This window comes from Nicotiana sylvestris, chromosome 9, assembly GCF_000393655.2.
Source record: "Nicotiana sylvestris chromosome 9, ASM39365v2, whole genome shotgun sequence".
Taxonomy (NCBI): domain Eukaryota; kingdom Viridiplantae; phylum Streptophyta; class Magnoliopsida; order Solanales; family Solanaceae; genus Nicotiana; species Nicotiana sylvestris.
Window position 1 is genome coordinate 35,781,054 of NC_091065.1, and position 72,089 is coordinate 35,853,142.

General features: G+C 40.3%; 4 protein-coding genes across 4 annotated transcripts; 3 read left to right on the forward strand and 1 right to left on the reverse strand.

Annotated features, from left to right (window-relative positions):
• The first annotated feature begins 26,383 nt into the window (after positions 1 to 26,383).
• LOC138877429 (uncharacterized) lies at positions 26,384 to 26,800 on the forward strand. The gene has a single exon (XM_070157038.1). It carries the CDS (start codon positions 26,384 to 26,386, stop codon positions 26,798 to 26,800), a length of 417 nt encoding a protein of 138 aa, XP_070013139.1.
• Positions 26,801 to 30,492: 3,692 nt separating this feature from the next.
• On the forward strand, positions 30,493 to 31,122 carry LOC138877430 (secreted RxLR effector protein 161-like). The gene has a single exon (XM_070157039.1). It carries the CDS (start codon positions 30,493 to 30,495, stop codon positions 31,120 to 31,122), a length of 630 nt encoding a protein of 209 aa, XP_070013140.1.
• A 733-nt stretch (positions 31,123 to 31,855) lies between these two features.
• On the forward strand, positions 31,856 to 32,749 carry LOC138877431 (uncharacterized). Its single transcript, XM_070157040.1, has one exon. It carries the CDS (start codon positions 31,856 to 31,858, stop codon positions 32,747 to 32,749), a length of 894 nt encoding a protein of 297 aa, XP_070013141.1.
• A 31,518-nt stretch (positions 32,750 to 64,267) lies between these two features.
• On the reverse strand, positions 64,268 to 66,327 carry LOC138877432 (uncharacterized). Its single transcript, XM_070157041.1, has 6 exons — positions 65,993 to 66,327; positions 65,515 to 65,668; positions 65,250 to 65,385; positions 65,118 to 65,122; positions 64,750 to 64,998; positions 64,268 to 64,630 (listed from the first exon to the last, which is right to left on the reverse strand). Exons 1-6 carry the CDS (start codon positions 66,325 to 66,327, stop codon positions 64,268 to 64,270), a joined length of 1,242 nt encoding a protein of 413 aa, XP_070013142.1.
• Positions 66,328 to 72,089: the final 5,762 nt, after the last annotated feature.

Consider the following 72,089-nt stretch of genomic DNA (forward strand, 5'->3'; position numbering starts at 1 on the left):
GGATTTGCATGTGCATCCCTTTGTCTCTTCCTTTAGGTGTAGAGATACTCCATAGGCTTTTGTAATTGTATATAAAGACCCCTAAAGGGCCGCTTGTACACAAATTTTTATGAATAAGAATACACTTTACTGATTTCTGCTTTCCTTATTTCTGTATGCTCTCATGCCCTTCAAGGCCATTTGAATGCCTTCTTTTATTTGTTGACTGCTGATATCTAACTTGGGTGCGAGCATTCTTTCCGATCATCTACTGATCGACATGGATTTCTTTCGAATCCACCGCCATACCTCGGGCCAATCCTGGATTGATCTGATAGGCCTGGGCTATCTAGGCCCTCCGAGTTGTATAGGGATAATGCATCGAATTCCGGGGCCTTCGGGAATGTTATCCTGAATGGAGGTCAGCCTCGGGTACCCCGGGGTCCCTTTTGATCTTGATGTAGATAGCCCTTAATTAAATGTATAGGATAGACTTCTGCTGAGGAGTTGCTTGTACTCAGGCGCTGCCTCGAACCTTCGTGAAGTTTTCATGATCAGAGCTTCTTGTGTTTATTCCTCTTTTCTAGAAAAGGAATCGTGAGACTAGGTACTGCCTCGCGTCGAGTGATGGCATTGAAAGCTTTCCGAAGTCTTTCTTCTCTTTGGCGGGGATCCTCAGGGTAGAGCACTGCCTCAAGATTTAAGATAATATGGACAATTCCTCGAGTCTTGGCCTCTCGTCGAAGGATGCTTTTGGGATCGGGTATCACCCCGTTGATTTGCATTGAGGTTGTAGGTTTCTCGGGACTTACTCCGGGTAGACGAGTTGTTGTTGCTTCTCGCATATATGTGGGGCGACTTCGGCATCTTCGCCAGACCTCACTATTTTTAGATAGTTGCTCTTTCGCTTTGGCATAGGGTACTTCATATCTTCAGGCATAAAAAGTGTTGGTTCACGCCCTTACCTTGACTTGTTAGTTTTACCATAGTCATGAAAACCACTTCAGGGCCGGTCCAACGGGGAATGAGGAGTGTTGCTCCTGGCGCTCAGGAACCGAGGGAGTTTGCTCTGAAGACGACATCTTTGATAAGAGAGGAACATCTGGTGATGGTGAGGAAATGCTGTGGATGGAGCGAGGGGGTAGTGCTGCAGGTGCTTCTCCCGAATGAGAGTATCACCGACTCTGCTGATGGATTCTTGAGCATGCATCTATATCCTTTCGCGTTTGGTTCCCTTGACAGGGTTGTGCTTGATTTTTTCTCGGAGTATCAGGTTACTTTGGCGCATATACATCCGTCGTTTTGGTGGGTGGTGCTGATGATGAGGTTCTTTGCGGAGAAAGCTAGGCTTGAATTTATGCTTAACTATCTCCAAGGCCTGCTAACTTTGAGGTGCCCTTCGTCCATGCCCTTTGTAGTTGATAACAAAGAGGACAGGGGTCAAGAGTGGGCCGGTTGGTCTATCCGGGTTCGGACGGCCGACATTATCCCCATGGAGCTTTTGCCATTTCCCGAAAGGTGGAATTATGCACGTGAGTGGAGTGTCTGGTGCTTTTTTAGATTTTGCCTATAGCAAAAATCGGTTGCCTAATAACATTGTTTCCCTTGTTGCAGCAACTTCATGGACGCCGGGTGAAGTCCTTGACCTGCCCAGCTGGGTCCAGAGGCTGGTGACCCATTCGCCCAGCGATGAGCGTCGGTGGCAAGTTATATTCCGGGCCAGACGGGGAGCGAAATACCAAGGTATGTGTGCACATTAACTTTGCCTTGGCCTTCGTATATTTGAAGTAACGTTTTCCCTTTTCATTTGTACCAGATTCGCCTATTGCAGATATCGGGCAGTTCCTTGGGATAAGGCAATGCTCTTTCGAAGAGGGGAAAGAGCCATCGGCCTCCGAGCCGAGGGATGATGGAACTAAGGGGGATCGGCATCCACGGTGTGATGGAGATTTTAGTGGTGCTGATCGGGCCTATGTTTCCGAGGAGAGGGCATCATCCGAGTTTGCTACTCCTGGAGTACCTGATTTCCGGTCGGCGATTCCTTTAAGTGAACATATTGTGCCCGAGGTCATTTCTCCCAGGGCCGAAGAGGAAGGATCAACAGGAGTGTGTTTCGACTTCAAAGAAGTTCGTCGACTTCACTTTGTGGTGAGTTTGGGCGCAGTTCCCATGTATTCCGCGTCCTCCTCCCTTTATTGAACTTTCCTTGTGCATGCCTGTGATGGGCTTATGTCCGAGTTGCTCGGTCAAGGGGCCAAGCTTCAGAAAATTCTGGGCGAGGGAGAATCCCTTAGGCTCCTTAGCGAGGGGAAGGAAGTTGAGTTGCAGCATTAGCGATATGAGGCGTACCGGAGCACGAATTACAAGAACTATTTGACGGAGTAGGTAACTTCCTGCAGCTCGTGCTTTATTTCTCTTGGACCTCAAGGTTAACCCCCTTTTTGTTATATTAGCTGCAAAAAAGGACGGAGGCCCTGGAGTACCTCAAGGGCGACATCGACCGCATCAGAATTGCCTGTGGCGAGCTAAGGGCTCGGGTGCAAGCTCAAGCTTTAGAGAAGGCAGGAGCCTCGGCCAAGGTCCCTGCCTTCAAAGCCCAACTCCGCTTGACTTGTAATAATGCCAAAGTTTAAGTGGATATGATTGGTAAACTTGAATCCGATCTCTCGAAGATCAGGGCTGAAATAATTGATGCCCGGGCTGAAGCGGTGCTAGGCCAAACCAAGGCTGATCAGGAGATTGCAATTCGTATGAAACACGCTGCAGACGCTCAAGACGAGTTGAAGCGAGCCCTCAACTGGAGAAGAGGATCGAGGAATATGTTCGTTGCTGATCCCGAAGAGAAGTACTTGAGGAGATTAGTGCGAGGGGCTTCCTTCTATCAGAGGAATTGGCTCGAGCAAAGGCGGACGAGCACGACACGCGGTCTTTTCTTGATGATGAGGCGAAGAGCGAACCCGGCAAGCTGTAACCCTTTAGAGCGGAGCGTAGACTTTGCTGTTTTGTCGCTTTGTTTTTGATATATGTAGAGCATGTCCGTAGATGGAGAATGTGCCCCCCTTTTTTTCTTTGCGTATGTAATATAAGAAGAAACTTGAAGCTTTATTTTTTCTATACCTCTTTTCTGTTATTGCTTTCGACCAGGCAGGCTGGTTTAGGTGTTTGGCAGGATCCTCGTAGGTCTGGAACTGATCGGACATGCCCGAGGGCTCTTAAGTGTGATCTTTGACGTGAGTAGGTGCTGGGGCCTCCGTGCTTTGCCCAAAAGTTTAGCCTTAGTCTCCGAGTCGTGCTTCGACTTGAGCCTTCTTGCCCTTAAATCATTTATGCCTATGCGAGCAGGTAGTAATTGCTCCCATTTCTTGCCCTTGGGCATTTGCTGTTAAGACTAATTTGGGTCAAGTCTCCGAGTCGCGTTGTGATTCGAGCTTCAATTGACCTTCAAGTTCTTTCCTACCTGCATGGGCAGATGGCGATGGCCTTTTGTGCTTTGGGTTGGAGTGACCTTACAGGTGGGTGGCCCGGAGGCTCACTCGGCTGGAGATAGTGGCATTTATGTCGTGCCCTTAGGCATACTATAGTTTAGCCATTTCGGGTCCAGTCTCCGATTCGCATTGTGGTTCGAGCTTCAATTGACCCTCAAGTTCTTTTCTGCCTGCATGGGCAGATGGCGATGGACTTTAGCGCTTCGGGTCGAAGCGACCTTACAGGTAGGTGGCCCGGAGGCTCACTCGACTGGCGATGATGGCATTTATGCCATGCCCTTACGCATATTGTGGTTTAGTTATTTCGGTTATAGTCTCCGAGTCGCGTTGCGATTCAAGCTTTAATTGACCCTTTAGTTCTTTCCCGCCTGCATGGGCGGATGGCGATGGCCCTTTGTGCTTCGGGTCAAAGCGACCTTACAGGTGGGTGGCTTGGAGGCTCACTCGGCTGGCAATGGCGGCATTTATTCCGTACCCTTAGGCATATTTGTAATTTAGCCATTTCGGGTCCAATCTCTGAGTCGCATTGTGATTCGAGCTTTAATTGACCCTTAAGTTCTCTTCCACCTACATGGGCGGATGGCGATGGCCTTTTGTGCTATTTTTGGTCGTCGAGACCTTTCCATATGTGTGGCCCGGAGGCTTGCATAGTTAACTATTTTGGATCCGATCTCCGAATCGGGTTACGATTCGAGCTCACTTTAATCCTCAAGTTGTCAATTTTTTAGCGGCGACGATGGTTCTTAGGCAGTTTGGTCGTAGAGACCTTTTAATATGTGACCCGGAGGCTTGCTTAGCTGGCGATAATGGCTCTTTCGCTGTTTTTGCTCGTGGGCATTTTTAGGCTTTGTTTTCCGCTTGTTAAGGTCTTTTAAAAGATTTTTGCCTGACCCGTTGTCAGTTCCAGAGAACCTCGATTTCAAGTTTTTATCGGCGATGTTTCGAGCACCTCAGAAGGTTCATAGCTCAGAGGCTGAGTAGGTCGAAGCCTTGTGATTTGGAGCTGACATGGTCGAAGCTCGTTTTTGCCTGTTGAGGGTAACCTGTTTCAACCGGTTCTTTTCGAAGTATATTCAAAGTAGTGGCCTGCGATATTTGTGTATATTCGAAGTATATTTGCATTAGTTTGTCTGTATAAGCCGTTTTGACCGTAGTCATATGCGTTTGGCCGTAGCCATTTTTGATTTCGAGTGACAGTTTAGGCATCTACACCGAGGGTATGCCTTTTCTGGATTCTTACAAATGTGACGTATAACCTGAACTTCGGAATTTTCATGCCTGTTGAGGTCTTACAGTTTGTCATGCCTGTTGAGGTCTTACAATGTTTGTAGAATAGATCTGGTTACGCCGAGTCTGCCCGCTAGGGGTCTTATAGTTTCGGGTTTTCTAGCGTATGGCGATTGGCAATGATTGACAGTCTCTGAGTCATCGAATTTGTTTAAGCGTGAAGACCGCTTTTCGTGAGATCGGAGTTGCCTCGTAGCGGCTTTCTGAGCCCGGAGTTCTGACGCTGGGGTCATGCGGGTGCAGAATTGCTGACAGTAAGTCTCCGAGCATCTCGGGACGCATTTGGTGGAGAGGCCCCTGTCGGGGGTATATTTGAGATATCCTTGCTTGGAGAATAAGAAGTCGAAAAGATATCCTTGTATTGCTTGGTGTAGACATATATTGTTTCATTCTCGTGAGCTCGGCCCGAGCGGGCGCGACTTCTCGGATCATTTGATTCGGTACATAATTCTCGATGGGGGTTTAGCCTGCCATTTACCGGTCCTCCCGAGGGGATGGTGCCCTTAGAAGCAGATCATCGCTTCATCATTGGACTGTAGAAGAAGTCCTGCAACCTTATTGGATCCTCTTATGGCGGTATGTTGCTCCGCTAATAATCTTGCTGACAAGGTTCTCTTTGGGGCGGAAGCCCGACTGAGGAGAAAGAGTGCGACTCCCCCCCTTTTAAGGCCTAGGGATCTCCGGGTAGAGTTAGAACCTCCGATTCTCCTGGCCTGTTGTCTGCATACAGGTTAGCGAATAAATAACAAGGGAGTAAAGCAGTTCTTCCTTACTGCGAGATATTTAGACGACGTTTTGAGATTAGGTATGTTTCTATTCCTTTGGGGCGTGAGCTCGGTCAGCCCTCCGCCGTGTTTTATCAGGCTTCGCTGAAGATGTGGTTTGCTTACCCTTTAATCCCCCCGAGGGTGGGGGCATTGATACCGGCAATGCGTTATATGATGAAGGACTTCCTCTTGTTGTGTATCGCTTTCTGTCGACTTAATTTGGTTCTGTCCTTTGCGAGGGGTTCCACGATTTTGGTGAAATGGGCCCGACGTTGTATTCAGATGGTATGCCGGCAGTCGTCTTAATAATACGTTCGTGCTTTGCGCCTCCTCCAATGGTACAGAGCTCAATCTCATGGCCCGAGCTCATACATGCCGTATTAAGAGGATGGTCTTTGTGGCGATTCATCATTAGGAATTCGCCAGGGATTTGGGATGTGGGAGTGATTTGGTCCGTTAGCCCGGACCGCCCTATTGACTTTGGTTCGACATCATTGTTGTACGTGATTGAACCACCTAAATTCATGAACACATGTTTTATCTAAAAATAGATCAAATGAGGGACGGGGTTACCAATGCGGCAGTGTGATACTGAGGAGAAGTATCGATGTCCTTTTCCTGGATGTAAGGGTGTCTTCTGGAATACTTCCCTGGACCCATTTTTCCCTAACGTCGAACATTCTAACTTTCCATTTTATGAGTCCTCGGAGGGTGTCGCCGCTCCTTCACTGTCATGGTAATACGCCGTGGCTTGTGCACTTCATCCTTCCCGGTTGCCTTTCTTCCTTGGGGATGGACTCGAACCTGGCCGCTCGATGGTACTCGGCTGCGTCTTTTATTGAGAAACACAGTTGCCGACTTTTCGAGATGGAGGTCATTTTTGACCCCGTGGCCGCGCGCGCCCTACGGTTCCTGTGTCGGGTTGTGGTTCTTTTGAAAGGGTCTTGGTCGAATAGGCCTGAGTCGCTCAGCGCCCCTATTTTCGCTTATGGTGATCATGATATTTGGTATAGCGATGTTTAAACCGTGCTCTGCTGGTTACGTCTCGTCAGATCTAGTTCTACTGAAAGTTCCTCGAGGACGTTGCCCTCGAAATATTTCCGACCGTTGTGAGGTAGGTTGCATCTTTTGGAATTCCTCCCATTCGCGGTGCATGGATGGTATCTCCACCTGTTCGACATTAGTTTCTTCGCTGGGGGCTTGCTTGGGTATACCGAGCCTGTAGAGGCTCCCGGACGGTTGTCCATGGCCCTGATTTGTCACCAATGTCAGGTATGGGCATACGGCTAGATCTCGGTTGGGTATCTGACTAAGCATCGTTTGAAAAGACCTGGGGTCATCAGGCACGCCTCGTTTAAACTTCGGGTGAAGACCTGTGTTGATCAGTCATCCGAAACCGGGGATGATCTCACTCGTACTTTTAGGGAATGAGGCATGACTTCCTAAGGTGTTTCATTCTCTCTTTGTTCGGCCTCCGATGCATCAGACTCTTCCGTTACTGCTTTGATGGCATTGGCATATGCTTCTACGGAGGAATATGTTGGTACGATAAGCGAGTATGTGAGACCGATTGCTAGGCTGTGGCGACATATCGTGGTTTCTTTCGAGAGTGTTTCTCCGAACTTCTTCAACGAGATGGGCTCGAAGTTATCATCTTGAAGGTCACTGCCTTTCTCCGTGCAAGTGTAAGCAGTGGGACGCTCGTTGGGATCCAAGTTCCTGTCGCGCTTGGGGTGTTCCGGCGTTCCGAATTTTCGTGAAGCGGGTTCCGGAACCGCTGCCGCTGGGGGGAGCTATTGCATGAACTTCCATGAACTTTACTCGATCCTTTTGGAGAGATCCCCGAGCATCTTCGTTATGGCGGGGTTTGTTATCGATCCGTTGTTGCTTGGTCTTTCGGGTACTCGTTCGGCGTAGGGAGCTATTTTTGGCGCTGCCGTGCTGGGAGTCATCGGATGGCTCTGTAGCTGAGCGATATCCAACTGCTGTGCCTGCAACATTTGAAAAATATCGTGAAGGCTAACTTCCTGTATTTCCTGAGCCAGGATTTGTTGGGCTTCCTATTGGTTGATATGCTGAATGCTCCTGTTTGTGTGAGAAGTTTCGTCTACTTTCTATGCGTCCTATGAATCTGTGTCCGCTAGAATTGTCCCAGATGCATTATCGGGGTTCCACGGCGTCGTGCCAGCCATTGGAGCAACCTCGCCGTTTCCGCCATGATTTTCGTGGTGGTCGTTCTCGACTTTGCTTATCGAGCCGGACATTTTGACCCGAAATCAAGAGATCTTGGACAAGAAAAGGTGTGAAAGATAATATGCGTTTGTGTAATGAAACTAGCAAGAAAATAATCACTATTATTTTTAGCCCCACGGTGGGCGCCAAACTATTTACCATGAAAATGGTAACAATAATTAAATTTGTAAATGAGATTCTAAAAATACGTGATCTATTCCCGAGTTAGTTGTTAGAGCAGTTGATGCTAATAATATAGAGTGTAAAGATTAAATACAAGCTAAAACGGGATGATAATCGAACTGCAGGGCATGCTGCCCGGACTTGTATCTGGTCGGTGAGGAACCTCGGGGTCGACGTCGGGGTCGAGCTCGAGCTATCGGGGACGGTCGGGGATGGGATAACAGTTGAAGATATAATTAAACAAGGCTCTTTATGGCCAATACTAAGACATACGATGAAGAGAGAGTAAGAACGCGATGAATATCGAGGTGATCTCAGGGCAGTGAGAACGAACAAGTTAGAAAGAAAAGAGAGAGAGAGAGAGAGAGAGAGAGAGAGAGAGAGAGAGAGAGAGAGAGATATTATTGCACTTGTGGAGAAATGGAGCAACATAAGTCCCTTACAAGGTAGGGACATCAACTTCAAAGCATGAAGAAGGAGAGCTTGGCCTGAGCTAAGAAAATTGAGAACATCAACTTCAAAGCATGGTAACAACAATTAAATTTGTAAATGGGATTCTAAAAATACGTGATCTATTACCGAGCTAGTTATTAAAGCAGTTGATGCTAATAATATGGACTATAAAGATTAAATACAAGCTAAAACGAGATGATAATCGAACCGTAGGGCCTGCTGCCCGAACGTGTGTCTAGTCGGTGAGGAACCTCGAGGTCGATGTCGGGGTCGAGCTTGAGCTATCGGGGACGGCGGGGATGGGATAACAGTTGAAGATATAATTAAACAAGGATCTTTATGGCTAATACTAAGGCATATGATGAAGAACGAGTAAGAACGCGATAAATATCGAGGTGATCTTGGGGTTGTGAGAACGAACAAGTAAGAAAGAAAAGAGAGAGAGAGATATTATTGCACTTGTGGAGAAATGGAGCAACATCAGTCCCTTACAAGGTAGTGTAAGTCCCCTTTATATAGGAGGGGAGCTCGGCTACCAGTACGTGGAGATTAATTACAAAGTATGGAGATGAGATGGTTTGACGCGACGCCTTAACATAGGCTCTATATAGGCCGGCCCCGTCAAGCCTAGCTGTGTGCCTTGGGAGCTTCCCCCTTCGTCCTGGCTTCGATCTTCATTTTTTATGAGTTGGGCCTCGATGAGGCTCAAGGTTGGGAACTCGGTCGTGGCCTCCCGTCCTCGGGGTCTCAAGGCGTTCTCCCGAAATGACTTGACAATAAGAAATCAAGTCCTCTGATTTTGCCGCGTACACTTTCTTTCTTCATAGGCCTTGACGCTTCATCGAGAAGTATTTTCTAAATCCCAAGGAGAGCTGAACTAGTGTGAGGCTGACCTTATAAAGCTTATGGAGGAGATGGATGCCCTAAAACTTCTTATTGGGCAAAAAGAAGAGGAGATCAAGGACCTCTGAGCTGAATTGGCAACAATTCATAAAGGGCAAACCAACCTGATTGAGCCTGCAATGTAATTTTTTTGAAGCTCATTTTATTAATCCGAAGATAATGACTAACACTTATATCTTGCAGGTTCAACAGAAGGCCGAAAATATTGAGCAACTTCGCGAGGAGTCCAAGATGAAGGAGGCAGAGATTTTGGGGTGGAAGCAGAACATGGACCGCCTTGCCTCGGAGAAAGACACTGCTCGGGCCTAGATATGATCGGCCGAACATCAACTTTAAAGCATGAAGAAGGAGAGCTTGTCCCGAGCTAAGAAAATTGAGGAGCTCGAGGTTCGGTTGGCCGGTGAGCTTGCAAAGGCCAAATCTGAGGTAGAAAGAGTAAAGGCCGATGCAGAGGCGGTCGTGGCTGTTTACCGAGCTGATGCTGAAGACGGTCACGCTCGAGCAAAGGAAATTTCTGATGCCACTTAGGTTCTATCATTCCGCATTGCCGAGCATGCCAAATGCAGTCTCGGAAAGAGACTCTCGAGGAGACTCATGCTCGTGGCTTTGACCTTAGTGTCAATATCAAGAACGCAAAAGTGCTAGAGGCCAAAGCCAATTCTTTGCTCTCTGATGATGATGGTTCCGGGAGCTTGAGTGGATCCAAGAGAAGAGGGGATGAAGATGAGGCTCCCGGGGAAGATTAGGCACTTAGAATTTTTTCTTTTTTGGATTTTTTGTGTAAGAACCAAAGTGGTCTTTGTAAATAATTTTGCATATATAAAAGATCCCTTTTCTTTCCGACTCGTCTCCAATTTCTGTTTTGTGAAAACTCTGTTTTTCTTTTCGCCTTATATACTTTATATCTTGTGAGTATTTTGACTCACTTCGTTGTCTTGCGAAAATTTTATTTGTGAATCCAAAACTTAAGCGATTTGATCAAAGTCGGACTAGTATAGTCTCTATAACCGAGTGAGTACTTGCTTGAACTTGGAGTAAAAAAAACCCTTAGGTTTCGGTTGAGCGAGGGTGGATCCTCGAACCCAAAAGTATAGTGGCCCTTAGGCTCTTTGAATTGGGCCGATATGGCCTCAAAAATTGGCTTCTTCCCTTTTCGGCTTACAAAGTTTAATTATATAAGAATTTATTATTCCTTAGCACGAGGTAACTCTATACCCATCAGGATTCTCGAGGGTTAGAGTTATCAAAAAACTTAGTTATGCCTTAGCATAATTTTGTTCAAGAGTTCGAACAATTTGGCACCCCTTAAGGTTTTTGAGGGTTTATGTTATCGAAACCCTTCGTAATTTTGCCGAGGGTAGCCTTTTTTAACCAGTTTTTATGAAAATTTTTGAAGGTCTATTTTATTATGGAATTCGAAGGTCTCCGAACCGTGTTAGTTTGGCCGTAACCTTTAACTTGAGATTTGCACTTTGGGCTTGTTTCTCAATAATACTTCGAACTTGTTCGAAGTACCAGTCCCCGAGTGGGATGGCCGTGGACTTGGCCTATAAAATCGAGGATTGGCTTTTCAAGGTCTTATGATCTCGAAGTTTAATAATTCAAACATGTCAATTTTTGAACGGCAATCCCCGAGTACGTGGTTGATAGCTCGAGCTTTATTTGCGATCGGCGCTTGAGCTAATTTCCGCAATAGTTCGTAAGTAGAGTAGAAATTTCACTAAGGCATGGAACATCTGGTAAGAAAAAAAATACTTCTTTCCATAAATCATTCATGCGTACATGGTTTGTCATCGGGACTTGAGTAATCTACATGGGCACAGTTTATTTGACTGTTTGGCCCTTTACAAAATTTGCCTAACATCCGAGGGTCATGCCCCCCCAGTATTCGAGGTTGATTGTAAAGAATCCTTGGATACTATTGAATTGTCCCCATGTAGCACAAATAATTATTGCCTCGTTAAAAACATTGCCAGAAAAATCCATTTGAGATAAAAACCGATCTAAGGGAAAAAGAGTGCAACGCGTACTTTATAATCTAAGGTCTTCGTATTGAAGAATTTCTCGACGTCTTTGAACGAACCTCTGTAGTAAGTTAGTATCCAATACAAATGAAAATGGTATCATTTGAGGAGTGATACGTTCCAATTATTTGGCAATTGTTCACCGTCCATTGTGACGAGTTTGTAAGATCCTTTTCCGAGGACACCGAGGACCTAATATGGCCCTTTCCAATTTGGGCCGAGTTTTCCTTCATTTGGGGCTCGAGTATTCAGGGTGATTTTTCTTAGAACTAAGTGCCTAATTCGTAAGTGGCAAAGATTGGCTCTTCGGTTGTAGTATCTTTCGATGAGCTGCTTTTGTGCTGCCATTCTAACGAGGGCGGCTTCCTGTTTTTCATCTAGCAATTCGAGGCTTGTGTTCATAGCCACATGATTCAACTCTTCCATTGTGTATCGAAACCTGACGCTAGGTTTCCCAACCTCGACCGGGATTAGAGCTTCAACACCGTACACTAAGGAAAATGGTGTTGCCCATGTTCTAGATTTTGACATTGTTCGATATGCCCAAAGAACTTCGGGTAAAATTTCTCTCCATTTTCCCTTAAAGTCGTTCAATCCTTTCTTTAGATTCTAAATGATGGTCTTATTTATTGATTCGGCCTATCCGTTCCCACTAAGATGATACAGAGTCGACAATATCCTTTTTATTTTATGATCCTTGAGGAACTTTGTTACTTTGGTGCTGATAAACAGTTTTCCATTATCGCATACTATCTCGGTAGGTATCCCGAATCGGTATATGATGTGATCCCAGATGAAGTTTATAACTTGTTTTTCTCTGACTTTCTCAAAAGCCTATGCTTCAACCCATTTAGAGAAGTAGTCAGTCATAAATAAAATGAATTTAGATTTACATGGGGCTGATAGCAGAGGACAGACGATGTCCATCCCCCATTTCATGAATGGCCACAGGGATAAGACTAAATGAAGTTGCTCTCCTGGTTCGTGGATCATTGGCGCATGTCATTGGCACTTGTCTTATTTTCGAACGAATTCCTTAGTGTCTTTTTCCATATCGACCCAATAGTATTGTATGAGGCGAAATCAGAGGGTCCAATTTCTTGCTATTAAGTCATTTCAGAGGAACACCTCGAGGCCTCGAGGACATGAAGCTGTGATCGAGTTACCTCCCTTGAAGCTCGTAGAGGCCCAGCCTAAAGAGAATATTGATCGAGGTTAGAGTAAAATAGGGGATTCCCAAGGCACACGGCTAAGTCTGACAAAGTCGACCTACCTGGAGCCTGTATCAAGGTATCACGTCTAGCCATCCCATCTCCATGCCTTTACAATTAATGTATTTTGTACTATAATGAGATCCCCCTCCTATATAAAGGGGATCCTTACCACTTTGTAAGGGGCTGTTGTTGCTCCAACTATTCTACACAAGATCAATAACAACTCTCTCTCTCTCTCTCTCTCTCTCTCTCTCTCTCTCTCTTTTCTCTCTAACTTACTCGCTTGAGACTACCACTTTCATTTATTGCTTTCGCACTTGTTCTTAATTTATTGCTTGATATTGACCATAAAGAGCCTCCTTTAATTATATTCTAGCTATTAGTCCCTTCCCGGTTACCCCCGACAGCTCGAGCCCAAGCCTAGGCATCGACCTCGAGGCCCTTCATCGATTAGCCCGAGGCTCGGATAGCTAACTCGTCGGTTTGATTGTAACGCTATTTTAGCTTGCATTTCACCTTTATCTTCACATATCTAGCTTCAACTGCTCTAACAAATAGCATAAAAATATATCACGTATTTTTAGAGTCCCATCAACAAATTTAATTGTTATTACCATTTTCACGGTAAACAAGTATCCCGCTCTGATGACTTTGTGAACCAGTGATTTGGTGCCGGAATGGTTTCTGCAGGTACCTTCGTAAACTTCTCGTATAACTTAATCAATGTCTCATGGACCTAAACATACTGCCAACGGTCCATCAAACATCCTTTTGTATAATGTTCCATCTTCGGCCAATGTGAATCATGCAGCCTTTCTTCGAAGAGTCCTTGATTCCTTAGGGTCCGATGGAAGCTTCCCGCTTTTTAGATACTCGATATATTTATTCCTCCAATCCCAAGTTAGGCTTGTGGAGTTTATTTCGACATGTCCTTCTTTGATCACTAACCATGAAAGTTGTATGGTAGTCCCTGAGCTAAGTTCATTATCTTCAATCGACAATCCCAAATTTACGAGGGCATCGGCCTCGCCATTTTGTTCCCGAGGTACTTGTTGTAGCGTTCATTGTTTAAATTGATGTAGAGACACTTGTAATTTATCTAGGTACCTCTACATCCGATCTTCTTGAAATCTCGAAAGTTCTGTTGACATGATTTACCTCAAGTTGGGAGTCGCACTTGGCCTTGATGACCTCTGCTCCCAAGCTCTTAGCTATCTCGAGACCTGCAATCATAGCTTCATATTCGGCCTTATTATTAATCAATTTCGAAGTTTTGATAGACTGTCTAATTGTACTGCCTGTGGGTGGCTTCAAAATGATGTCTAGCCAGACCCCTTCACATTTGAAGCACCATCTGTGAGAAGGGTCCACACCCCCAAGGATGTACCCGACTTTAGCAATAGTTCCTTTTCGACCTCAGGTACGACAACTAGCGTGAAGTCGGCCACAAAGTCTGCCAAGATTTGAGACTTGATGGCTGTTCAGGGTTGATACTCAATATCCTACCCGCTAATCTCAATGGCCCATTTGGCCAGTCTGCCCGAGAGTTCGGGCTTGTGCAAAATGTTGAGAAGGGGGTAGGCGGTTATAACACAAATACAGTGACATTGAAAATAAGGTTTTAATTTACTAAAGGAACTTATTACAGCAAGAACTAATTTTTCTAAGTATGGGTACCGGGTTTCAATGTCACCTAAAGTCCTGCTAACATAGTAGATAGGAAATTGCGTACCTTGCTCTTCTCGAACAAGGACACCACTTACCGCAACTTCCGAGATTGCCAAATATAAGTAGAGTTGCTTGTCTTCTTTTAGAGTATGAAGCAATGGGGGGCTCGAAAGATATCATTTTAACTCTTCCAAAGCCTGTTGGCATTCCAGGGTCAAAGTGAAATTGTTCTTCTTTTTGCGTAGTGAGAAGAACCTGTGACTTCTATCCAAAGACCTTGAGATGAACCAGCCTTAGGCGGCTATCCACCCTGTTAACCTTTGTACAACCTTAATGCTGTCCACGACCGTGATGTGTTCGATTGCCTTAATTTTATCGGGGTTAATCTCGGCTCCCTGATTCGACTCTGTTGGCCCAAGTTCAGGTGAAGTCTTGAAGAATGACAAATGAACGTAGTCATGAACCAGGTTCATCATGTGAGGCATAATATTTATCAACCTAGACATGTGAGATACACGTGAAGGAGATAAGTCTCAGTAATCAAGCAGCAATATCTCCTGAACTAATCGAAAAGGTTGCATATTGGATGAGGAAAGAAAGTGTTACAACCTATATCCACATGTGTTAGTTCATGCCATATATTAGTTAACATAAATCCAAGAATGAATTATCTTTGAGATGATAAGAAGTCAATACTATTGGTCTTAAGTGATACAAGAGTGTATAAGGGTGATTAACCAATATTAGAAGTTAAACGAATCAAGGATGTTGTAACTCATATTTTCAGGTAATCTAGCGGTGCTTAATACACTCAAGAGGTCATTTATTAAGTTATTTTAATCATATAATATCCGTATCATAAGTCTTGAAGTCAAACGAGTTATGAAACAAAAGTCGACAAAAGTTGTCGCAACTTAGGTTCATAATTTTACTTAAACATTAGGTCAAATGTTTCTAATCTTTTCTCCTAATTTTCAAGGAATTACGGGGTGATATACCAACCAAATTACAGATCTATGAGTCTAGTTTCCAACACATTAAACCGTTCATCGATACGAACTAGGAGTAGAGAAATATTAGTGCTTTCGCGAGACTGCGCCAAACACCTCTCTATGGGGCCCACTAAGGCGGTTTAAGATATTTGGACCTATATAGGATGCCTCCAACCCGTTTTAAGTCATTTCTTCTCACTATTTTCAGACCTTAGAACCCTAGGAACATCCTCTCAAGGTTCTCTCAAGATTCAAGACCCAAAAAAGGGGCAAACAACACAAATCAAGTGTCGGGAATTCCGTGGCGCTAGTAAGTCTCTTGTTCTTCTTGTTGTTGCTCATTTTTGTGTCGTTCCAGCTCATGTGGGAGGTTGTTTTAAAGGGTTTATGTTCTGTAAATACTCCCTCATGTTCTTAATATCAATCCTAGGTGATTTCAAGCCTTCTAAAGTGATTCTAGTGCCGAAAAACACTAATTGATCGCTAGTTTCGCTTTTTTGTTGTTGTGGCAGCATTGGAGGGATATTTCATGGAAATTTAAGGTCAAATTGGAGTTTTTATTTCTGTATAAAGGTAAGGAACCTCTTACTCTATATGTATTTAAGATTATCCAAGTTGCGGCTAAGCCATTGAAGCTAGAACTTGTGAAATATATATCGAAAGGCTTGGAAGTAATGTTATTGTTTTGTGGACTGTTTTGCGTTGTTGTTGGGCTGCGTATTTTACTACTATCTTGTGGAGTTTTGGAGGAGGAAGGGTGTGGAGAAACACCATATATATGTAGGGTTATGGGCTGATAGTTATTCGTAACATTTCCAGGTTGTTTGACACGACTACGGTGGTCGTCGTATGTATGGAGTGATTAGGCTGTGTGTGGACTATTTTGGGAGGCTCAATATGTTTATTATTGATGTTGTTTGGGCTGTTTGGTGACTGTTTTGAATGGTGTGAGGTCATATATATAGGGGAGGTGCTGTCCGTTTCATCGTAAAATAGGTTGTGGTCGATACATAATAGTTATGACGCTTAAATGATAACGATAGTATCGTTTCTCTTATTGTAGACTAAGGAGTTTTGACAATTGCATAGCTTGAGATTGGGGCAGTATATACAAGGTATGTGAGGCTATCCCTTTCCTTCTTTTGCACGACTCTGATTGTACATAATGTAATGAACGAGCTTCCAAGATACTCTACTCTTAGAAGCTAGCAGTACTTACATTGTTTTCCCTCTTATGGAACGATTGATGTTAATGTTGCTTCTCTTATTCTTATGTTATCAATGTTGTTCGTACTTCCTAAATCTTATAAGGTTCATAGTGACGAGTTAGTCCTAATAACGTGTACAGAGGATACCGACCTTACGTCACTCCGAAAGGTTTAGAATGTAATTCCATGAGTCGAGCATGCATTATATATATGTATCTATTTTACTCTACCGAGCCACGCTATAGTTGGCCGGGTACGGCACCTATTGTGTAACCACTGATCAGTTGGGTTTTACCGAGCTCCACGTGGCCGGGTACGATTCTACCGAGCCTTATGATGGCCGGGTACATTTTTTTACCGAGCCTATTATGGCCGGGTACGATATGATGATGATGATGCCCACAGAGGCAAATGCTTTAAAGGTTTATGTATTTATACATATGTATCATGCATTTCATGTAAGTAGCCCTCAGAGGTACTAAGATGTTACAGGTTGTATATTCTCTATCCTTGCTTACATTACTGATCGTATTTATGGTTCCTTGCCTTACATACTCAGTACTTTATTCGTACTGACGTCCTTTTATTTGTGGACGCTGCATGTCGTGCTGCAGGTCCTGATAGACAGGCAGGTGCAGCTCCCCCACCACAGTAGACTGTCCAGTTCAGCGGTGATTGGCGAGATCCCTTCTCCGGACTTGCCTTGGTCTTGGTATGCAATTTTTGTTATAGACATTATGGGTATGTCGGGGCCCTGTTCCGGCTATGTTGCAATACTTATGTTCTTTTAGAGGCTCATAGACAGGTGTCGGCTCATGTATAGTTTGGTATGCCTTGTCGGCTAGTTTTTGTTGTATAGTCTTTCATAGTAGCGTGGTAGCTCATACCTTATATGTAGTTTCTTGATTGTCTGGTCATCCCTTGCTATGTATGTTCATGCCGTCATATTTTATTGCTGGTTGTCCATGATCTAGGTCTACCATTTATATTGATCTCGTCAGCCCTAAAAGATAATAATGAAGGTTAGATGAAATGTACGTTGGTGCTCGGCAAGTGTGGTCGGGTGCTAGTCATGGCCCTTCAGTTTGGGTCGTGACAAACTTGGTATCAGAGCAAGTCTGTCCTAGGGGTTGTCTATGAGCCGTGTCTAGTAGAGTCTTGATTATGGATGTGTAGCGCGCCACATTTATAATCAGGAGGCTACATGACATCTAGGGTTGTTACCTTCTTCCTGAATCTAGATCGTGCGTAGAGTTGAGTCGTAAGTGTTCGTCTCTAATATTCACCTTGTTTTTTTTCAGTGATGCCTTCGACTAGGAAGCAAACGATTAGTAGACGGCTTGATACAGCAGCGGGAGAGGGTACCAGTCAGGTGCCCCAAGTCAGAGCAGGACAAAGTGAGGCTCAGAGTGAGATGCCCTCTCATACCTCATCTACTCCATCTCCTCCAGAGGATATTAGAAGGCACCCAGCGCATCCAGTTCCTCCGTCTGGCACTCCAGACCAGGATATGCGGAGTGCTTTGCAGTTATTGACTAGCTTGGTAGCTGCTCAGGCTCAGAGGCAGAATACAGGTGCTGCTGAGAAACCAGTTAGTACAAGAGTTCGTGATTTTATTAATTTAGACCCTCCAGTGTTTACCGGATCAGACCCCAAGGAGGACCCACAGACTTTTATTGACCAGGTTCATCGTACACTTCGGGTTATGCATGTTAGTGATACAGAGGCAGTAGAGTTGGCTTCTTATCGGCTACGGGATTTAGCGGTTCTCTGGTATGATAGTTGGGAGAGATCCAGGGGTCCGAACCCTCCTCCAGCTGTGTGGAAGGAATTTTCTGAGGCCTTTCTTCGTCACTACTTGCCAGTTGAGATACGACGAGCTAGAGCTGATAAGTTCTTGAACCTTAGACAAGGTAATATGAGTGTGCGAGAGTACAGTATGCAGTTTGATTCTTTGGCAAGGTATGCTCCCCATATGGTGGCCGAGATGAGTGATAGGGTGCATATGTTCGTGAATGGGTTGGGACCACATCTAATAAATGAGTGTACGACAGCCTCCTTGGTGGAGGGCATGGATATTTCCCGTATTCAAGCTTATGCCCAGACCCTAGAGGATCATAAGCGCCAGCATAGGGAAGTTAGGGAGCAGGATAGGGGCCAGCATAAGAGGGCGAGATTTGCAGGGTATTCTGATGACTTCAGAGGCCGCATCAGGCCACAATTTTCGAGGAGTTCGGCGCCACCTGTAGCTAGTGCTCCTCCACAGTTTCAGAGGCCTCGATATGATCGATCCTATTCTGGTCCAGGTCAGAGTTCGCGGGCATCTGGCTCGCAACATCATAGGGATACTAGTCAGATGAGACCCCCAACACCACATTGTGATCAGTGCGGCAAGGCCCACTTTGGACTGTGTCGTCGAGGTTATGATGCATGCTATTCGTGCGGATAGCCTGGCCATATGATGCGGGATTGTCCTAATAGAGGAGGTGATAGTATGGCTCAGCCGACTAGATCTGTGTCTGGTTCTTCCTCATCAGTTCGACCTCCAGCACGGGGTTTTCAGTAGTCGACAGGTCGTGGTAGGGGTAGAGGTGCAGTGCCGAGTTCGAGTGGTGCTCAAAATCGAACCTATGCTCTAGTAGGTCGACAGGATCTCGAGTCGTCTCCAGATGTTGTTACAGGTATTATATCTGTGTTTTCTTATGATGTATATGCGCTGATTGATCCGGGATCTACATTATCATATGTTACACCCTTTGTGGCTAATAAGTTTGGCATTGAACCTGAATTGATAAGTAAACCCCTCGCGGTATCTACTCCGATAGGAGATTCTGTGATTGCTAGAAGGGTATATAGAGGTTGCACTGTGATGATTTGTAGTCGTCAAACCTCGGCAAATTTATTTGAGTTAGAAATGGTTGATTTTGATGTGATAATGGGAATGGACTGGTTGGCCTCATGCTATGCAAATGTTGACTGTCGTACGAAGATGGTTAGGTTCCAATTTCCGGGTGAACCCGTCATTGAATGGAAAGGGAACATTGCTACACCGAAAGGTAGGTTTATTTCCTATCTTAAGGCAAGGAAAATGATCTCAAAAGGTTACATTTATCATCTCGTTCGCGTTAGGGATGCGGAGGCGAAACCGCCTACTTTACAATCAATCCCTGTGGTCAACGAATTCCCAGATGTTTTCCCAGATGAACTCCCAGGCCTTCCTCCTGAAAGGGAGATTGAGTTTAGCATTGATGTGTTGCCTGACACTCAACCGATCTCTATTCCTCCATACAGAATGGCCCCGGCAGAGTTGCGAGAGTTGAAGGTGCAGTTGAAGGACTTGCTGGATAAGGGCTTTATTAGGCCTAGCACTTCACCTTGGGGTGCACCAGTCCTATTCGTGCGGAAGAAAGACGGGTCGTTACGGATGTGTATCGACTATCGACAGTTGAATAAGTCTACTATAAAGAACAAGTATCCACTTCCAAGAATTGATGACCTGTTTGACCAACTCCAGGGTGCCAAGTATTTCTCTAAGATTGATTTACGTTCAGGGTATCATCAGGTGAGGGTTAGGGAGAAGGATATTCCAAAGACGGCCTTCCGGACAAGATATGGGCACTTTGAGTTCTTGGTGATGTCGTTCGGGCTAACAAATGCCCCAGCAGCTTTTATGGATCTCATGAATACTATATTCAGGCCCTATCTTGATGTGTTCGTGATTGTATTCATTGATGACATTCTAGTGTATTCTCGTTCGGAGGCGGAACATGCGGGCCACTTGCGGATAGTATTACAGACGCTTCAGGATCGTAAGTTATATGCTAAGCTCTCCAAATGTGAATTCTGGCTGAACTCAGTAGCATTCCTTGGCCATGTGATATCTGATGAGGGTATTAGTGTCGACACTCAGAAGATCGATGCAGTAAAGAATTGGCCGAGACCTACAACACCATCAGAAGTCCGCAGCTTCCTAGGGCTAGCAGGATATTATAGGCGGTTTGTAGAAGGATTTTCCTCTATATCATCACCATTGACTAAGTTAACACAAAAAGCTACCAAATTCCAGTGGTCTGACACTTGTGAACGTAGTTTTCAGGAGCTGAAGAATCGATTGACATCTGCACCAGTGCTCACTCTTCCTGAAGGAACAGAAGGTTATGTGGTATATTGTGATGCCTCAGGTATAGGTTTGGGGTGCGTATTGATGCAGCGTGGGAATGTGATTGCTTATGCATCAAGACAATTGAAGAAGCATGAAAAGAATTATCCAACCCATGATTTGGAATTGGCTGCAGTAATATATGCTTTGAAGATATGGCGGCACTACTTATACGGCGTCCATGTTGACATCTACACAGATCACAAGAGTTTACAATACATCTTCAAGCAGAAAGAGTTGAATTTGAGGCAGCGTAGGTGGCTTGAATTATTGAAAGACTACGACGTCGAGATATTGTATCATCCCGGTAAAGCCAATGTTGTGGCAGACGCTCTCAGCCGTAAATCAATGGGAAGCTTAGTACATATTGAGGCAGGTAGATGGGGGTTGATTAAAGAGCTTCATCAGCTAGCCAATATGAGAATCAGATTGTTAGACTCTGATGACGGAGGTGTTACTGTACAGAATACATCAGAATCATCTTTGGTAGCCGAGGTAAAAGCACGACAATATGAAGATCCTATCTTAGTACGATTAAGAGAAAGCATTCAACAGTGTAAAAGTATGGCTTTTGGGATCGGAAAAGACGGGGCACTGAGATACCAGAGCCGATTGTGTGTGCCTAATGTGGCAGGGTTGCGAGAGAAGATTATGAATGAGATTCATCAATCCCGATATTCCATCCATCCCGGCTCGACAAAGATGTATCATGATGTCAAGGAGCAGTATTGGTGGGATAATATGAAGAAGTCTATTGCAGAATTTGTAGCCCAGTGTCCCAATTGTCAACAAGTAAAGATAGAACATCAGAAACCCGGTGAATTGCTTCAAAATATAGAGATTCCGACCTGGAAGTGGGAGGTGATTAATATGGACTTCATTATTGGATTACCTCGCTCTTATCATAAGTTTGACTCCATCTGGGTGATAATTGATCGACTTACAAAATGTGCCCATTTTCTGCTAGTGAAGACAACTTACACGACTGAAGATTATGCGAAGTTGTATATCAAGGAGATTGTTAGGCTTCATGGTGTGCCCGTATCTATTATATCAGACCGAGGAGCTCCATTTACGACTAACTTTTGGAGGTCTTTCCAGAAGGGTTTAGGCACACAGGTAAATCTCAGCACTGCATTTCATCCGTAGACTGACGGACAAGCTGAACGTACCATTCAGACACTGGAAGATATGCTACGAGCATGTGTTCTAGATTTTAAGGGGAATTGGGATGATCATCTTCCACTCATAGAATTCGCCTATAATAATAGCTACCATTCCAGTATTAAAATGGCCCCATACGAGGCACTATACGGGAGGAGATGTAGATCACCAGTTGGATGGTTCGAAGTCGGTGAAACAGAATTATATGGGCCAGATTTGATTCACCAAGCTATTGAGAAGGTGAAAGTGATACAGGAGCGATTGAGGACGGCACAAAGCAGGCAAAAATCTTATTCTGATGTCCGACGTCGTGATCTAGAGTTTGAGGTTGGTGATTGGGTTTTCCTGAGGATCTCACCAATGAAGGGTATTATGCATTTTGGGAAGAAAGGTAAGCTGAGTCCAAGGTATATCGGGCCGTATAAAATTCTTCGACGAATTGGACAAGTTGCTTATGAGTTAGAATTGCCATCCGAATTGGAATTTGTCCACCCGGTATTCCATGTATCTATGTTGAGAAAATGTATTGGAGACCCTTCTCGAGTCGTCCCTATCAAAGATGTACAAGTTACAGAGGACCTATCATATGAAGAAGTGCCAGTGGCGATATTAGATCGGCAAGTCCGCAAGCTGAGAACAAAAGATGTAGCTTCCGTCAAAGTATTGTGGAGGAACAAAAATATGGAAGAAATGACATGGGAAGCAGAAGAGGAGATGAAGTCTAAATACCCTTACTTATTCCAGAATGAAGATAACAAGGATGCTGGTGGAAGACAGGATACATTGGAAGGTGAAACGGCTCTATGAGGTAAGCAATAATTTGAGAATACTCCTCCTTAATACAAAATGGTGATATGTAGATAATGTAAATACGCATAATGCTTTGTGTAGCCTTGTGAAGCCATATGTTGGGCTTAATTACTTGCAAGTTTTGCTAGTGACCATTTTATAGGGGAAAATTGATCGGAAATTTCCATTGGAATCCACGATGATTTAAACTCCCCATAAACCCTTACATTCGAGGACGAATGTTCCTAAGGGGGGGAGGGTGTTACAACCCATATCCACATGTGTTAGTTCATGCCATATATTAGTTAACATAAATCCAAGAAGGAATTATATTTGAGATGATAAGAAGTCAATCCTATTGGTCTTAAGTGATACAAGAGTGTATAAGGGTGATTAACCAGTATTAGAAGTTAAACGAATCAAGGATGTTGTAACTCGTATTTTCAGGTAATCTAGCGGTGCTTAATACACTCAAGAGGTCATTTATTAAGGTATTTTAATCATATAATATCCGTATCATAAGTCTTGAAGTCAAACGAGTTATGAAACAAAAGTCGACAAAAGTTGTCGCAACTTAGGTTCATAATTTTACTTAAACATTAGGTCAAATGTTTCTAATCTTTTATCCTAATTTACAAGGAATTATAGGGTGATCTACCAACGAAATTAAATATCTATGAGTCTAGTTTCCAACGCATTAAACCGTTTATCGATACGATCTCGGAGTAGAGAGATATTCGCATTTTCGCGAGACTGCGCCAAGCACCTCTCTATGGGGCCCACTAAGGCGGTTTAAGATATTTGGACCTATATAGGATGCCTCCAACCCGTTTTAAGTCATTTATTCTCACTATTTTCAGACCTTAGAACCCTAGGAACATCCTCTCAAGGTTCTCTCAAGATTCAAGACCCAAAAAAGGGGCAAACAACACAAATCAAGTGTCGGGAATTCCGTGGCGCTAGTAAGTCTCTTGTTCTTCTTGTTGTTGCTCATTTTTGTGTCGTTCCAGCTCGTGTGGGAGGTTGTTTTAAAGGGTTTATGTTCTGTAAATACTCCCTCATGTTCTTAATATCAATCCTAGGTGATTTCAAGCCTTCTAAAGTGATTCTAGTGCCGAAAAACACTAATTGATCGCTAGTTTCGCTTTTTTGTTGTTGTGGCAGCATTGGAGGGATATTTCATGGAAATTTAAGGTCAAATTGGAGTTGTTATTTCTGTATAAAGGTAAGGAACCTCTTACTCTATATGTATTTAAGATTATCCAAGTTGCAGCTAAGCCATTGAAGCTAGAACTTGTGAAATATATATCGAAAGGCTTGGAAGTAATGTTATTGTTTTGTGGACTGTTTTGCGTTGTTGTTGGGCTGCGTATTTTACTACTATCTTGTGGAGTTTTGGAGGAGGAAGGGTGTGGAGAAACACCATATATATGTAGGGTTATGGGCTGATAGTTATTCGTAACATTTCCAGGTTGTTTGACACGACTACGGTGGTCGTCGTATGTATGGAGTGATTAGGCTGTGTGTGGACTATTTTGGGAGGCTCAATATGTTTATTATTGATGTTGTTTGGGCTGTTTGGTGACTGTTTTGAATGGTGTGAGGTCATATATATAGGGGAGGTGCTGTCCGTTTCATCGTAAAATAGGTTGTGGTCGATACATAATAGTTATGACGCTTAAATGATAACGATAGTATCGTTTCTCTTATTGTAGACTAAGGAGTTTTGACAATTGCATAGCTTGAGATTGGGGCAGTATATACAAGGTATGTGAGGCTATCCCTTTCCTTCTTTTGCACGACTCCGATTGTACATAATGTAATGAACGAGCTTCCAAGATACTCTACTCTTAGAAGCTAGCAGTACTTACATTGTTTTCCCTCTTATGGAACGATTGATGTTAATGTTGCTTCTCTTATTCTTATGTTATCAATGTTGTTCGTACTTCCTAAATCTTATAAGGTTCATAGTGAAGAGTTAGTCCTAATAACGTGTACAGAGGATACCGACCTTACGTCACTCCGAAAGGTTTAGAATGTGATTCTATGAGTCGAGCATGCATTATATATATGTATCTATTTTACTCTACCGAGCCACGCTATAGTTGGCCGGGTACGGCACCTATTGTGCAACCACTGATCAGTTGGGTTTTACCGAGCTCCACGTGGCCGGGTACGATTCTACCGAGCCTATTATGGCCGGGTACGATATGATGATGATGATGCCCACAGAGGCGAATGCTTTAAAGGTTTATGTATTTATACATATGTATCATGCATTTCATGTAAGTAGCCCTCAGAGGTACTAAGATGTTACAGGTTGTATATTCTCTATCCTTGCTTACATTACTGATCGTATTTATGGTTCCTTGCCTTACATACTCAGTACTTTATTCGTACTGACGTCCTTTTATTTGTGGACGCTGCATGTCGTGCTGCAGGTCCTGATAGACAGGCAGGTGCAGCTCCCCCACCACAGTAGACTGTCCAGTTCAGCGGTGATTGGCGAGATCCCTTCTCCGGACTTGCCTTGGTCTTGGTATGCAATTTTTGTTATAGACATTATGGGTATGTCGGGGCCCTGTTCCGGCTATGTTGCAACACTTATGTTCTTTTAGAGGCTCATAGACAGGTGTCGGCTCATGTATAGTTTGGTATGCCTTGTCGGCTAGTTTTTGTTGTATAGTCTTTCATAGTAGCGTGGTAGCTCATACCTTATATGTAGTTTCTTGATTGTCTGGTCATCCCCTGCTATGTATGTTCATGCCGTCATATTTTATTGCTGGTTGTCCATGATCTAGGTCTACCATTTATATTGATCTCGTCAGCCCTAAAAGATAATAATGAAGGTTAGATGAAATGTACGTTGGTGCTCGGCAAGTGTGGTCGGGTGCTAGTCATGGCCCTTCAGTTTGGGTCGTGACAGAAAGTCTACTTATGCAAAGAGGACACAATCACGCAATCCAGATAAATGATAGGGTTGGAGTTTGTATTGAACAAGGACTCAACTTTGATGGAAGATCAGCAATTGAGTCTCAATCAAACTTTGATTACTAACTCATTAAATAATAGTGAATGTTCTCTTTTGCAGGTATTGCACATACGCAGAAGTTAAACGTGAATATGGAGCAAAATAGCAACGCTTTTTGCAAGCAGTTCGTGTGTCATTCAAGTGTGCAAACCTGAAGCTACTTGAATGAGATAGACGAACCAATTTCATTGTGTATATTCTTATTCTAGTTCATTTGTAGTAGGTGGTTTAAAGTTGTACCTTTTCAGCTTTCATAGAAATTTGTAATAGGTACTTTGGGTGTTCAAGTTATAGGCTAACTTGAAGGTGTCGCAACAGTTGAGGTTGTGTGCTACACATGGATTAGAGTTAATCCTTAGGTTTTCAAAGAGTTTTGTAAATGCTGTTTTGGCTCAGTGATTTTAGTGGATGTTTGGAAAAATCCTACTGAGTAGTAGGTCGTGTTTTTTTTACCTTTTGAGCCAGGTGTTTTCCACGTAAAAATCTCTGTGTTCTTTATTTTCTGTACTTTTAATTCCGCAACAGTAGCAGTTAGAACACCTAGAAGAACCAGGTTCTTCTAGATCAAAAAATTGGGTACCACACAAATCACCCCCCTCTTGTGTGGTATTAATGTTTAGAACATCAATTGGTATCAGAGCAGGTTATCCTTAAAGAGGCTAACACCTTAGGAAAAGATCAACATGAGTGCACCACCTGGGAACTGGGAAGAGCAATCCACTACCAGGACTCCACTGTTCAATGGATAGTACTACTCTTAGTGGAAGAACAAGATGAAGGATCACATCATAGGAGAAGACTATGAACTCTAGGACATAGTCACTGATAGTCCTTTGGCAACTACAATGAAAAATGAGGAAGGAGTGGTTGTGCCAAAGACAAGGGCTGACTGCACTGCTAAAGACTTTAAAAAGTGGGAGAAAAATGCTAAGGCCAAGAAATGGCTTGTGCGTGGACTAGGTACAGATGAGTACTGTAGGATCCAAAGTTGTACTACTGCCAAGGAGATATGGGACACTTTGCAAGTGGCTCATGAAGTAATACCTCAAGTGAAAAGATCCAGAGGAACACTGCTGTATTCTCAATATGAGAATTTTACTATGAAGGAAGGAGAAACTATCCAAGAGATGTATACTAGGTTCACTACACTGACAAATGAACTTAAGTCCCTTGGAAAGATTATTTTTGAAGAAGACAAGGTTGAGAAAATCCGGACAAGGGTTCTGCCAGTCTCATGGGAAAGCAAAATCACGGCCATTTAGGAATCCAAGAATATTGCTACTCTCAAACTGGATGAACTGATTGGAAATCTTACTGCTTATGAACTGAGAAGGCAAACCATGAAGATGGATACACATAAGAAGGAGAGAAGCCTAGCTCTCAAAATTACTGAAGGTTTAAATCTGGAAGATGATGAGATGGCTATGATCACTAGAGAATTCAAAAAGTACCTGATGAGAGGAAAGAGTTCTTCAAGAGGTACAACCTTCAACAAGTCAAGAGCTCCTAAGAAACAGACTAATGAGGGTTACTACAAGTGTGGTAAGACTGATCACATGATCAAGAACTACCCTCAATGGGAAATTGAGTGGAAGAAAGAAAGGGCTGAACGAAGGAATAGGAAGAAGGAAAAGGTTCACCAAAAAGGAACAAAGGTTCAACCAAGGCTATGGTTGCTGCTTGGGGAGAAACTTCAGATGAAGATTCCGAAGATGAAGCTGAAGAAGAGCAAGCACTGATGGCCATCAGAGAATCAGATGATGAACAAGAGGTAAGTATCCTTTATCTAAAAAATAAGATTAAATTTTTGTCTAAAGAAAAGTTGGCTGAGCTACTACTAGACTTCATTGATGAGTCTGAGATAATTAAAAATGAGAAAGAAGTTCTATCTATGGAATGTGTGATCCTAAAAGCAAAATGCAAAAGTCTAGAGTCTAGGGCTAATGAGAGTGATAACACAAATGCTGAGTTGAAGAACCAGGTTCTTGAACTTGATAAAAGTGTCCAAGAACTTAGGTCTGAAAACTTAAAACTGAAAGTAGGAACAAGAAAAAAGAAAGCTGATCACACATATCTCACTCTAGAAGAAAACTTGGGAAAAATGAAAGATGAATTGTATAAGAAAGATGAACTCATCAAAGTCCTGAAGGAAGATGTAGGAAAGGTGAAACATGAACTAGACAGAACTTGCAAGTGGAACAAGGCTTTTGATGCACTCTCTTGGCTGCAAGAGCATCACAGTAGCAACAAAAGAGGACTTGGCTATGGGACTCTAGAAGCAAGTACCTCACTCTTCCTGAAAATAAAATCTGCACACACTGTGGCAAGGCTGGCCATTACAAAATGAATGTAATGCAAAAGAAAAGGCCAGTCAAAAGAACAAAGTCTTTGTTCAAGAGAAAAACAAGCTGCCTGGGTGGGCAAGAAGGAATATAATTCATCCTTTTGCCTATAGAAAGGGACCCAAACTAGTTTGGGTTCCTAAGACTAACCCCTGATATCTTTTTGCAGGTCCAAGTGAAAGGGAGGAGCGAAATATGATATATGGATAGTGGATGCTCAAAACATATGACTGGGAACAAGGACCAGTTCCTTTCACTTGAGGACTTAAAAGGAGGTAATGTCTCCTTTGGTAATGAAAAGAAAGGTGAGATCATTGGGGCTGGAAAGGTAGGCAAAACAGATTCTCATTCCATAGAGAATTTCAACCTGATAGATGGATTGAAATATAGCCTAATAAGTGTGTCACAATTGTGTGACGGAGGTAATGTTGTAGCTTTTACCTCTACCAAATGTTTTGTGATTAACCTTACCACTGACAAGATTGTTTTGCAGGGAAAAAGAGTTAACAATATTTACAGTGTAGATTTGTCTACTCTCTTAGAAAATGAACTCACTTGCTTAAGTGTGTTGGTTAATGATCCCCTCCTGTGGCACAAAAGACTTGGTCATGCAAGTCTAAATCAGCTAAACAAATTAGTCTCTAAGGACTTAGTGATAGGGCTACCAAATATCAAGTTCAAGAAAGACAAAGCTTGTGAGGCATGTGCAAGGGGGAAGCAGGTAAGATCATTCTTCAAAAGCAAGAAAATGGTAAGTACAACCAAGTCATTGGAACTGGTCCATATGGATCTATGTGGTCCAATGAGAACCATGAGTAGAGGTGGAAAGAAATATGTAATGGTGCTTGTCGATGATTATTCTAGATTTACCTGGGTTATATTTCTAACCTCAAAAGATGAAGCATTCGAAATGTTTATTGCATTTGTTAGAAAAACTCGGAAACAATTAGGAAATCAACATGCATCCATTAGGTTTGATCATGGAACTGAATTTGAAAAATTCCAAGTTTGCTGAATTCTGTGATAAAAATGGTATAGATCATAATTTCTCTGCCCCTAGGAACCCTCAACAAAATGGAGTAGTTGAAAGGAAGAATAGAACTCTGGAGGACATGGCTAGAACCAAGCTGCTTTCTAGTAAATTGCCCCACAACTTCTGGGTAGAGGCCGTAAACACTGCATGTTACATAATCAATAGATGCATGACCAGACCTCTAGTAGAGAAGACTCCCTATGAGTTACTTAAAGGGAGAAAACCAAACATATCCCATCTTAGGGCATTTGGTTGCAAGTGCTATGTGCACAATAATGGAAAAGACTCCCTAGGTAAGTTTGATCCCAGAAGTGATGAGGGAGTATTCTTGGGATATTCTTCACATAGCAAAGCATATAAAGTGTTTAATAAAAGAACTCTGTGTGTAGAAGAAAGTGTACATGTAATATTTGATAAAACTAACATTCTTTTTGAGAGACAGGAACATGAAGATGAAGCCATTGGATTGGTAAAGGAATTGACTGAATCCCCAGCACAAGTCAAAGTGGCATCAAAAGAAGGAACAAGTTATGGAATAGGTCCTTCAAATCAGGGCAAGCTGACAGGGGGAACTAATCAAGGAGAAATTGAATCAAACCCCCTAGAGGAACTTGTTCATGAACCTATTCGTCAACAATAGAACGTGGGAGAGACATCTAGTAGAAACCAGTTGGTTCTGAAACCTCACAAGTATCAAAATTCTTATCCCATTGAGAACATTATTACTAATCCAACATCTGGAGTCAAAACTAGATCACAACTAAAGAATCTGTGTGCTTTTGATGCTTTCCTATCTCTTATTGAACCTAAAAATGTTGTTGAGGCTTTGTAAGATACAGATTGGGTGAATGCAATGCAAGATGAACTCAACCAATTTGAAAGAAGTCAAGTTTGGTATCTAGTTCCGAGACCCAAGGACAGATCAATCATTGGTACAAAATGGGTCTTCAGAAACAAACTTGATGAAGATGGAACAGTTACAAGAAACAAAACAAGACTGGTGGTACAAGGATACATCCAAGAGGAGGGCATAGACTATGATGAGACATTTGCTCCAGTTGCAAGACTAGAGGCAATCAGACTCCTCATAGCCTTTGCAACACACACGGAATTCACTCTTCATCAGATGGATGTCAAAAGTGCCTTCCTAAATGGCTACCTAAAGGAAGAAGTATTTGTGAAACAACCTCCAGGGTTTGAGAGCAAGGAATGTCTTATGCATGTGTACAATTTAGACAAGGCACTCTATGGGCTCAAGCAGGCCCCAAGATCTTGGTATGAATGGCTATCCAAATTCCTACTGGAGCATGGTTACAAAAGAGGTAAAATTGACAGTACCTTATTTTTAAGGGAAAAAGGTAAAGATCTTCTTGTTGTGCAAATATTTGTGGATGACATCATATTTGGGGCTACCACTGATAGGCTGAGTAAGGACTTTGCAAAACTAATGGGCAGTGAGTTTGAAATGAGCATGATGGGTGAGCTTAACTTCTGTTTAGGCTTGTAGATCAAACAAAGTTCAAATGGAACCATGATCCATCAGCAGAAGTACACAAAAGAGCTAATCAAAAAGTTTAAAATGGAGGAATCTAAAGAAACAGACACACCCATTGCAACTGCCACCAAATTAGATATTGTTGAAACTGGTTCATCAGTCGATCAAAAGTTGTATAGGGGTATGATTGGTTCACCCTTGTATCTTACTGCAAGAAGACCTGACATCGTTTTCAGTGTAGGGCTTTGTGCTCGTTTTCTGGCAAATCCAAAAGAGTCCCACTTGACTGCGGTAAAGAGGATACTGAGATATCTGAAAGGCACCACTGATATGTGTCTCTGGTATCCTAAAGGTAGTAATTTTGATCTAGTTGGATATACTGATATTGATTATGCATGTTTCTTAGTGGATAGAAAAAGCACCTCAGGTATGGCACATTTCCTTGGTTCATGTCTTGTGTCATGGGCTACCAAAAAGCAAAATTATGTGGCCCTATTTACTGCTGAAGCTGAGTATGTTGCTGCTGCTTCATGTTGTGCTCAATTGCTATGGATCAAACAACAACTGGTAGATTTTGGAATTGAAGTGGGATGTATTCCAATATTCTGTGATAACACTAGTGCTATAAGTATGACAAAGAACCCTGTTCATCATAAGAGGACTAAGCACATAGATGTTAGACACCACTTTTTAAGAGATAACTATGAGAAATGATCGATTTCAATAGAATTCTATGCTACTGATAAACAAATAGCTGACATCTTCACTAAAGCACTTAGTAGAGAAAACTTTGAGAGGAACAGGTTAGAGTTAGGGATGATTAAGATCACCTAATAGGTCCAGTTCAGAATGCACAATGATATATATATATTTTGGTTAGGAGTTCTAACTTTGTGTAAATAGCTATATTAATTCTTACTCAGTTTCATACTTTAATTAGTATACTCCTGTGACATGTGTATGACTCACTGATCTCTTACAAAGTTTATTCTATTTTGGAATTTGAGGCATGTTCAAGAGAGTTCTATATAAAGAACCTGGTTCATCAGTATGTGTTCATATGAAAAGCTCAGGTATGTTTTCTATACTCTGCATAATTAGAAAGATTATTTTTCCAATCATGACCAGAAGTCCTACATTCATCAAATTCCCAGAAATTCTATCAGTTGAGCATTGAACCAGTTTCGTTCGTTTAGAACTCTAAAAATCGGGATTTTTGCCTAAAATCTAGCGATGCCTAATAATCACTAAGAGACTGGAATTACATCTTGATTAGACTTCTAATTGACCTCTGAAAAAGATGTCGTTACTGCATTTAAGTCTAATCATCTTTAAATACACGCCACACCTCTTCTTCATTAGTACATAACCGTCAAAACTCTTCTCAAGTTCTGATCGCCCTTCTTCTCACCAAAATTCCCAAATTTTTCTTAAGAAACAATCTACCATGACTAACCCCCAAAATAATCCTGGCACTCCCCCACCAGTATCACCTTCAAATACTTCCTCATCTACACCCCCTAGTGAAACCCCAAAACCTAGGTTTCGCAGGCAAAAAATGTTGGCCAGAAAAATTGTAGCTTCTAGAGCTATAAGAAATGTTCTAAATGAGAAATTGAAGGCTAGCCAGAGGAAGGAAAGTCCTACTCAAGAATCTGACTCAAGCTCTGAGTCTGAAACTTTTATTTCTACCAGCGAAGGAGAAGAACATGGGTCTTCTGACACTGCCAAAATTCAAGAAACCCCTGGTGAGGTAAGTTTTTGTGTGGTACTCTCTAATATGGTTGAAAATGTAGAAAATAGGTTTGTCTTGGTTGGTCCTGTTAAAGATGTAAAAGGGGCTGAATCTAGTAGAAGTGGAGGTAAAAAGAAAGAAAAAGAGAGAGAGCGAGCAAGTGGTGATGAGAGGGGAAATGGGAAAGAAAAAGTTCTGGCTATCTGTGGAGGTGTTGAAGAAGGTGGTAACAAGTCAGGGGGAAGTGGTTCTGGGGAGGCGGCTAAAGGGCTTGTGCATCTAAGCAAGCAACAAGATCAACCTAGTTCATCTGTTGAGGAAACACTGGCTGATCTTCTTAAGAGGGTTGGGGCCAGTTATGATCCAAAGAAGCGTAAAGCTTCCACACAAAAGGCTCCAACTGCTTCCAAGCCAACAAAGAAAAGCAAAATATCATCCCCAAAACCTACTGTACCTTCAGTACTTAAGGGAAGAGCCACTAGAAGCAGGGTCAGACAAAGTAAAGCTGAGTTACAGAAAGCTCTAGAAGAAAGCAAGAAGAAAAAGAAGGAGAAGGGAAAATCAAAGTCTGTGGAGAGTTCTGAGGTTGCAGAAGAAGAAGAATAGGAGATGGAACTGGTCCATCAAGAAAGGGGAACAACTGTGGAGGTATCCTACACCCAAATCAAAAAGGGCTAAGGCTTCTTCCAAGAAGTCTTCCTCTGAACCGGTATCTGATGAACCCTCTTTAGCCAAAAGAACCAGATCTGCAGTGAAAGGTAAGCAGGTAAAAATTACTGAGGAAGAAAAAGAAGAGGAATCTGAAAAGGAACAAGATAAGTTTGCCATCTTTGGCAGAAGAAATTTTTGAAAGAAAGACTGTTCAGAGACCTGGTTGAGCCAGGTTTGTGCAGAAAAGTGAGATGAGGCCAGAGCACAAGGTCTTGTTTGAATTTGTTAACAAGTGCCTGCTGCCCAGACAGGAGAGGTGGCACACTGCCAACTACATGGACCTGGTTCTTATGGAGTGCCTTGTGAGAGGAATGCAGATCAATTGGCCCGCCTTTATTGTCAAATTACTGGACAGGGTCATAAATGGCTCCAAGGCTCATGCCACCCCATATGGGTTCATATTAACTACTGTTCTGGATAGGCTGAATGTGCCTTTGAAGAAATGGGAGATGGCATCAAGCCAGGAACACTTTGGCGTCAAGACTCTTCTGGCTTGTGACTATCCAGTCAATGCCACCCCAGTTGAACCTGGTTCATCCCTGCAAACACCTGTGAATAGCAAGGTTAGGGCTTTGGTTCAAGAGTGTGGATCTAAGGATGCTGAAATTGCTCGGCTCCAGGCTCATGTAGCTAAACTGGAAACTGAAAGAGATGGCCATAAAACTGAGCTAGCAAAAGAAAAGGAGAGGAGTGATGGGATGCTTCAGAATATTCTCAACCTTCTCCAAACCCAACCCTCTAGCTCCTCCAAGCCTTAGGATGTCCAGTTGTTGTCTTCTAAACCAAACTAGTACCCCTACTGACCTAGATTATGGACTTTTTTGTTTTTTTGCTCATGTTTTGGAAGTTTTTCTTTCTTTTTGTGGCTTGTTGGTGGAAACATATCTTATCAATGATAGCTGTTGTTTCTCTTGTTCTATGAAGATTTTGCTCTTAATAGTTTGAATATGTTTGTTGATTATTGATGATTTCATCCATGTTTTCACTTGAAATTGCCCAAGTGGTCATGAGTAATTACTAAAATGTGGGATTCACAATGCATGCAACTTTTCGATGATGCCAAAAGGGGGAAGAGATATTGTGCTTTACTCTTTATTCTGAATAATGTGATATTTATAACCTAATTAAATCTGGTCCTTGATGATAAGTTAAAATTCTAAGTTAATGTGTTGATGGTCAAGCTAAGTTCCTACAGGTTCTTTGATTAGTAAAAGCACAGAGTTTGTCGTCATCAAAAATGGGGAATTTGTTGGCCCAAGTTCAGGTGAAGTTTTGAAGAATGATAAATGAACTCAGTCATGGACCAGGTTCATCATGTGAGACATAGTATTTATCAACCTAGACATGTGAGATACACGTGAAGGAGATAAGTCTCAGTAATCAAGCAGCAATATCTCCTGAATTGATCGAAAAGGTTGCATATTGGATGAGGAGAGAAAGTCTGATTATGGGAAGAGGACACAATCACACAATCCAAATAAATGATAGGGTTGGAGTTTGTATTGAACAAGGACTCAACTTCGATCGAAGATCAACAATTGAGTCTCAATCAAACTCCGATTACTAACTCATTAAATAACAGTGATTGTTCTCTTTTATAGGTGTTGCACATATGCAGAAGTTAAACGTGAATAGGGAGCAAAATAGCAACGCTTTTTGCAAGCAGTTCGTGTGTAATTCAATTGTGCAAACCTGAAGCTACTTGAACGACATAGAAAAACCAGTTCCGTTGTGTTTATTCTTATTCTAGTTCAATTGTAGTAGGTGCTTTAAAGTTGTACCTTTTCAGCTTTCATAGTAACATTTGTAATAAGTACTTTGAGTGTTCAAGTTATAGGCTAACTTGAAGGTGTCGCAACAGTTGAGGTTGTGTGCTACACAAGGATTAGAGTTAATCCTTAGGTTTACAAAGAGTTTTGTAAATGCTGTTTTGGCTCAGTGATTATAGTGGATGTTTGGGAAAATCCTACTGAGTAGTAGGTCGTGGTTTTTTCACCTTTTGAGTAGGTGTTTTTCACGTAAAAATCTTTGTGTTCTTTATTTTATGTACTTTTAATTCCGCAATAGTAGCAGTTAGAACACCTATAAGAACCAGGTTCTTCTAGATCAAAAAATTGGGTATTACACAAATCACCCCCTTCTTGTGTGGTATTGACGTTTAGAACATCAGACACTATAAAGCCGAGGAACTTTCTTGAACCGACCCCGAATGCATATTTCTCAAGATTGAGCTTCATGTTGTATATTTCCAATATGTCGAAGGTTTCCTACAAATGTGCCAAATGGTCCTCTGCACGTAATGACTTAATAGACTTCCATTGATTTAAATATTTGTTCTTCAAACATTCGATTTACTAGGCATTGATAAGTAGCACCAGTATTTTTTGATCCAAATGCATTACATTATAGCAGTAAGTACCGTACTTAGTAATGAATAAAGTCTTTTCCTGATCCTCTAGGTTCATTTGTATTTGATTGTACCCGGAGTAGGCATCGAGAAAGCTGAGGGTCTCGTGGCCGGCCGTAGCATCGATCATACGAACGATATTCGGCAAAGGAAAAGAATCTTTAGGGCATGCTTTGTTTAAGTCTTTATAGTCTACACACATTCTGAGTTTATTCCCTTTTTAGGGACTACGACTACGTTTACTAGCCATTCAGGATATTTTACTTCTCGAATGGACCCTATTTTGAGAAGTTTGTTTACCTCATCCTTGATGAATGTATTCTTAACCTTGGACTGTGGCCTTATCTTTTGCTTTACTGGCTGAACTTCAGGTCCAAGCTCAATCAATGAGTGGTATCTCTGGTGGGATCCCTCTCATGTCAAGGTGGGACCAAGCAAAACAATCCATATTTTTAATAAGGAATTTAATGAGTTTTCCCCTGAGCTCAGGTGTTAACCCCGTGCCTAGGTATACCTTTCAATCGGGCAGGTGCTCGATCAATATGACTTGTTCCAGCTCTTCAATCACTGACTTCGTGGCATCAAAATCATCGGGGATTACGAAGTTTCGAGGTATCAAATAATCATCATCCTCAAAAATTTCTTGCTGCTCCGATATAGTCGAGGCCGGCGACTGTGGTTGCTATTTTGCTTCCTTCTTTCCCTTCGATTCTGGTCCCTTTGTCGATGATAGTGCCGATACTGGTATTACTTCATCAATAGTAAATATTTCTTTGGCTTCCAGTTGTTCGCCGTACACCATGAAGCGTTGAAGGTACTGCCCTCATATTATTAATCTAATGTCTTCTGAGCAGCGCGTTGTATCTTATATCACTATCGATTACATGGAACATTGTTTCCTGGATAGTCCCAACTACATTTACAAGCAAAATGATTTCTCCTTTGGTGGTTTCACTTGCCATGTTGAAACTACTGAGTACTCGAGCCGTATGCACAATTTGATCTTGGAGGCCGAGCTACTCTACAACCCTCGATCGAATAATATTTGCCAAACTACCTAGATCAACCAACACACGTTTAACTTGAATTTTATTCATAAGGATAGATATTACTAGTGCGTCATTGGGAGGCTGTTCGATTCCTTCTGCATCCTCATTGTTGAAAGATAAGGTATCTTCTAGTATGTAGTATATGGTACCCTTCTCCCTTGTGATTGTGACTTTGGTGCGTTTAAATGTCGGGCCCTGAGGAATATCGACCACACCAACGATCAAATGAATCACGTGCTACGGTTCCCTCTGTTTGTTTTTCCTATTTGCATCCCTGTCTCTAAAGTAATTTTTAGCTTGGTCACTCAAGAACTCTCGAAGATGACCTTCATTGAATAAACGAGCTACCTCCTCCCTCAATTGTCTGCAGTCTTCGGTTTTGTGACCATGGGTTCCATGGTATTTGCACACTTGATTTGTGTTCCTTTAAGCTTGACCGGTCTGTAAGTACTAGGCTATCTAGTATCCTTAATCCGACCGATGGCTGATACAATACCTGATGCATCGACGCTGAAGTTATATTCTGACAATCGAGGTGCTTCATTGGATCCAGTATCCTTATCGAAATCGCTTTTGCTCATACGTCCTCGGTAACTCTGTCCCTAATCATTTCTTCTATCATTTTGTACGGGGTTGCTTCCGGGCTTGTTGTTTCTCCGATCTCCACTGTATGGATGGTACCTGTCTCTATTTGATCGTGGTTCCCGATCGACATCCGTTTTAACCTTGTCCACGGACCTGTTGGTATAAACGAACCAACTAGAGTTTCCAATTGATCATCTTCTACTCATATCGATTGTGTACATCGTCCCAAGTGATATCTGGATATTCGATTAAATTTTGCTTTAACTATTGTGAAGCTATGAAACTCCGAGTATTGAGACGTTGTGTAAAAGCTTGAACAACCCAGTCTTCGGTGACTGGAGGAAAATCCATCCGTTCCATTTGGAACCGAGATACGAATTCCATGAGCATCTCGTTATCCTTTTGTCTTACTTTGAAGAGGTCCAATTTCCTTGTTGCAACTTTAATGTGAGCATAGCAAATGAATCAATAGAGTTGGGTGGTAAGTTATGATACCATATCATGGCACCTTTCGATAAAGTTTCTCCAAATTTCTTCAATAGAACAGATTCAATCTCATCTTCTTCTAAGTCATTTCCCTTTATTCTGCATGTGTACGAAGTGATGTGTTCATTAGGATTGGTGGTCCCGTTGTACTTGGGGATGTCCGGCATACGGAACTTCTTAGGAATGGACTTCGGAGCCACACTTTGAGGAAAAGGCTTCGACACGAACTTCTTTGAATCAAAACCCTTTAGAATCGGGGGTGCCCCCGATATTTGATCAACCCGTGAGTTGTATGTTTCTACCTTTTTATCATTAGCCTCAATTTCTTTTCTCCTGATTCAATCCGTTTAGTGAGCTCCTCGATCATCTTCATGATGGCGGGCTCAGTTCCCGATTCATTATCGTTTAATTTCTCCATACAGTTTCGACCCTATGAACAACTTCCTGTGATGTATTGAGCTCAATTTTGCTTTGTGCCCGATTCTGATTTTGGAGTTGCGCTATCGCAGCCTGCTGAGTTTGTGACATTTCAAATATCATTTGAAGGCTAATCCCACCTTCTTCACCACTCTGTGCATTTTTATCGGTTGCTCAGGCGTCTCAGCGGACGCTATTTTTAGAGTCGGCGCCTAAATTTCCATGAATCGCAACATGAGAATTAACATCAATTGGATCTATGGCCTGTGGTCCATCTGGATTGATTGGAGGTACTCCATTTTCCAGGGTGACTATGTGCTCGTTCTCGCCATGAAGACCAAGGCAGATGTCTGTGTGAGTGGGCATTGCTTGAGAGTTTGGCATGTTGATTCCTGAAATCAAAGACACTAACGAGAACAAGTGAAAAGGCAACATGTGTTATGAGGATTAATACTAGGCAGTCACTGTTATCTTCAGTCCCACGGTGAGCGCCAAACTTTTACCTAAAATTTGGATAAAAATTAAAGTTATAGTGTGGTTTTAAGGATACGTGATTTTACCTAACACCAATTGATAATGTAAAGATAAGTGATGGAAATTGACAAGAATATAAAACAAACAATGCTTGGACAATGCCCTCGAGCTAGTTGTGCAATAATAGTTAAAACGTGACAAGCTGATGAACGAAAGAATGTAAATTGAAGAATCAATATTTTATTGCTTTTATCCGTGTGAATGTTAGTATTTACAAATGATGGGGATCCCTCTTAATATAGTAGATGAATCCTAATTAAGGTATAACTCTAATTACAGAAGTAAATCCCATGATTGGCACAAATAACTGCTCTTGATTTGATCTGTTCCGATATTTCCACCGTGATCCTCGACCGGTTACGAATATCTCACTTTTCTGTTATTGTGCTTCGTTCAAATTCTGTCACATATGGCCTTGGTTGCTATACCTATCGATTTCGGCAGACACTTCGATCTTTAGACTCGATGCCTCGTCTTCGAGCTCGGGTCTGATTCATTACAAGGCTACTCCCTGATGCAACTCCTTTGTCTCGCTCAAATATCAGAATCAAGTAGGCCCGATTTTGACCGTATACACATTCTTTTTTTTATTTCACTTAATTATTTATTTTTCATTGCAATATTTTTATTATTGTTACAATACCAAAGGTTAAATAACCATTAATAATCATATTGCTTGGGGCCTAATCTTGTAAATTTAATTGCTTGATATATTTATTGAATTTTAGGTTAAACAATTTGGCGCCCACCATGGGGCCCAAAAAATTGTGCGATTTTTCCAAAATTTTACTTATCGTATGTTGACTTTTGTTCATTATATTTTTTTGTGGAGTATAATGGCTGGAGAACAAAGCAGATCACCATCGCCACGGTGAATCGAAACCAATCTTAGGGAAATACACCGTGTCATTCTAGGGAATCCCCATGTAACGATCCACCCAGTCATTTTGTGTATTAGAGCCTCGTTTTCCTATTTACTATTCTTTAGTATTCTTGTTCTTTATTTTGTGACTTGCGGGGATGGTTAGTTTTATTCCAGGAACGTTTGGGAGTAAATTGGAACACTTAGTTTCGTTGTTGGAAGATTATGTTGTATTAGTTGACCAAAGTTTAACTCTTGTATAAACGACCTCGGATTGGTGATATCATGGTCCCAATAGGTTCAGTTGGCAGTTTTGAACTTAGGTGTATGTTCGAATTTGATTTGGAGTTCCCTAGGATGTTTTGGCTTTATTTTTCGAAAGTTAGCAATTTGAAGGGTTGGAGAGTTCCTAAGTTTGATCGAGAGTTGACTTTGATGATATCAGATTTGGATTATTGTTCCAAAATTTGTAATAGGTCCTTTTTGTCATTTGGAACTTGTGTGCAAAGTTCAAATGCAATCCAAATTATTTAGACTTGAATTGGACGCTTGGTTGGAAGTTTGGAAGTTCTTGAACATAAGAGAAGTTCAACTTGTGTTTTAATATCTGATTATTATGTGATGTTAAGACATGTGTTTTAAGGCTTTGGAATGGTCTAGATAGTGTTTATGGACTTGTTGATATGATTGGATGGGGTTCAGGAGGCTCGAGTGTGTTTTGGATTGATTCCGGATCATTTTTGAGCTTTATTAGGTTGCTGGTGTTGGTGCGTCGCACTTGCAAAGTTTTGTAGTGCAAGTGCGATATTGCACCTGTGGAGGTAGGGACACAAAATTGGGATTTGAATGTGGCTCAGGTGGATTGCATCTGCACAATTTGCGCAGGTGTGGGGCTGATGGTGCAAGGGACTTTGCGTAGAAATGCAACTGCAAATGCGTAAGGGCATCGCATAAGTAATGGGTTGGTTGATTTAGTGGATCTTGCTTCTGCGATTGTTTTTCCGGATGCGATATTATAGAAGCAACCAGTTTGCCCACAAATGCGGAAATCACTGGGCAGACTTATATCTCGAGATTTTTAGCTCATTCTCTCATATTTTGAACCCTAGACTTGGAGATAGATGATTTACGCTTGAATATTTTCATACAAGGCTTTGGGATAAGTAATTTCTAAATGTTTTTGGTATTATTTAAAGAATCTACATGGATTATTAACACCCAAAATATGAAATTTTGAGGGAAATTTGGGAATTTTTCTCTTTCAACTTAAGAGAGTGGAAATTGGGGGTTTGAGCTCTGATTTGGACTTGGTTGTGGAATCTAAACAATTATTTGGACTTGTGGGGTTATAGGTAATCAGGGTCTACCTCTTGACTTGAGTTTTGATCATGTGGGTCCGAGATGTCTTTTTTGGAATTGAATAAAGATTGAAGTTCATTGTTTTAAATTGATGTTTATAGATTTGTTTGACATTATTGAGTTGGTTTTTGCTAGATTCGAGCCTGTTAGAGGTGGTTGTTAAGGGAAAAACTATTCTAGAAGGTTGATTTAGGCTTGTCAAGGTAAGTATCTAGTCCAATATTGTATGGATGAATAACCCTTAGGACCAGACGTTGTTTGTCTAATTGTAATATGTGTAAAGCAATGTATATGCGAGTGATATAAATGAAATAAGACCGGACTAGACTTTAGGCTTCTATTATGCCTTATTTTGATTGTGTGCTCTCTATGATACATGTGTAATTCTTTGTACGACTATATGAGTTTATCCTTTCATACTAGAGGTCATGTTTAGGATTATTTTCTTTTGATTAGCCTAGATGGGATACTATGGAATTGTTGCTATATTGATTTAGTTGTAGTTATGCGTCATGTCTTGAGCACACATCCTCACTTTAATATTATTATGTCCTTGTGCACCTTATTGATGATTTGTGAGTTATGTATCTTTGATGATATATATGTATCTTGGATTGTTATGATTATTGAACATATAGACATAATGAGCGGATTGATATAGTGTTGGTACAAGGTTGTCGTATGATTACGATGATATTGTTACTGTTGTGACACGAGCTCTTTGTCGTGCATCGTGTTGATATGGATCCGCCCCCTTAGGGTCGCCCTCTGAAGTTTTTCTATTGATGGTGTACACGTGGATTGTGGTACATTGATTGATGTTGGTTGATTCCGATGTAGAGGTGGATGATGGTGAGAGGAGTAAAAGGGTGGAAGCTTGGCCATGTACGTGAATACTTTATGCCTTCTTATGCATTTTATATGCTTCTATGTTGAATTCTAACATGCTAATATGTGCCTCTATTATTTGTTGACAGCTCGATTGTCAAGTTTGATTTATCTATGTTGAGTTAGCATCTCTTGATTTGATAAGTTGATGATGTTTCATCTTGTTATATTGTTGTGTTGTTGCACGTTATTATGTATATTACACATTTTCTTTGATTAATGAGTATCACATGACTTGAACCTCATCACCACTTTACCTAGCTTAATCGTGATACTTATTGAGTACATGTTGTCCCGTACTCATGCTTTGCTTCTGCATATTTTTATGCAGATTCGGGTGTTAACAACAGCGGGTCTCGAGAGTGAGCACATTTGTCGATCGAGTGGATTCAAGGTAGTGCTACATGACCATCACAGATAGTTGGAGTTCCTTCCCTTATTTCATACTGGTAGTTATACATTTAAATAGTATTGTACTATTAAGACATATTATTGTATTTAGTTTAAAGCTCATGACTCTATGCTACCTGGTTTTGGGAGTTTAGTATTATGTATCATTATATTGGCTATTGTGGAGCTTTATTATTATTTATATTAATTCTGACATTTTATATCTTTTTTGTTTTTTAGAATCTGTATTGTATGTTGGCTTACCTTATCTTGGAGTTAGGTTTCATTACGACCTTTTGTTGGATTTGGGTCATGACAAGTTGGTGTCAATACTCTAGGCTCATAGGTTCTATGAGTCATGAACACATCTTACGGATTGGTATGGAGATGTCTGTACATATCTTCGAGAGACTAACGAATTATTAGGAAACTTCACTTTCTTTTATTCTTTATCATGCGAATTTGTTTATTCCAAAGTTTGAACCTTTACCTTCTATTCTCTCACAGATAGTGAGGACATGCTCTATGGGAGCAACTCAGCAGGCACCAGTTCACCCTATTAGAGTTGCGAGAGGTCGGGCCGGGGTATATGTCATGGTGGGGAACACACCGTAGCTAGAGGTCCTGCTAAAGCAGCCACTATGGAGACACAAGAAGCTCCAACGGAGGAGCACTTGCTCGATCATGTTGAGAGGGTAGGACAATCTTAGGCACTTGAGAGACCTATGGCTACACCTAGACTTCAGGAGACTTTGGCTCCCATTATGAGTGATTTGGGGAGCTTGACTCAGGCAGGATTGATTCCAGTTGAACCAGCTACTTCATAGGTTGGGAGAGGAGCCTAGACTCCCAGTACACGAACATCAGATCAGTTGGTTCATGTTTATTAGACCCCGACTATTTTGCCGATGTAGCAAGTCATTGAAGTTCAGCCCGATATAGGGCTAGACTTGTCTGCTGAGGAGCAGATGAGGATGGAGAGGTTTCAGAGACTTTTTCCTCCCCATTTTAGTGGACAACCTACCGAGAATGCACATGCCTTCTTGTATCACTATCATCGTATTGTATGCACTTTGGGTTTAGTGGAGTAGAACGAGGTTGACTTTGCTACCATCCAATTGTTGGGGCTGGCATATAGATGGTGGTAGACTTATGAATCGAGTAGGTCAGTTGGCGCAACACCACTCACATGGTCTCAATTCTCAATTCTTTTCGTGGGAGAGTTTATCCCACAGACCCCCAGGGACGAGTTGTGTAGTGAGTTTGAGCACTTATGCCAAGAGGTTATGACTGTGACCGAGTATGCCATGAGGTTTACAAGTTGTCAAGTTATACAACTCTTCTGGTTTCTACCGAGAGGGAAAGGGTTCGTAGATTTCTTAAGGGGCTTACCTACAGCCTTAGGTTTGGGATGGAATGTGAGATTGAGACTGAGACTAACTTTCATAAGGCAATGGAGAATGCTAGGAGACTGGAGCATATCCGCATGCAGGTGAGGGAGGCCAAAAGGCCTTATGGTTTTGGAGGATTTAGTGGTGCCTACTCTAGGTCAAGGGTCAACATACTATAGGTCATTTCAGCTTACCAGTTCAGTTAGCACTTCAAGTTTGACGTGGTGCTCCGGTTAGCCATTACTTTTAGAGAACTCATACAGGGCAGTCATTCTTTAGCGCACCTCTTGCAAGAAGTTCTTAAAGTGTTTATTCTAGCCGTCTAGGGCAGACTCAGTCCTAACAGCCACATTTTCATAGAGATTTTATAAGTGTGGTGATTTGGGGAACATGGAGAGAAATTGTCCCAGGTTTCAAAAGAGTGTACTCTAGCAGGGTACCAGGCCATGATTCCCACACCAGATGTTACACCACCTGCACAGCCAGCTAGATATGGGGGACAAACAGGTAGAGGTCGTCCTATAGGGGATGCCATGCTTGTTGTTATTCTTTTCCTGGTAGGACTGAGGCTATTGCATCATATGCAATCATTAAATGTATTGTTCCAGTCTGTTATCGAGATGCTTCCATGTCATTTGATTTGGGTTCTACTTATTTATATATGTCATCTTACCATGCATAATATATGGATATGTCTCACGATTCCTTGGATATTCCTATTTATGTGTCTACACCTATTGGGAATTCTATTATGGTGGATCATGTCTATCATTCTTGTATGTTACAATTGGGGATTATGAGACTAGGGTTGATCTTTTTTGCTTATTATGGTAGACTTTGATGAGATTCTGGGTATGGATTGGCTATCTCTATACCATGTTATTCTTGATTATCATGCTAAGTCCGTGACGTTGGTAATGTCGGGGTTGCCAAGGTTGGAATGGAAAGGTTCCTTGGGTCACAATCCTAGTAGATTGGTTTCTTTTCTGAAGACTTAAAGGATGGTTGAGAAGGGATGTTTGCCATACTTAGGCTTTTTTAGAGATATCAAATGTTGATACTCCTATGGTTGATTCAGTCTCTATAGTGAGAGAGTTTCGTGATGTGTTTCTAGCAGACCTATCGTGCATGCCACCCGATAAGGATATTGACTTTAATATTGATTTGGCGCCGAACACTCAGCCCATATCTGTTATACCATTTTCCATTGCTCTAGTAGAGTTGAAAAAATTAAAGGAGCAGTTGCAAAAGTTGCTAGATAAGGGGTTCATCAGGCCGAGTGTTTCTTCTTGGGGCGCGCCATTATTAATTGTGATGAAGAAAGATAATTCCATGATAATGTGTATTGTTTACATGCAATTGAACTAGGTTACCGTCAGGAACATGTATCCTCTACCCCGCAGTGATAGTTTGTTTAATTAACTTTAGGAGCTATAGTGTTCTCAAAGATTGAATTGAGATCAGGGTACGATCAGTTGAAGATAAGGGCTTCAGACATTCCTAAGATGACTTTCAAGACTCGTTATGAGCATTGTGGGCTCTTGATGATGTCTTTTGGTTTGACTAATGCCCCAGCGACTTTCATGCATTTGATGAACAGTATGTTCCAACCTTATTAGCATTCTTTTGTCATTGTGTTCATTAATGATATCTTGGTATATTCACATAATAGGTAAGAGCGCTAATAGCATTTGAGAATGGTGCTTCTAGTTCTCAAGGAGAAGAATTTGTATGCTAAGTTCTCCAAGTGTGAGTTCTAGTTGGCTTCAGTGGCATTCTTGGGCCAGTTGGTGTCTAGTGATAGGATCAAGGTAGATCCAAAGAGGATTGAAGAGGTTCAAATTTTTCCCAGACCTTCTACAATCATGTAAATCGAGAGTTTTTCGGGTTTGGATAGTTAGCACCATTGCTTTGTGGAGGGATTCTCATTTATTGCAACTCTATTGAGCAAGTTGACTCATAAGGGTGCTCCATTCAAATGGTCTGACGAGTGTGAGGAGAACTTTTGGAAGCTCAAAAATGCTTTTACTACAACTTCACTATTAGTATTACCCTCATGATTGGGATTATATACGGTCTGTTATGATGCTTCGGGTGTTGGTCTTGGGTGTGTATTGATGCAAGACCACAAGGTGATTCCCTATACGTCGGGCTAATTGAAGCCTCATGAGAAGAATTATCCTGTTCATGATTTGGAGTAAGCAACTATTGTGCACGTGCTTAAGATATGGAGGCATTACTTATATGGCATGCCTTGCGAGGTCTAAAGTGATCACTGGAGTCTCCAGCGTTTGTTTAAATAGAAGGATCTGAATTTGAGGCAGCTGAGATGGTTGGAGTTGTTCAAGGATTATGATATCACCATTCTGTATCATCTAGGGAAGGCTAATGTGGTAGAAGATGCCCTGAGTAGGGAGAAGGGGGGAAGTATTGGGAGTTTGGAATTTATTTCAACTTGGGAAAGTCCTTTAGCTATGGATGTCTAGGCATTAGCCAATAGATTGGTGAGACTGGATATTTCTGAGTCGAGAAGTCTTTGCTTGTGTTTTTTCACGGTCGTCCTTGTTTGAGCGCATTAAGGCCCACCAATATGATGATCCCTATTTGCTTGTTCTTAAGGACATGGTGCAATGAGGTGGTGCTAAGGAGGTGACTATTTTTTATGATGGTGTATTGCAACATCTAGGGTCGGATTTATTTTCCTATTGTCGATGGCGTGAGAGAGTTGATTTTTAAGGATGCTTACAGTTCACGGTATTCTCTTCACCCAGTTGCTACAGAGATGTATTGTGATTTAAAGTAACATTATTGGTGGAGAAGGTGTCACAACCCAAACTGGAGGGCCATAACTAAGCACCCGACCATATTTGCCGAGTACCAATGTACATTTTATCTAGACTTCTTTATTATCTTTTAGGGCCGACGAGATCAATAAAAATGGTAGACATGGATCATGGACAACCAACAATAAAAGATGATGGCATGAACATACATAACACGGGATGAATAGACAATAATGAAACTATATATAAGGTACGAGCTACCACGCTACCATGAAAGACTATACAACAAAAACCAACCGACAAGGCATACCAAACTATACATGAGTCGACACTTGTCTATGAGCCTCTAAAGGAACATGTGTTGCAACATAGCTGGAACAGAGCCCCGATATACCCATAATGTCTATAACAAAAATGCATACAAAGACCACAACAAGTCCGGAGAAGGGATCTCGCCAATCACCGCTGAACTGGACAACCTACTGTGGTGGGGGAACTACACCTGCCTGTCTATCAAGACTTGTAGTACGACATGCAACATCTACAAATAAAAGGACGTCAGTACGAATAAAGAACTGAGTATGTAAGGTAGGGAACCATAAGTATGAACAGTAATGTAAGCAGGGATAGAGAATGTACAACTTGTAACATTTGCGTACCTCTGAGGGCTACTGACATGAAATGCATGATACATATGTATATATACATAATATTTTAAAACATACACCTCTGTGGACACCATCATCATCATATCGCACCCAGCCATAATAGGCTCGGTAAAAAACATACCCGGCCATCAGAAGGCTTGGTAGTATCGTACCCGACGACGTGGAGCTCGGTAAAACCCAACTGATCAGTGGTTGCACAATAAGTGTCGTACCCGGCCAACTATAGCACGACTCAGTAGAGTAAAATAGATAAATATATATAATGCATGCTCGAATCATGGAATCACGTTCTAAACCTTTCGGAGTGATAAGGTCGGTACCCTTTGTACACATTATTAGGACTAACTCTTCACTATGAACCTTATAAGAATCAGGAAGTATCCTCTGTACACGTTCGATATCCTCTGTACATGTTATTAGGACTAACTCTTTACTATGAACCTTATAAGAATCAGGAAGTACCAACAACATTGATAACATAAGAATAAGATAAGCAATATTAACATCAATCGTTCCTATAAGAGGGGAAACAATGTAAGTACTGTTAGCTTCTAAGAGTAGAGTATCTTTGGAAGCTCGTTCATTACATTATGTACAATCAGAGTCATGCAAAAGAAGGAAAGGGATAGCCTCACATTCCTTGTATAGCAATCTCAAGCTATGCAATTGTCACGACTCCTTAATCTACAATAAGAGAAACGATAGTATCGTTATCATTTAAGCGTCATAACTATTATGTATCGACCACAACCTATTTTATGATGAAACGGAAAGCACCTCCCCTATATATATGACTTCACACAATTCAAAAAAATCACCAAACAGCCCAGAGAACATCAATAATAATCATATTGAGCCTCCCAAAATAATCCACGCACAACCTAATCACTTCATATATACGACGGCCACCGTAGTCGTGTCAAACTACCCAGAAATGTTACGAAGAACTACCAGACCATAACACTAAATCTATATGGTGTTTCTCCACACTATTCCTCCTCCAAAACTCCACAAAACAGTAGTAAAACATGCATCCCAACAACAACACAAAACAGTCCACAAAACAGTCTGATACAAGTGAATAACTCGAACTCACGGCTTCCGATCACCGTCCCGTGAGTTCTTACATGTATAGAACAAATTACCATGAATTCACAGCAGAAAAAATGTATAAAAGAGATCAGCAAACTTGCCTTGCTTGTTGGATAACTCATCTCTTCCCTTGGTTCTTCAAACTCTAGGTTTTACCCCCAATTAGAACTTGAAAGAGAGGGAAAATCGATTAGGGTTTGTGGATAATTTTTGGGAGGAATTTTGCAGGGTTTTATGTCTGGTTATTTGTGATATATAATGAGGGTTATATTGCAGAAGATAACCCTTTAAATGGGCCTTTGGCCGACCCAACATTTCCTTTTTTTGGGCTATCATTTAACCAAGTAGGTGACACACCTACTTGTCACCTAGCAGCTTGTGCAGTCTCGCAAAAAGGCCTACATCTCTCTACTACGATGTTGTATCGACAAAAGGTTTAATGCGTTGGAAACTAGACTCATAGATATTTAATTTGGTGGGTAGATCACCCTGTAATTCCAAGAACATTGGGAGAAAAGCTTAATAACATTTGACATAAAGTTTAAGTAAAACTATAAACCTAAGTTGCGACAACTCTTGTTGACCTTTGTTTTATAACTTGTTTGACTTCAAGACTTATGATACGGATATTATATGATTCAAATACCTTAAAATATGACCTCTTGAGAATATTAAGAACCCCTAGGTTTACCCAAGAATACGAGTTACAACATCCTTGATTCGTTTAACTTCTAATACTTGTTAATCACCCTTATACACTCTTGTATCATTAAAGATCAATAGGATTAACTTCTTATCATCTTAAAGATAATTTCTTCATGGATTTACGTCGACTACCTTATGGCATTAACTAACATACGTGAATATGGGTTGTAACATAAGGATGAAGAAGGACATTGTTGGGCATGTTTCATGGTGTTTGAACTGTCAATAGTTCAAGTATGAGCATTAGAAATTGGGTGATTTTGCTTCAGAAGATTGATATACCGGAAAGAAGTAAGAGCACATTACTATAGACTTTGTGGTAGGGCTGCCATAGACCTTGAAGAACTTTGTGGTTTATTGTTGATCGGTTGACCAATTTGGCGCATTTTATTCTTTCTTTGACTTCCTACAATTCAGAGACGTTGGCTCAGATCCACATTAGAGAAATTGTTTGCCTGTATGGTCTACCTGTCTCTATAATCTCAGACCGTGACACTCAGTTTACTTCGCCTTTTAGAGGAATGTTTAGTGAGAGTTAGGCATGCAGATGGAGTTGAGTATTACATTTCACCCTTAGACAGATGGGCAGTCTAAGCGTACTATTTAGATCTTGGAGGATATGTTTAGGGCATGAATTATTGATTTCAGAGGACAATGGGATTAGTTTCTACCATTAGCGGAGTTTGCCTACAGCAACAACTATTAGTCTAGTATCTAGATGGCTCTGTGTGAGGCCTTGTATAGGCATTGATGTCACTATGCGGTTGGTTGGTTGGTTTGAGCCCGATAAGGCTAGGTTACTGGGCATAGAATTGGTCTGTGATGCTTTTAAAAAAGAGAAGTTGATTCCGGAGAGGCTTCTCACAGCTCAGTCTAGGCAGAATAGTTTTGTTGATAGGAAGGTTCATGATGTGGCTTTCATGGAGGGTTAAGTTTCTTGAGTTTCTCCTGTGAAAGGAGTAATGAGGTTTTGAAAGAAGGACAAGTTGAGCCCAAGATTTATTTGTCCTTTTGAGGTCTTGGAGAGAGTTGGCGAGGTTGCTTATAGACTTGCTTTGCCTCCAAGTCTTTCGGGATTTCATTCGGTGTTTCGTATTTCTATGCTTTGGAAGTATCATGAAGATAAGTCACATGTTTTAGACTTCTGCACAATGTAGTTGGATGAGAATCTGGCTTTTGAGGAAGAGTCATATGCCATTTTGGATAGGCATGTTTGGAATCTCTAGTCTAAGGAGATCGCATTAGTTAAGGTCCAGTGGAGAGTTCAGTAGATCGAGGATGCAACTTAGGAGACCGAGCATGATATGTAGAGCAGATACCCTCACTTTTTGGCATTTTGGGTATGATTCTAAATCCTTTCTAGGACGAACATTTGTTTAAGATGAGGAGAATGTAATGAACCGTCTGGTTGTTTTACGTATTTGAGCCTCGTTTCCCCATTTGATGTTTCCCCATATGTTTGTTCATTTTTTTGTGAATTTCGGGGATGGTTGGTTGATGTGATTCTTTGAGTTAAAAATGAACCAATCGACCAGGATCAAGATCTTGAAACGAAAACGTGATTTGTGGGTCGATTTCAAGTAATAACGTATCTGAAGTTTTAGGACTCGGAATCTGATAATTCAAAAATAAGGTGAAAGATAATAATCTAAACTATAAGAAAGACTATTTACTCATTCAAAACAAGTAAACATTGATACTGGACCAGTTCAATGAAAGTTATGATTCTAAGATATCAAAAGAATAAATTTAGATCAAGAAACGTGTTCTTGAAAGATCAAGAACTAAACAAGTTCCTAAAGCCACCACTTCAAATCAATTAATGTGATAAAGAAACACCACACGCAACTAAAAACAAGATAATGCTATCACCACCTTTCTTGGAACCAAAAACCAGGATAAAGAAGATAAAATAGAGAAAAACACTCTATGGTAAAACTAAGGCAAACCTCAAAAACATGAATTTCATTATACAAGGCAAGTGAACCCTTTATATAGGCCTAGAGTCTCTTCTTTGATGAGTACAATTTCTATTCTAATAAGGAAATAAAATAACTAAAGACAAAAAAGTAAAATCCCTATTGTACAAGGAAAAGAAACTAGAATCCTACTAAAAGAAAAATCCTTATTCTAAAAAGAAGATAATAAAGAAAGTCTAAACCTACCAAGAAAAGGAAAAAAGAAATCCTTTCTTGTAAAGAAATAACAAATCCTATTTTAAGAAGGAAAGAATCTTGGCTTCTAACAAATCCTATTTTAAGAAGGAAAGAATCTTGGCTTCTTGAAATCAATCTTGAGCTTCTTGGACTTCTTGCGCTTCTTGAAAATAAGTCTGTATGTTTGGACTTAAGTTCTAAAACATGATCTTCGCCAAAATTAATAAAAGTTAACATACATTATTCTATTTCACCATTTTTCCCTGGTTTAGAAAGACTTGTCCTCGAGTCTAAAGGCTCCACAAATGGCATAAGATAAGCAACTTCCATGATTTGATACAATCTATAATCACCGGTCTTTAAGTTGCATTTTTCTAACTCTTTAAATAGTTTTATCTTCTTGTAACAAAGCTTAGCTTGTGGTAGACCTAAATCCCAGTTTCTCAATAATAACTTTTTCCCAATATTTTTAAAATGAGTCCTCTTAAATTGATTATTAAACACTAATCCTTACCCATAAGTTATTTTCTTTTGATCTTCAGGAATCTTAAACTTCGCCGTGTCAATGTGATGCTTATGGGATATTTCAAAAAGATCGATGTAGTATCACAAAAACCTTCAAAAGAATCAAATTCAAGTACCTTTGGATCAAGCTTGGAGATCGAAGTATATCTTCATGAGAATTCATCAGCAACAACGATCTCATATTTAACTAGATCATCACCATTGATGGGATATGTGTTGAGATCTCCTGTTCCTATTTGTTCTTGAATATATTCATCCTCTAGAGGCAAGAAAAAAGATGGAACAAAGTATGAACTCAAACCCTCCATTATGGACTACTTTTTAAGCAACCCTTCCTCTTGTGTTAGCAAAATTTCATGGACTTTTGGATTAATGCAATATGCTTCCTCATTTAGAAGGATATAATAAACAATCAAATCGATATTATATTGAGTATCTCTATTAGGTGGAAAATTAAGTTCACATATGGGATGCTCCAACGGATCATCATCAAACTTCCGAGATAAATCCTCAACTTGTGGATACAGTGCATGCTCCTCCTCCTTGTGCTCTTCCATAGTAATACCAACATTCAAATACATTTCTCTATTGATTGAACCAATTGATTGTAATTTGTTCACAAAAGAATCATTCTTGGGCTACAAACTTTTAGCAATTTCTTCTGGATTAAGTGGTATTAATAATATTACGTCCATCCTATGTAAAAGAATAAGTACTAAGGTCTTCATCATATTTAGCGCACCTATCATACACCCAAGGTCTTTCAAATAATAAGTGACAAGCATCCATTTTCACTATGTCACACCAAATCTTGTCTTTATAGATCTTACCAATATAAAAAGATGATAGGCATTGATGAGTTACCTCTAAACCGTCATCATCTTCAACTTCAATGTCGTAAGGATATGGATGAAGTTTGGTTAAAAAACTAAGTTTAGTAACCATCTCTTCAAAAATGATAATTATATGACTCCCACGATCAATGATCAATGAGGAAACTTTTCCATGGGAGGTACATCTAGTGCGAAAAAGTGATTCTTGTTGCCACAGTTCTTTATCTTCTTGAACCAAGAAGCTTCCTCTTGGTTGAATCTTGGTCATAATAAATTTGTAAACCTAGGACCTATGTATTATATCTCTGATATTAAATTGATGTGAATCTTCATGTTAACAAAGAACTAATACGCCAGGATCAAGATCTTGAAACAATAACGTGGTTTGTGGGTTGATTTCAAGAAATAATGTATCTCAAGTTTTAGGCCTCGGAATCTGATGATTCTAAAACGAGGTGAAAGATGGTGATTTGAACTACAAGAAAGACTATTTTCTCGTTCAAAATGAGTAAATATTGATGCTGCACGAATTCAATGAATGTTATGATTTTATGATATGAAAAGAACAAATTTAGATTAAGAAACTTGTTCTTGAAAGGTCAAGAACAAAACAAGTTCCTAAAGTCACCACTTGGAATTAATTAACGTGATAAATAAATAACGCACGCAATGAAAACAAGATAAATACTATCACCACCTTGCTTGGAACCAAAAACAAGGATAAAGAAGACAAAATAGAGAAAAACAACAACAACAACAACCACCTAGTAGAATACCACTAGTGGGGTCCGGGGAAGGTAGAGTGTACACAGATCTTACCCCTATACCGGAGGATAGAGAGGCTATTTCCGGATGACCTTCGGCTCAGAGACAATAGAAAATAGAGAAAAACACTATATGGTAAAACCAAGGCAATCCTAAAAAACGTGAGTTCCATTCTACAAAGCAAGAGAACCCTTTATATATGCATAGAGTCTTTTCTTTGATGACTAAAATTCTTATTCTAATAAGGAAATAAAATAACTAAAGACAAGAAAAGTAAATTCCCTATTCTACAAGAAAAAGAAACTAGAATCCTACTAAAAGAAAATCCTTATTCTAAAAGGAAGATAATAAAGAAAGTATAAACCTATCAATAAAAGGAAACAAGAAATCCTTTCTTGTAAAGAAATAATAAATGCTATTTTAAGAAGGAAAGAATCTTGACTTCTGGAAATCAATCTTGAGCTTCCTGGACTTCTTGCGCTTCTTGAAAATAAGTCCATATGTTTGGACATGATCTCTAAAACATGATCATGACCAAAATTAATAAAATTTAACATAAATTATTCATTTTCATCATTGGTTTGGTTCCAGGGAGGTTTGGAAGTGAATATGAACACTTAGTTCCATTGTTTAAAGCTTAAGTTGTAAGAGTTGACCAAGGTTTGACTATTGTGTAAACAACCTCGGATTGGTGATTTGATGGTTCCAATAGGTTTTTATGGTGATTATGGACTTAGGTGTATGTTTGGATTTTGATTTGGAGGTTTCTAGGATGTTTTAGCTCTATTTTCCTAAAGTTGGAAATTCGAAATTTTGGAGAGTTCCTAAGTTTGACCGGCAATTGACTTTGATGATAGCAGATTCTTGTTGTTTTGAAACTTGGAATAAGTTAATTTAGTCATTTGGAACTTGTGTGCAAAGTTTGGATGCAGTCCAGATTTGTTAGGCTTGAATCAGACGCTCGGTTTGAAATTTTGAAGATCTTGAACTTAAGAGAAGTCATTTGTGTATTGATATTTGATTCGTTAATGCGATGTTAAGGCATGTTTTTGGAGGCATTGAATAGGTATGGAGTGTGTTTACGGACTAGATGGTATGATGATGGGGCTCTGAGAGGCTCAGGTGTGTTTCAGCTTGATTCCGGATCATTTTGGAGCTTGTAAGGTTGCTGGTGCTGGTGAATTGCACCTGCGAAATTATGGGTGTAGAAGTTGGATTTGGAAGTGGCCCAGCTGGATCGTATCTGCGTTGAAGCTGCACGGTGGGGCCGCTGGTGCGAGGGACTTTGCAAAGAAGCTTAACCTTAGATGCGTAAGGACGTCGCAGAAGTGATGGGCCGATTAGTTTACTAGATCTCGCACCTACGATGGTTTTGCCACAGATACGACATCATAGAAGTGACCAGTTTGTCTGCAGATATGGAAATTGCCAGGTAGATTATATTTCGGAAATTTTAGCCCATTCTCTCATACTTTTGAAACCTAGACTTGGAGAAGGGCGATTTTGGCTTGGAGATTTTCACACATGGCTTTGGGGTAAGTGATTTCTATGCATTTTTGGTATTATTTCAAGAATCTAATGAATTGTTAACACCCAAAGTATGGAAATTTTAGGGAATTTTGGGGATTTTTTTCTTCAACTTAAGAGAATTAAAATTGAGGTTTTGAGCTATGATTTGGACTTGGTTTTGAAATCTAAATATATATTTAGACTCGTGGGGTTATGGGTAGTCGGAATCTACCTCTTGACTCGGATTTTGATCATGTGGGCCAAGGTTGACTTTTTGGGAATTGAATAAAGATTGAATGTTTATTATTTATAATTGATTCCTATAGTCTTGTTTGACATTATTGAGTTATATTTTGCTAGATTTGATCCGGTCGGAGGGGGCTCCTAAGGGAAAAGCTATTCTAGAAGGCTGATTTGGGCTTGTCTAGGTATGTATCTTGCCTTAGGATTGGACATTGTTTGTCTAGTTTTACTATGTGTAAAGCAACATATATGCGAGGTGACGATCGTATATGCAGGTGTTATGCGTGAAATATGACTGAACTAGACTTTAGTCTTCTTTTTTGCCTTACTTTGATTATGTGCTCTCTATGATATACATGTAATCCTTTGTATAAATACATGATCTTATCCTTTCAAGCTAGAGATCATGTTTAAGATTATTATCTTCTGATTAGCCAAGATGGGATATTGTCGAATTGTTGCTATATTGATTTAGCTGTAGTTATGTTTCACATCTTGAGCATAGATTCACAATTTATTGTTATAGTGCACCTTATTGATGATTTGCGAGAATATGTCTCATTGATGATATATTGGTATTTTGGTTAGTTATGATTATGCCACAAATGTCCATGATGAGCAGATTGATTTGGTATTGGAACATGGTCTCTTCCGTGCGGACACTATGGTGCGATGATGTTGTAGCACAATATCTTTGTCATGCGGTTATGATGATATTGTTATCAGTGTCGCATAAGGTCTTTGCCATGCAGTTATGATGATATTGTTATTATTTTGGCACTAGGTCTTTGTTGTGTGGTTATAATGATATTGTTATTGTTGTGGCATGAGGTCTTTACCGTGTAATTATGATTATATTGTTACTGTTTCAGCATGAGGTCTTTGTCATGCAGCGTGTGGATATGGATCCATTTGTAAGGCCCCATAAAATTCTGCCAAATTTTTTAAGGTTTTGTAGTGCTGAGGTAGACTAATATGTACAAAGCTTGCAGAAGAATGCAATGAAGTGTTGATGAAAATTTTTGGCAAAAGAAGGCAATTCTGCGGTCAGTTTTGCGACCGCACAACTGTTCTGCGGACTGCATAAGTGTCGCAAAGTTGAGCACAAAATATGTGTAATTTTTAAGGTCATTTCTACGGTCCATTATAAGATCGCATATCCATTCTGAGATCCGCACTTTCGTCGCATATTTTGTGTGAAGAATTTTGTGGGGAGATTCTACTGTCAATTATGTGGCTGCATAACTGGTCTGCGGACCGCAAACCTGCTGCAAACCCAACCCGAACATCCTAGGTTTTGGGTACCATTTCTGGGATCCATTTTGCTGGCCGCATAGTTATTCTGCGGTCCACTCTACGACAACAGAGTTAATTTCGGAGGGACCATTTTCTGATTTTATAACCCGACCCCAATTTGATTAAAAGCCCTGAGGCTCATTTTGGAACAAAGATCTGGCGATTTTAGAGAGAGGGGGAGGAAGCCCCAAGTGTGTTGTTCATCAATCCTTGTCCAAGCTTTGAAATCCAACAAGGAAAATATCACAAGATCTTCACCCAAGAGGTAAGGTTCTAACCCTACTCTTTAATTTCGAGTTTGGTAGAAGATGGGTAATGGGGAGTGTGATTATTGGGTATTATTTATACATGCATGTAGCTATAAATATGGTGGGAAGGTAATTGAGCTAATATGAGTAAACTTTTGGTATAGAATGGTTTGTAGAATGAAGGAAATCTTGTAGAAAAACCTTGTAGTCAAATTTGCACACCCAGTGTTTGATAAAATACTCAAATGAGCTGAAACCAAGAATATCTTCCTAATTTGTGTTCAATTTGTTATGTCTCATAATAGATTGGGATTGCTAGGATTTCCGGAACATTGTAGTAATTTAAGAAAAGATCAAGCAAGGTATATTGGCTAAACTTCTCTCTTAGAATTGAATTCCATGATGTTCCCATAAGTTTCAAGTATGGTTGGCCCAGGTTCCTAATTCCCATGTTTTGAGTTGTTCCTAATAAATTCAATTATCCTGAGTAAATAAAGTATCGAAAGTTATGTATTCAAAATGTGTTCCGAATGCTCCTATCACATTGTGTTATCCTTCGAGAATGTGTTCAAAAATGATATGTGTATTAAAATGTTATGGTTTTGAGTCGTGTTTCAAATGAAAGTTATGATGCCAAATTGTGTGAGAAAAACTCAATGTGATTAAGACTCTTAATTGCTCATATGTGTACCTGAAGTCTTGATTTGAAATGCCTTATTGTTGATAACCTATAAAGATGCTGGAAAGTGAAAGAAGTAAGTTGGAGATGTGAGTGTGGCCACCGTGCCAATAATAACATTTATACTTGTGGCCAATGGTGCCAATGAAATGAAACAATGTGAGAAAGGTTATTAAATGAGCCTTGATTCAACTATTCCAAATTGACTTCGCAAATGTATTTTCCTAAAAGCTTATGTACTCAAGTCATGCCCAAATGTGACTGTTTTAACTAATGCTATGCTTTGTAAGTATTTCCAATGTATTTTGAGCTTTTACATATTCATGAGTTGAAATTGTGTATCGCCTTTTTGGGGAAAAGTATTTCAAGAATAAATGATGTGTTACTCTTTTATGATTTTAACTTGCACGTCGATTGCCAAATATTTTGCTCCACTTTCTGGAAAGAAATCTATTGTGTTTAAAGCCTTCAGTACTAACGAAACTAAAGTTGTGATTTCCAGAATATTCTATATTTTGATATTTATTTTTATGATCCATGAAAGGAAAGATATGAAAGTTTGGAATATAAAATACGTCCATCTTGCCATGAACGAAAAATCATATGTATGGCCAAGAGAGCCAATGAAATAATGGTGTTGTAAGTGGTTGAAAGTAATAATGAAGCTATATACAGTGTGAAAGGTTATAAGGTAAAGGCAATTGTATTTCTGTTTCCCTTGTATGAAAATCAAAATGTTTTTGGGAGTATCGCTAGTCACCGAGGAAGGGTAGGTTGAAATAACCTAACCCCGAAACTACACGTGCTGGTGTAGTAGTGTATTGTGACTATTACCCTTATTTGGGATGAAATTAATGTGATGAGAATATTCCTCTTAATTGGGATGAGATGATTGCTAGCAAAAAGGGTGATGCCAATCCACACGGTATTGTGGTGTGACGACCTAGCCAATCGGGTCAAGATCGGATGCCATGCCATGCACATGGTGGTATTATGATTGTGATTATACCTCCGCTCGCATACATTGGGCTGATGCAGAAGGTTCGCTTTGTGTAGAAATTATTGTAATTGGATGTCTCTGGTGAGACGACTTAGCCGATCGGGCCGAGATCAGACTCTGTGCTAAAAGTATGGTAGAATTGTGATTGGATGTCTCTAGTGCGATGTCTTATATGATCGGGCCGTGATCAGACTCCATGCTAAATTTACGGTGGTATATCGATACTGGGATAGTGATTGTGATTGTGGTTACTATCTTCGGATGAGACAACTTAGTCGATCAGGTTGTGATCGTACTCTGTGCTAAATTCACGGTGGTATATAGGTACTAAAAATCTCCCAACCAAAAATAATATTATCTTCATATTTTGCTTATCATCTTCATAGTATTATCTTCGTATTTTGAAAACGGTTATGTTTTAACTTGGAATTTGGATATCATTGATTGTTGCTTGTTGTTTCCATGGTCTTCCTTTCTTACATTTGAATTCTATTTTGAAAGAGGATATTTTGTTTTATATACCAGTACTATTCCATATGTACTAACGTCTCTTTTGCAGGGGGCGCTACATCTTCGATGGATGCAGGTGGTTCATTAGCGGGCAGCTTTGGTCCTTGGTAGCAGTTACTCCCTTTTATGCAGGTTTTGGTGAGACATACTCTATTTCGGGACTAATGTCACTTGATGTTGTACGTTATGTTTTGAGATATAGCTGGGGCCTTGTTGCCGGCACTTCCATACTACTCTTCTGTTGTACCTAGAGATTTCGTAAATAGGTTGTGGGTGGTGTTTGATGTTGGAAATTGAACTAGAAGTGTTGCTACTTGGAAACCATATTTTTTATTATATTTATAAACTTATAATATTTTGAAAATTATAAATGAAGTTTCTAATGGTAATGAAACGAGTGTTCTCATTATTCATGGGTGAGTTTGGGTAGAAAACAATCTTGCTATTATGGAGCTTTATTCCGCTGTTTATGTTAAGTACAAAAATTTATATCTTGTTTTGTTGTTTTGAATCCCTGCTATATGTTGGCTTACCCAGTCTTAGAGGTTAGGTGCCATCTCGACCATTGGTGCGATTTTGGGTCGTGACACCCCACCTCAAAGAACTTCAAATAGAGGAACAGAAAGGGCATAACCAAATTAGGATGATTTCAAGATCCAACAACAGGATTAGAACTAGAAGATTAGTGTGGCATTGTTGGCTTGGACTAGGAATTCAACCGAGGGATTAGAGTGTGGAATATGATAGAGATACTCTAAATTTTGTACTAGGAAGCTCAGGTACCAGGGGACTCACTAGCGATCTAAGAGATGGAGGCTCAGGAACCGGTGATGTCGGGAAGGCCCTTGGTACTTCTGAACTACAAAGTTCAATCTTAGCGCTACGTGAGTCAATTTTAAAGTTGATTAAGGAGAAAAATGAGCACATTGATCAGATCCCGATGGTTGAGTCAGCGCTCAATAGGATAGATATAGAAGGGTACTTCCAACAACCATGGAAACCAATTGTTTCCCCTTACCTATATCCAAAAAGTTTAGGATGCCAGAACTTGCAAAGTATGATAGAACTACAATTTGTCAAGACCATGTCATAACCTATACAATCAGTCTTAAGGAGATGACTTAGAGAAGCCAGAAATAGAGGTGGTATTGATCGTGGTTTGGGGAGACTAAAAGAGCATTAAAATGGTACCAATTTTTACCCAAGAACTCGATAGGATCATGTGCAAAACTTGTTGATGCCTTTACTAAGGCCCATATTGGGGCCTACAAGGTAGAACAACAGATGGAAGATATCTTTAAGATCTAGTAAGTATACATAGGGTTACTCCGTGACTTTGTGGATCAGTTCTATAGGGAAAGGATATAACTGTAGGAAGTACAAAAAAATCGGGCCACTTTAGCTTTCGCAAACAACTTGTAATGACCCGACTGATCATTTAGAGTTTTAGAATCTCATTCCCTTATTTGAGGATTTCTATAGGTTGCTTTGAAGTTTTATAACTTGTGGGGATGGGTGATTTGGTTTTTGAGGCTTTTGGAGTGATTTGGAACACTTAGTTCCTAAGTTGAGGGTTAAGGTTGGAAGCGTTGACCAAAGTTAACATTATGGATAAACAACCTCAGATTGGTGATTTGAAGATTTCAATAGGTTTGTATGAGGATTTCTACTTGTATGTGTTTTTGTTTTGGGTCTCAGGTGGCCCGGGGTTGGTTCAATGCTTTTAGCCGAAGGTCGAAATTTTAACCTTAAGAGAATTTAAGATTTTCGGTTTGATGCATGATTCTTTGTTTTGATATTTCTTTTAGCGTTTTGAGACTTTGCAAAAGTTTATAGGTTATAAAGACTTGTTAGGATGATTGGACGGGGTCTCGGGGAGCTTAGGTGAGTTTTGGGGTGGTTTCAAAGCATTTCCTTATATAGAATTGTGTCTCACGATTGTGTAGAAGGTACTGGGGGTTAGGAGTTAGTGCTTCACGATCTCACATAATGTTTTGGTCGGGGAGCTCAAGTGTACTTAACAATTGGATGGTGAAGGTTCACGATCACGTAGGGTTTTCTAAGTGTGCTTCACGATCGCGTGGGCTCAATCACAATCACATTAAGGATTTTTTGTAGAGGTTGTGTGCTTCACAATCGCGTGGGTTAGCTGTCGTGATCGCAATGAGTAAATCATTGGCATTGGTATTTTATGTCCATATTTTGGGATTTAGCTTATTTTTACCATTTTTGAGGTTTGAAAAATGAAAGGAGGAGATTTGAATAGTGTTTTCACTACAATCTTTAGGTTATACAATTTTTACTTAGATTTGATCATATATCATGATTTTCTATGTATTTCTACATCTAATACTTTAGAGAGTATATCTTGAGATTTTGAACATCGACATGGACTCGGTTTGGAAACTAATCACGTATTTTAACTCATCGGGTTATAGGTCAACGAGATCTGGCCCTAGACTTGGTTTTCAACCATATGGTCCTAGGAGTTAATTTTTGTTAACTTTTGAGATTTACATGGTAGTATTAGAGAGATGCAAGAAACAACTTCTGGTTCGTAGGAGGTCCCATCAGAGCGAGCAGGTCAGGTTGAGTTACTTCTGGGTTTAGAAGTCGGCGTGACTCGGTTGAGTTATAGAGAAATTAGTTCTGAGGATTTCATTATGTGTTAATGGATTCAAAGAATTCACGATGTTTATGTCCACAGTTCAGGATTGACATCTTCTATAGCTATAGAAAATATGTTACGTATGGTGATGTCCTCCTGGATTAAGTTAAGTGGAAGGTTCTTGGTCAATGAGGTATTCGTCATGCTTGTGGTTCAGAGTTGCTTATGAGGTTTTTGTATTTTTGCTAATTAACATGATGATTGCGGTGCACCATGTAGGGTTGTAAGTTGCGAGTTCAAGGTTGCAATTTAGTTTCAGATGGAAGGTTATGAGTTATTGATGGAATGGATGACTTCGGAAGTTTAAGAGAATGCTGGCACTATTTGATTTCTCCTGAGAAGAGCGTGCATTTTAGAAGGCATACTGTGTTTTGACTTGCAGATGCTTGACTAGTATTATGATGATCGTTTAGTTTTAGGCTACTGAGGTTTAGGTTTTTTCTATGTGGCGCAAAAGATCTATGTGAGTATTTTCCTTAAGATGATGGAGTATGAGTGATGTGTCAGCCATTTGAATAGTGGAATTGAGATCAAATATGGAGATTCTAGTATTCATGAGGTTTAAAGAGTAGATATTCTTATAGGCAAACTTATTCCATAGTTATGGACTATAAAGATGATAAGAATTTGATAGCTAAGGGTATGCGTTATGGATAAGTTGCTATGGACGTTTGGAAGGTTATATACCTGTTTGGGAATCATCAAAATTGGTTTGGGGGCTATTTTTTGTCCTAATGAGAATGTGTATTCTATATCGGATCAGTTTTGCTTACTCTTATGCAATTGTTATCGTAGGTATTTCATCGGGAAGAATGGATGTTAATTGTGCCCTGGTCCATGTTATATGTTTTTCTCTTATGCTATGACGAGTTGTAAGTTTACATGATTATTCGCATGCATGTTGTAATCCTATTTAGGCCTTATTGCGATGTGGGCGAGATGGCCCTCGTGATGCTGATTTGCTTATTGCATCTTAATTATCTTTGCATTTCTACATATTGTATTATGCCTATTCGTCATTCCACAATTATATTTGCGCACTATATCGTTCTTAATGTTGGCGCACATGTGAATAGTGAGCCCAAGCATTACAGCTCAATGGGTATCCCTATGTTGATTGATATATTTGAGATCGGATTGCACATTGTAATGGAGTTATGTGGGATACCCTTCCTTGTTTTTATTTCGTGTTTTATTTTTCCCCTTTGTGGGATGAGTTCATGAATTTAAGATTTTGTTGTTATATCAGTTGTACTTGTTGAATAGTCCTCGTACCTTGCTTTCTTTCTATTTTTGGATATATTTAAGTTATTGCTTGTTTGGTGCACAGACTGCATTGTGTGAGGATCTATGTAGTTTTTGGTGTGACTTTTCGGTTGAGTTGCTTGTGTTGGGTGAGACGAGGTATTTAAACCTGGGACTTTCACTATTGTATTGGGATAAGGAATGTTTGGAAGAATAATATCATATTCCTGCTCACAATTTGGCAATGGTCCTTATCGGATGAGAGAGCTTCTTGACTTATTGATTTCATTGTTGGTTACGAGTTTCTGTAAGTTTCTTTTATCGTTTGCAGTGTTGAGAAGGTTTGGAATGAGGTTTCATTTGATATAAAGTATATTATTGGCACCAGCTTTGGTAATGAGCATGTATTGTCACTACCAGAAATTATGCCTATGGCAATGACTTTTTAGAAACAGTTATATAGCCCTTGTCGTAAACCATCTATTGTAATGGTTTTAACTGTTACATTTGCATCTCGGTCCTATTGGTACACTTCTATAACTAAACCGTTACATCAGCTTAATAACTGTTTCCCTAGATGCCTTTATGCAACGATTGTGGTAACCGTTGCAATAGATATCTATGTTGAGACGTTTCTTTCGAAAAAATAATCTACTGAAATGGTTTTACTTCCCCTTATTTTTGGTTTTCTAATTTCTGACTAAACTCACAACCTTTTTTATAATTCTAAAAGAGACTTAAATCCCTTAGCTTTGAACACATTGAAATAATGAGGTACAAACCCTAAGAAATTGTCTCCATCTATGCCAATGCTTAATCCGTCGAGACAACACCATCGGCAAGGAACTTTCTCCACCTCCGTCTAATCTTCCCCCGTTGCTCATCTCAAGCTTCGTCTAAGAGACAAACCCTAAATAGACATCACCTCCGACAAACAATGAAGAACCAAGTCCTTGATGTTTTCGATCATATCACTTCCCCAACTTCTCTAGTGTTTTCCAAATCAAGCACATCAATGGAAACTGGTCAACTGATGCACGTTGCAGGAATTGAAGCAAAAAAGTATAAAAGGAAGAAGGAAAAAGGGAAGTTAGAGAGGAAAACAGAATAACTCTTCATTCATAATTCTTCCAAAATGATAAGTATTATTGATATACTGCAAAATATAAGAGGGACTAGGGAGCAAATAAGAAACAACTATTAATAAAGATGAAGGACTAAACTGCAATTCCACTCTTATTTTTAATAACTAATTTCTAACAAATTTAATACTCTTCTATAAGCCTAAGGTATTGCCTCGTACAACTTGGGACCTCTCAAAATTGTATCATTACTCCCTCCTTTGAAAGCTTCCTTGACCTCAAGGAAGAAATGTAGGAAATCTAGTCTTCACCATAGCAGCATATTCCCAGGTTGCCTGCTCTTCAAGAACTTGTTCCCGTTGAATCAACCACTGTGTGATAACCTTGTTACCTTTTTGAACCATTCTACGCTTCAGGATTTTTACAGGTTTTGGATAATAGGGGTTAGAGATGTCTAATATAGGGGGTGGTTAACCTGCTTAGGAATGTCATAACAAGGTATCAATAAGGACACATGAAAGGTGGAATGAATTAGTATCTCAGGAGGAAGAGCAAGCTTGTACGCAACTGAACCTACTCTGTCTGTGATCAAATATGGACCATAGTATTTGTAAGACAACTTATTAAAGTGGTGGTTAGACATCGTGATCTGCCTATAGGTTGCATCTTCAAGAACACCCAAACTCCAATGTAAAATTGTCTATCAAATCTGTGTTTATTGGCCTGAGAAATCATCATTTGTTGAGACCTCACCAAATGATATTTAAGTAACTGCAATTTGAATTCCCTAGTTACTAGAATCCTATCCACCTCCTCTATCTCAGAATCTCGAGATACATATGGCAAATGGATAGGAGGAAGTTGTCCATATAGGGACTCATAAGGTGTGCAATGGATAGAAGAATGGAAAGTAGTGTTATACCACCACTCCACAAAGATTAGATAATTGAACCAGTCTGCAGGTGTCTCTGAACAAAAACATCTGAGATACGTCTCCAAACATCTATTCAGTACCTCAGTTTGTCCATCGGACTGAGGTTAGTAAGCAGTTGAAGTGCTCAAGGTAACTCCTTGGATTGAAAAGAGCTCTTGCCATAGTTTGCTAGTGAATATAGGATCTTGATCACTGACAATATCTGTTGGCATCCCATGTAACTTGTTGATGTATTCCATGAACAACTTAGCAAGCTCACTAGCGGTGTAAGGATGAGATAGGGTAATGGAATGGGTATATTTGGTTAGTCTATAGACTACAAGGCCCTCAATGAAGTCCATGCTAATGCTACTCAAAGCAGTTACAGGTACTTTGAGGGGTTGAAGTAACCCAGGGTAAGCAAGGGTATCATACTTGCTCCTTTGGCAGATGTCACACTGTATGACAACATCTTCCTTCAGATTCTTCTAGTAGAAGATGGAGGATACCATATTATAAATATTATCAATCCTAGAATGTCCTCCTTAAGGGGAAGAATGCCATATTTTTAGGATTTCACTCTTCAGTTCAGCATTGGCCCTACGACCAGTTTCCTTTTTCTTCTTAGTTGCTGATTATCGAAATTGTACCTCTTCTGTTCTCCAGTTAAGTTTTGCAACTGATGTATGATCATCTGAATGGTAGTATCCCCTTCCCATCTATACATGATTGATTGTAGTAAGTTAGTTCTAATAGTGGACAATGTCAAAGTAGCCAGTTCGATTGCAGGATTCCTTGATAATGCATCTACTACCTTATTCTCCTTACCTCTTCTATATTCGATTTCAAAATCAAACTGTAAAGGTTTGGTGATCCATTTAAGCAGAGATCCAGTATGAAATTGTTTTTCAAGCAAATACTTAAAAGCCTTATGATTTTTTCTAACTATGAAATGCCTCCCCACCAAATACTGACCCAGTCTAGAGACAACCATTACCAACACCATTAACTCTTTATCAAAGACTGAGAGGGCTATATGTTTAATTGACAATTCCTTGCTAAGATAAGCAATAGCTTGTCTCTGTTGTATCAACACAACTCATATACCAACATCACATGCATCAGTTTCTACTACAAATGGAAGAGCAAAGTTTGGCATAGCCAACACCGATGCTGAAGTTAGGACTGGTTTTAGTGTTTCAAATTCTTGAGTAGTTGCTTCAGTCCATTTGAAACTATCTTTCTTCAATAAATCAGTCAAGGGTTTACTCAATAATCCATTCCTCCGAATGAATCTTCTATAATACTCGGCTAAGCCCAAGAAGCCTCTTAATTACTTGAGAGTAGTAGGAACAAGACAATTTTGAACTACCAGTATTGATTTAGGATTGGCGGAAATATAATGTCCCAAGTACTCAGTCATAGTAGCAACAAGCACACACATTGATCTCCTATCATATAGGTGATGTTGTCTCAACAGAGCAAAAGTAACTCTGAGATGTTCCTCATGCTTCTTAATATTCTTGCTGAACACCAGAATATCATCAAAGAATACCAAAATGAACTTCCTCAAGTGTTGTTGAAAAACCTGGTTCATAAACCCTTGAAAACTAGAGGGAGCATTAGTTAGACAAAAAGGCATGACTAAGTGCTCATAGTGCCCCGAATGAGTCTTGAAAGCCGTTTTTGAAACATCTGCAGGGGACATCCTGATTTGATGGTATCCGGACCTCAGATCAATTTTAGAATATACCTTAGAACCCCCAAGTTCATCCAGTAGTTCCTTAATAATTGAAATTGGTAACTTGTCTTTAATGGTTATCTAGTTCAATGCCCTATAATCCACATACATTCTCCAACTTCCATCCTTCTTTCCAAGTAGGACCACTGGTGAAGCAAATGGACTACTACTGTGTTGAATTAAACCTTGGGCTATCTGCACCATTTTCTCGGTAACATCCTTTTGCATGGAGGAATACCTGTAAGGTATGGTATTCACTGGTTTGGCCCCTTCTTGTAAAGGTATGTGGTGGTCAGATGGTCCTCTGAGTGGTGCTAGGGTATTTGGTTCACTGAACACCTCCTGAAATTCTTCCAGGACAACATGTATAACACTAGGATTATCAGTTGTTGTCTCACCAACAGACGCTTCTACACTAGACACAACAGGACTGACTTTGATCATAAAAAATAGGCATTAGTGCCGTTGGTACTGGCCATGTGTAGGGACTCAGCTTCCACAATCTTAAGCTTGGGTTATACACCTTGAAGCTTGTGATACTTCCCCTCTTACTCAAATTCAATAGTTAACCTTTTGAAATTGAAATGTATGTCTCCAGAAGGACCTCCTAAAGTGTACAACCACTGAACCCACAATACCAAGTCACTATTCCCTAGAGGAAGTAACAGAAAATCAGCTCTAAAGATAGTGCCTCCAAGCAACCATTCTGTTGGCCCAATAACATGTGAAGTTTTGAAGATTGACAAAAGAACTCAGACTTAGACAAGTCCATCTTGTGAAGGACAGTCATGATCAACCTATAAATGTGAGATGCACGTGAAGGAGATAAATCTAACAGATCAAGAAGTAATATCTTCTGATCTAATAAAAAAGATTGCATATTGGATAAGGAGGGAAAACTTCTTACATAAAGAGAACACAGTTTAGGAAGAAGATAGCGTTAGAGTTTGAGATCATCATGAACTCTTCTATGATAGAAGAGTAGCAATTGAATCCCAGTCAAACTCTGATTACTAACCTATTAAATGTTAGTGTTATTCTTTTTACAGTTAATGCACATAAGCAAAAGTTAAACTTAACTTGGGAGCAAAAGAGCAAGGCGATTTTGCAAGCAATTTATGTGTGATTTGAGTGTGCAATACTGAAGCTACTTGAACGAGATAATAGAACTAGTTTCACGTGTCAATCTTTTCTTCTAGTTCAATTATAGTAGGTGATTTTACATTGTACCTTTCAGCTTTCATAGAAGCAATCGTATTAGGTACGTAGAGTGTTCAAGTTAAGAGTTAACTTGAAGTTGTCGCGACAGTTGAGGCTGTGTACTACAACGCGATTAGAGTTAATCTTTAGATTTACAAAGAGGTTTTGTAAATGTTGTTTTGGCTGAGTGATTTTAGTGGAAGTTTGGGAAAATCCTACTGAGTAGTAGGTCGTGATTTTTTTACCTTTTGAGATAGGTGTTTTCCACGTAAAAATCTCTGTATTCTTTATTTTCTGTATTTATTATTCTGTAAACAGTAGTAGTTAGAACACCTAGAAAAACCATGTCCTTCTATAATTTAGTTAAGCGAAAATTGGATACCACACAATCACCCCACCTCTTGTGCGGTGTTGGCGCTTAAAACACTGCTAACGAGATAGGGACACTTTACAATTGGCTCATGAAGGAACTCCTCAAGTAAAGAGATCAAGAGGAACACTGCTATATTCTCAATATGGGAACTTCACTATGAAGAAAGGAGAAACTATCCAGGATATGTACACAAGGTTCAAAACACTAACAAATGAATTTAAATCTCTTGGGAGAATTATCCTTGAAGAAGACAAGGTTGAGAAAATCTTAACAAAGGTCTTACCAGTGACTTGGGAAAGCAAAATCACTGTTATTCAAGAATCAAAGAACATATCTGCTCTCAAGTTGGATGAACTAATTGGAACCTCACTGCCTATGAACTAAGAAGGCAAACCATGAAAATGGATGCACCCAAGAAGGAGAGGAGTCTGGCTCTCAGAATAGCTGAAGGTGCAGATCTGGAGGATGATAAAATGGCCATGATCACAAGGGATTTTAAAAGTACCTAATGAGAGGAAAGGGTTCTTCAAGAGGTACAACCTTCAACAAACCAAGGGCTCCTGAGGAAGAGACCAATGAGGGTTGTTACAAATGTGGCAAGACTGATCACATGATCAAGAACTGTCCTCAGTGGGAAATTAAATGGAAGAAGGAAAGGGCTGAAAGAAGGAACAGGAAGAAGGAACAAGTTCAACCCAAAAGGAACAAAGGATCAACAAAGGCTATTGTTGATGCTTGGGGAGAAACATCAGATGAGGATTCAGAAGATGAAGCTGGAAATGAACAAGCACTTATGGCCAAAACATATGACTGGAAGCAAGAACCAGTTCCTTTGACTTGAGGACTTAAAAGGAGGTAATGTCTCCTTTGGAAATGGGAAAAAAGGTGAGATTATTGGGGTTGGAAAGGTAGGTAAGACAGACTCACACTCCATTGAGAATGTATACTTGATAGATGCCTTAAAATATAGCCTAATCAGTGTATCACAACTGTGTGACAGAGGTAACCTAGTAGCATTTACCTCTACCAAATACTTTGTGATTAACCTTACCACTGACAAGATTGTTTTGTAGGGAAAAAGAGTTAACAATATTTACATTGTAGATTTTTTCACTCTTTTAGAAAATGAACTCACTTGCTTGAGTGTGTTGGAAAATGATTCCCTCTTGTGGCACAAAAAACTTGGTCATGCAAGTCTGAATTAACTCAACAAATTAGTCTCCAAGGAATTGGTAATAGGGTTACCTAACATCAAGTTCAAGGAAGACAAAATTTGTGAGGCCTGTGCAAGGGGGAAGCAGGTAAGATCATCCTTTAAAAGCAAGAAATTGGTAAGCACGACCAGGACGTTGGAACTGGTTCATATGGATCTCTGTGGTCCAATGAGAACATTGAGCAGAGGTGGTAAGAAATATGTGATGGTACTTGTTGATGATTATTCTAGGTTTACCTGGGTATTATTCTTAACATCTAAGGATGAAGAATTTGACATGTTTACTTCCTTTGTTAGAAAAACCCAAAAACAACTAGGTAATCAACTTGCATCCATCAGGTCTGATCATAGAACTGAATTTGAAAATGCTAAGTTTGCTGAATTTTGTGATGAGCATGGTATAGATCATAACTTCTATGCCCCTAGGTCTCCTAAAAAAATGGAGTAGTTGAAAGGAAGAACATGACTCTTGAAGATATGGCTAAGACTATGCTTCTTTCTAGTAACTACCTCATAGCTTCTGGGCAGAGGCTGTCAACACTGCATGTTATATAATAAATAGATGCCTAACTAGACCTCTTGTAGAGAAGACTCCCTATGAGTTACTTAAAAGGAGAAAACTAAATATATCCCACCTTAGGGCATTTGGATGCAAGTGCTTTATGTACAATAATGGAAAGGACTCCCTAGGTAAGTTTGATCCCAGAAGTGATGAGGGAGTATTCTTGGGATATTCCTCACATAGCAAAGCATATAAAGTGTTCAATAAAAGAATTTTTTATGTAAAAGAAAGTGTACATGTAGTGTTTGATGAAACTAACATTCTTTCTAAGAGACAGAAATATGAAGATGAAGCTATTGGGATGGTAAAAGATTTAAGTGAAGTCTCAGCTCAAGCTAAAATGGTTCCAAAAGAAGGAATAGGTGATGGAACAGCTTCTTCCATATAGGGCAACATGACAGGGAGAATTGATCAAAGAGGAACTGAAACTAATCCCCTAAAGAAAACTGTTCATGACCCTATTCCTCGGCAGCAGAACATGGGAGAAACATCAAGCAGAAATCAGTTGGTTGTGAAACCTCACAAGTATCAAAGTTCTTATCCTATTGAGAACATAATTACTGATCCAACCTCTATAGTCAAAACTAGATCATAATTAAAGAATCTCTGTGCTTTTGATGCTTTCCTATCTCTTATTGAACATAAAAATGTTGTTGAGGCTTTGCAGGATGCAGACTGGGTAAATGCGATGCAAGATGAATCAATCAGTTCGCGAGAAGTCAAGTTTGGCATCTAGTTCCATGACCCAAGGACAGATTAGTGTTTGGCACAAAATGGGTCTTTAGAAACAAGCTTGATGAAGATGGAACAATTACAAGAAACAAGGAAAGATCGGTGGTCCAAGGTTACAGCCAAGATGAGGGTATAGATTATGATAAGACTATTGCTCTAGTTGCAAGACTGGAGGCAATAAGACTTTCATAGCTTTTGCAGCACACATGGAGTTCACTCTTCATCAGATGGATGTCAAGAGTGCCTTCCTAAATGGCTACCTAAAAAAGAAGTATTTGTTAAACAACCTCCAGGGTTTGAGAGCAAGGAGTGTCCTGAACATGTATACAAATTAGACAAGGCTCTCTATGGACTCAAGCAGGCTCCTAGAGCATGGTATGAACGATTGTCCAAATTTTTGCTTTAGCATGGCTATAAAAAGGTAAAATTGACAGTACTCTATTCTTGACGAAAAAATGTAAGGATCCTCTTAGGGTGCAAATATATATTGATGGCATAAATTTCGGGGCAACTACTGACAAACTGAGTAAGGGTTTTGCTAAATTAATGGGGAGTGAGTTTGAAATGAGTATGATGGGTGAGCTTAACTTTTTCTTAGGCTTACAGATCAAACAAATCCCAAATGGAACCATCATCCATCAGCAGAAATATACAAAGGAGCTGATCAAAAAGTTTAAAATGGATGAATCAAAGGAAATAAACACCCCCATTGCAACTGCCACTAAATTAGAAATAGATGAACTTGGTTCATCAGTTGATTAGAAGTTGTATAGGGGTATGATTGGTTCACTTTTGTATCTAACTTCCAGAAGGCCTGACATAGTTTTTAGTGTAGGGCTGTGTGCTCGCTTTCAGGCTAATCCAAAGGAATCTCACTTGACTATTGTCAAGAGGATACTGAGATATTTGAAAAGCACTATTGATCTGTGTCTTTGGTACCCTAAAGGTAGTAATTTCAATCTATTAAGGTATGCTGATGTTGATTATATAGGTTTCCTTGCAGATAGGAAAATCACCTCAGGTATGGCTCATTTTCTTGGTTCATGTTTATATCACGGGACACTAAAAATCAAAATTCAGTGGCTTTATCCACTACTGAGGCTGAATATGTTGTTTTTGCCTCTTACTGTGCTCAATTGTTGTGGATCAAACAACAGCTGGTAGATTTTGGCATTGAAGTTTGTTGCATTCCTATCTTCTGTGATAACACTTGTGCTATAAGTATGACAAAGAACCCTGTTTATCATAAGAGGACTAAGCACATAGATATCAGACACCAGTTCTAAAGAGATAACTTTGAGAAAGGATTGATCTCCATAGAATTACGTGCTACTGATAAACAAATTGCTGACATCTTCACTAAAGCACTGAGTGGAGAAAACTTTGAGAGGAACAGGATGAAATTAGGGATGATTAAGATCACCTAATAGGACCAGCTCAGAATGCAAAATGAAAAAAAAATTGGCTAGGAAATCTTAACTTGTGTAAATATCTAGATTAATTTTTACTCATGGAGGAAAAGATGCGGGAAGCAAGACTTAGATGGTTCGGGCACATTCAGAGGAGTAGCACTGATGCACCAGTGAGGAGGTGTGAGCGACTGGCTATGGTGGGCACGAGGAGAGGTAGAGGGAGACCTAAGAAGTATTGGGGGGAGGTGATCAGGAAGGACATGGCACGACTTAGGATTTCTGAGGACATGACCCTTGACAGAGAATTGTGGAGGTCGAGCATTAAGGTTGTAGGTTAGGGGGACGTTTGTGAATATTACTACAGCACACTAGAGGGAGACTAGCCATTTAGGAGTTAGACTTAGGATGCTACTGATCAACTACTGATGCAGGGCTGTATCTGTTGGCTATTAGTATACCTTACATCCTTTTCTCCATCCTTTTCGTATTTCCTATATTTCTTATATTGTTGTTATTTTATGTTATCTTATGTTATGTATTTTATGTTATTTATTATGAGTCTATTGATAGTACTAATATATTGTATCTTGTTGCTCTCTTGAGCTGAGAGTCTCCTAGAAACAGCCTCTCTGCCCCTCGGGGTAGGGGTAAGGTATGCGTACATATTACCCTCCCCAAACCCCAATTGTGGGATTATACTGGGATGTTGTTATT

What these genes read in the sequence shown, in the direction of transcription:
- LOC138877432 (XM_070157041.1), bottom strand. Translation starts at nt 66,327, where the DNA reads ATGATCAAAGTCAGTCCTGTTGTGTCTAGTGTAGAAGCGTCTGTTGGT. An exon ending in CCAATCCTAAATCAATACTG is followed by an intron (nt 65,386 to 65,514) that starts GTAGTTCAAAAT and finishes GATTTATTGAAG; the next exon opens with AAAGATAGTTTCAAATGGAC. An exon ending in TAAGAAGAAAAAGGAAACTG is followed by an intron (nt 64,631 to 64,749) that starts GTCGTAGGGCCA and finishes ATCTTCTACTAG; the next exon opens with AAGAATCTGAAGGAAGATGT.
- LOC138877430 (XM_070157039.1), top strand. Translation starts at nt 30,493, where the DNA reads ATGGAGGAATCTAAAGAAACAGACACACCCATTGCAACTGCCACCAAA.
- LOC138877431 (XM_070157040.1), top strand. Translation starts at nt 31,856, where the DNA reads ATGACTAACCCCCAAAATAATCCTGGCACTCCCCCACCAGTATCACCT.
- LOC138877429 (XM_070157038.1), top strand. Translation starts at nt 26,384, where the DNA reads ATGAAAAATGAGGAAGGAGTGGTTGTGCCAAAGACAAGGGCTGACTGC.